Source organism: Myxocyprinus asiaticus, chromosome 3 (assembly GCF_019703515.2).
Source record: "Myxocyprinus asiaticus isolate MX2 ecotype Aquarium Trade chromosome 3, UBuf_Myxa_2, whole genome shotgun sequence".
Taxonomy (NCBI): domain Eukaryota; kingdom Metazoa; phylum Chordata; class Actinopteri; order Cypriniformes; family Catostomidae; genus Myxocyprinus; species Myxocyprinus asiaticus.
Genome location: NC_059346.1, coordinates 18,967,309 through 19,039,397, shown reverse-complemented (window position 1 = coordinate 19,039,397; position 72,089 = coordinate 18,967,309). Strand labels below are relative to the sequence as shown.

The 72,089-nt window shown below is 39.8% G+C and overlaps 1 long non-coding RNA gene across 1 annotated transcript; it reads left to right on the top strand.

Moving 5' to 3' along the window:
* Nucleotides 1-17,335: 17,335 nt before the first annotated feature.
* On the top strand, nt 17,336-46,375 carry LOC127417223 (uncharacterized). Its single transcript, XR_007893242.1, has 3 exons — nt 17,336-17,608; nt 45,914-45,966; nt 46,065-46,375. It is a non-coding gene; the product is annotated as an uncharacterized LOC127417223 (long non-coding RNA).
* The last annotated feature ends 25,714 nt before the right edge of the window (nt 46,376-72,089 follow it).

Here is a 72,089-nt window from a genome sequence, read left to right as displayed (position 1 = left end):
GGGCTCTACCTGAGTGATGGGACACACATACACACACGCATGCACACACACACCATTCAGACACCTCACAACATAATGGTTCCAGCACTGCTATGCATCATGTGTCATTCTGGAGCCCTCTATTTAATGACCCTGTCCATCCACTCACACACATCACTCAATGTAAATTACACCTGACCCAAGGGGACAGGCAGTAGGAGAGCGAGAAGACAAGAGAGAAAGACAGTGTGAAAGGAGGCGATGTCTTTATTAAACTGAACATAAGAGGAGTGTTATCAGGCATGCATGCAAGAGAATGCATGTTATCAGACATATGCATAGGGAATCTATTTGTGCCCTTTCAGCATTGCTTATGCAGGTGCTGATAGGTGTCTGTGTGTATCTGTGAATTAGTATGTGTTACATTGGCGCAAGTGTCTCCTGTAGTACTACATGGCACTAGCAACACCAAGGTCGTATGTTCAAAGCGTCAGGCCAATGAATAATTGCAAATGAGAGTGTGCATGGAAATGCATTGGTGAAAGGGACAGAGCTCTTTGCATTAACTCTTTTTCAGTATATCACACAATATATACAGTATGATGTCATTAAGATATGTGAGGTCACCTTAACTGTCTGAGCCCATTATTAATGCTTCAGTTCTGAGACTCTTTCTCTGAATTTATCAGTTGTCAGCTTCATCACTCAGAAAGATTGAATCTCTAATTTGTTGCAGGGATGTACGTCACACTAACCATCTAATCCATGTGGGTAGCAGGGGCGAGGCCAGAAATCTCCAAATGAGTGGACCTTGGTGAAACAGGGTGGGCCCCTATAATTTCATCATGAATATAATGAAGCGTGCCTCTTTCTTCAGCCTTTATGAGTCAATATTCTCTCATTTACCTATTATTTACAGTTGCATAATTACATATACAATAACAATAATTATTTGTTTTTTTTTAACAATTATTAAGTTTATTATTAGAAATGTACCTTAATAGGTCATATTGATGCAACTGTAATGGGGTTGTCTCTGCGTTGTGTTGAATAAAGCACTCGATGGTCACCATCTCACGCCTTTGGTGGATTTTATTCTGTTTAAACAGATTGAAAAGCGGTGGTCAGTCCCAATATTCTTGCTCACGCATGTTCCACCACAACCACTCTCTCGGCTGGAGCAAATCTTAATCTTTATGTATGAACATTATAGGACAGGTATACAATAATTACACATTATTTAAAATAAAAAGTCTGTACCTGTTTAAACACATTGAAAAGCGGTGGTCAGTCCCAATAATCATGCTCACGCATGGTGTATAATGAGGATGAACATTAAATCAAATGTTAATATACATAAAACATGGCAGCTTGAGAAGATAGCATACAGTACAATTTCATACATGACAAAACAAAATACATTTCGATGTTAACCCCCCAAAAATAAGATACATTTAATTAAAATATTTTTCCGGGGAGCACTCAACCACCACAACCACTCTCTCGGCTGGCGCGAATCTCAACTGGAACCAGTTCACTACATTGCACCAGCCAATGGGTGGAGAGTGCAGCTTAAATATAATTAAAGGGCCATAACAAAATTAAGTAAAGCAAGTGGAAGCACCTTTCTGACCCTGTTACACAGTGAAAAATGAAATGGCCATAGAAATAAATACAATAGATTAAAATAAAAGATATGGCAATAAACATAATTGTTAGACACTTTTCAGTCCTCCTGCTTTTCACAGGTGTTGGCTGAGTTTCCCAAAGCACTAAGAAGAATGATAGTAGCACTTAAGTAGTACTTAATCTCTACGGTGTGTTTCCCAAAAGCATCGTTATCTACGTAAAAACATTTGTAAATTAACGAGAGCTTTGAACCACTCTTAAGTCCATTAAGTGCAACTTAAATGTATCTTTCTCACATCTTTCACAGTTTATCAGAGACAAAGGGTCATTGAATAAATTATATTAATATATTTTGATCATTGGAAAGCCATTGTACACTGTTTTCGAAGATAAGAAAGTGTGGAAAAAAATCGCATTTAAATCAACTGTCAGTCTCCGCAGTCTGTGCATGCAACGTGATATGTCTAAATATAAATATAAATGTACATTTGAGACAAAGAGAGAAAAAGAAGGTGAAACCGTGGTGAAAGATTCAATGATGAGAGAAGAACAAGTTGCTTAAATTTCTTTCCCAATCGAGATCAGATGTAAAACAACGTTTTAATGCATTTGATAATCATAACTATGATAGCAATAGAAAGATTATCTTATTAAACAGATTTCTTTAGACATGTGAGTAAAGTGACCCTGCAGTTTAAAACTTATTTAAATAGGCCTAAATAAATAAAATATGTTTATCAAAGGAGGTTAGAGTGAGTGTGCAGTGAGTGATTCTGTTTAGAAAGGTCTATGAGTAGTTCAGTACTGATGTCCGTCATTTTAATCGTGTTCTTTGTGCATCTGTTCAGTTTCCAGCCAAAGAAACAACACAGGCTACGTGAGATCCCCTTATTATGATGTGATGCTCATCGGGTACATTCACGTTACATGCACTCCTTGCATCACTTTCATTAATCTCTATAAGCTGAGCAAACATCTGAAACCCTGTCTTACCAAAGCTGTAAATATTTATTTAATTGAATCCTGTAATAGTTAATACATTTCAGCTCCTCAACAAGGTTACAAACAACGTCCATGTTTGTTAGTATTTCCACATTATTTTTATTTTGAGCAGACAAACACCTGGACATATTTGTCAAAGTGATCAGCACCTTTAGACCGGACAGCTCCCGTAACGATGCACTTAAGTTAAACTTATTAACGAGTGATCTATGTGCTGGTTTGGGAAACCATTGGGCATTACTCCATCGTAAAATAACGAATGACGTCAGTTAAAATGATTGGAAAGGCTTAAGTTGCAACATTATCAGGAAACCCAGCGCCGCAACCCATTTCACCATAATCATATTAAACTTTCTATTTGAAATAAAAACACATTTTTCTAACTATATTTATAACAGAAATATGATGATTATTTTGCATGTGAGCTATTTTGCATGTGACAAAATGTAGTTTATTTTTATTACTTATATTCCTGCAGTTTTGACGGGGTGCACCAGCCGTCAGTCTGGGTGGACTAGTGCCAAATCTGGGTGGACTAGTGCCACTCTAGCCCTTATGTGGCCTCGTGCCCGGCTGGTAGTTGACAAGAAATACTTTTTGAAAAGTTCATATGTCCTGCGGTGTGACGTACTCTATAACTATTTGAAACATATTTAAAACTGCATTTTGTTAATTTTTTTAAAATGAATGGTTATATTAAATTATTTTGTTATCTATCTATCTATCTGTCTGTCTGTCTATCTATCTATCTATCTGTCTGTCTGTCTGTCTGTCTGTCTGTATCTATCTGTCTGTGTGTTTCCTCTATATTATGATCATCACCCTCTCTGTCTCTTACCACCTGTTTTTTCATCCCTTTTTCTCATCTTCTGTGCCCCGCTCTTTCACAGTCACCCTATCTGTCATCTTATCCCCGGTTATAATGCAGCCCGTATGAGCTGATTGGCTTGAGATGGTGTCCACACACTTTCATTTAGCCTCTCTCCCCATCAAACATATACTCTGTCTCTGTCCCTCTCCTCTATCCTTATTCCATCTCTCTCCCTCTCCATCCCTCCTTCCTCGCCTCAGCTCCTTATTGCACTATCAATCTCTCCTAGCAGAAGATCAATACATGCTTGCTTGCTTTCCTTCTCTGTCTTTCTTTTTTTGCTCACTCTTTGTCTGCCTCTTAACCCTGCGGGGACTCTATTGGGAAAAAGACAAAATATTGATCTTGGTCTGCCATTATCATTAAGAACAACTGTTTTTTGCACCATAGAACTCTCCTAATTAAATTTTAAATTGTGTATGACATTTAATCAGTTTGTACTGATTGAGATATGTAAGCTGTCTTAAAGGTACATTTTTTCTATTTTATTTTCTCCTATCCCAGCTTAATTTGCTGAGACAACTATAAGTAAGCCACTCATAGCTTGATTTCCTAGAAAGTTTAACACTATGGCTCAGTGGCATTATCAAAATATTGCTCTGTTTGTTTGAGCACCTCAACCAGCCCGACATGTGTAGCAATATTGGCTCAACCAATGGTGTGAGTTTGGGGCCGGACTATCTGTTTGACCGACCTATTGTAGATGAAGGTAGTGTACCGGAAACCTGTTGGAATACAGTCATTGTTTTTGCAATTCCTTTTGTTGCCACTAGTGGTGCAGAAATTACACACTTCACCCTTTAAAATGCATTCTATGACAAAAGATCACACTGGAAATCGACATGTTGCTTCTGAAAATTCATGTACCATGAAATCAACCCCATTTAGCCAAATTACTGACAAGCGCCATCCCCCATCAAACATTTTTGCATCAGTTCAAGTGTGAACACATTTTTCTCCAGTGCTACTCATGAGTAACCTACGAGAAATGGGTTCTGGTCCCATAGGAACCTGGAAGTAAATGCGTTCACATAAACAATGGTGACTGTAATTCAGTGGTTGCTTTTTACACTCTAAAATGAAATTTTTACATCACTGATGGTTGGGTTTAGGGTTAGGGTTTGGGTTACTGAGTAGGGTTAATAAAATATGCATTCCTGTTGACTGTATTTTATCATTAACAACTAAAAATACAACTCGCTTTTGGTGCCAACATGTGGACATTGCACCTGGAAACTGAAGCTCACACATCAGTGATTTGAATTTTGGTAAGCAAAGACCAATTTCAGCAGCAAAACGTTTGACCTGCTGTTGCCAAATTCACAGTGTGATCAGTCTGTCTGTGATTACTATGATTATAGCTACTATATATGTGTACATGATTTAAAATGGAAACATTGAGCATTTTTAAGCTTGTCGTAGTGCCATAACCAATCACAAAATACAGACTTTTTTCTAACAAGACCCAAAAGCATTGCAATAAATTTAGCTTTGGTGACATCCCTGCAAAGATAGAACACACATCACAGTCCATCAGCGACAGACAGGCCAGCCAGCTCTCCAATTACAAAAGGCCTACTTACACACACTGGAAGGTAACACACAGAGGCTAATTTGTCAAGCTGAAATGATGCCCATTCATTTCCTTTTACTTCCACAGCGCAAGGTAAATATTTCCACTACCCTCATATAAATAGCACACCCATATTTGAACAGCTGAGAGAGAGAGACACCCAGATGGAGAGAGAGAGAGTGTGAGAGAGAAAGGAAGAAATAGAGATCTTTATCCTTTATACATGTTTATACATATTCATAAACTGTCACTCTTAACAAGAAGCTGAGGCTGGAATATTGACTCACTGCCCCCTTAGTATGTGTCTCTAGGGCTTTGCAGGAGAATGAGATAATGAAAAAGTATCAGTAGATTTTGAGCCGCTTGTCTAGAGCACTGAATAGTTGTCTGACAGCTTTTGTTGTTAGGTGCTGAGGATCTGAAAGTTATTCATCAAACCCTGATCAGTAATGAATGCACACTAATCCCTATAGCAGTGTTAGGAGGCCTGAGGGATAATGGGGATTCCTGTCCAGAAATGACAATGGCCTGTCAATCAAACTCACCCATTAGTTGCCACTTGCTCACCCTGTGTAAAACTTCATAAAGGCAAACGCTCCTGACATTTCACCATGAGAGAGTGTGGGAAAGAATTTTAAGTGGGTGAGTTATTTCATTTGCTTTCTACATGCTGATGTGGGATGGTTCCAGGGGTTCCATCGAAAGGAGGTACAATATGGCAAAATCCCCTGCTAAAAAGCCCAGAATGAAGTTTATAGGCTAGTTTATACTGGTTAGTAGGCCTATTGGTTTGGTGCTGGTATAGATGGTTATGCTACTTGAGCATCCTAAGCAAGGGACTAGCATCCAAAACAGTGGCAGTGGCATAGCACCAATGTTTGGGCCCCCTTAACAATTTGTGTTTGTGGTGGAGATAATATCCAGTATAAACATTTTAGATGGATATTTAACAGTGCTAATTCATAAGTAATTCAAAACGTTTTATTTTCAAATTAAAAACAAAACTAACAAATGTAATTGTATGTATTAATATATATGAGTTTTCTTGTTGGCAAAGTCACCATAACATTTCTGAAATGAGAAGAGTGCCAGTTTGTTCAGTCTATCCTGAGACATTTCTGCTCTTCAGAAAGTCATTTGCACAGGGTCCAAAATTAACTTAAAATTAGGGCTGGGTATTGTTACAGATTAACAATACCCAATTTTTCATCATACTGGTCACATTTTAGCTTTTGAAAAATGGTCAAACACATTATATTCCATGAATTAATGTCTTGTAACTGCATTTATTATTTTCATTCATATATTTGTTACATGTTTATTGTTTACATGCAGAGATTGTTCTATTTACAATGATTTACATTGATACTCAGAACACATGCTAAATCGGTACTGTCTCTTTAAATAGATAACGGCATCTGAGTGCAACTACATTTGATTTTGTTCCTCAAATATTCTTTTAGTGTCTTAATATGAGGAAAATTTCACATGTATAATAATACCATTTTATTTTCTTGCCAAAGGCAATTTTGTCTCACATGTGGCGTGTGAAAAATGTGTTAATTTTGGACCATGTTTACATGGATATCAAACTAATATTCACAATGTAGCTACGTTAACATGTATGGCTCACTTTTCTTCTGTAAAAAACTCATAAATAGTCTGCTACCTCCTGCTCTTTCTCCACTCCTTTTTCTTTTGAAATGTCCGATTTTGGATATACAGGTGCATCTCAATAAATTAGAATGTCATGGAAAAGTTCATTTATTTCAGTAATTCAACTCAAATTGTGAAACTCGTGTATTAAATAAATTCAATGCACACAGACTGAAGTAGTTTAAGTCTTTGGTTCTTTTAATTGTGATGATTTTGGCTCACATTTAACAAAAACCCACCAATTCACTATCTCAAAAAATTAGAATATGGTGACATGCCAGTCAGCTAATCAACTCAAAACACCTGCAAAGGTTTCCTGAGCCTTCAAAATGGTCTCTCAGTTTCGTTCACTAGGCTACACAATCATGGGGAAGACTGCTGATCTGACAGTTGTCCAGAAGACAGTCATTGACACCCTTCACAAGGAGGGTAAGCCACAAACATTCATTGCCAAAGAAGCTGGCTGTTCACAGAGTGCTGTATCCAAGCATGTTAACAGAAAGTTGAGTGGAAGGAAAAAGTGTGGAAGAAAAAGATGCACAACCAACCAAGAGAACCGCAGCCTTATGATTGTCAAGCAAAATCGATTCAAGAATTTGGGTGAACTTCACAAGGAATGGACTGAGGCTGGGGTCAAGGCATCAAGAGCCACCACACACAGACATGTCAAGGAATTTGGCTACAGTTGTCGTATTCCTCTTGTTAAGCCACTCCTGAACCACAGACAACGTCAGAGGCGTCTTACCTGGGCTAAGGAGAAGAAGAACTGGACTGTTGCCCAGTGTTCCAAAGTCCTCTTTTCAGATGAGAGCAAGTTTTGTATTTCATTTGGAAACCAAGGTCCTAGAGTCTGGAGGAAGGGTGGAGAAGCTCATAGCCCAAGTTGCTTGAAGTCCAGTGTTAAGTTTCCACAGTCTGTGATGATTTGAGGTGCAATGTCATCTGCTGGTGTTGGTCCATTGTGTTTTTTGAAAACCAAAGTCACTGCACCCGTTTACCAAGAAATTTTTGGAGCACTTCATGCTTCCTTCTGCTGACCAGCTTTTTAAAGATGCTGATTTCATTTTCCAGCAGGATTTGGCACCTGCCCACACTGCCAAAAGCACCAAAAGTTGGTTAAATGACCATGGTGTTGGTGTGCTTGACTGGCCAGCAAACTCACCAGACCTGAACCCCATAGAGAATCTATGGGGTATTGTCAAGAGGAAAATGAGAAACAAGAGACCAAAAAATGCAGATGAGCTGAAGGCCACTGTCAAAGAAACCTGGGCTTCCATACCACCTCAGCAGTGCCACAAACTGATCACCTCCATGCCACGCCGAATTGAGGCAGTAATTAAAGCAAAAGGAGCCCCTACCAAGTATTGAGTACATATACAGTAAATGAACATACTTTCCAGAAGGCCAACAATTCACTAAAAATGTTTTTTTTTTTATTGGTCTTATGATGTATTCTAATTTGTTGAGATAGTGAATTGGTGGGTTTTTGTTAAATGTGAGCCAAAATCATCACAATTAAAAGAACCAAAGACTTAAACTACTTCAGTCTGTGTGCGTTGAATTTATTTAATACACGAGTTTCACAATTTGAGTTGAATTACTGAAATAAATGAACTTTTCCATGACATTCTAATTTATTGAGATGCACCTGTATATCCAAAATCGGACATTTCAAAAGAAAAAGGAGTGGAGAAAGAGCAGGAGGTAGCAGACTATTTATGAGTTTTTTACAGAAGAAAAGTGAGCCATACATGTTAACGTAGCTACATTGTGAATATTAGTTTGATATCCATGTAAACATGGTCCAAAATTAACACATTTTTCACACGCCACATGTGAGACAAAATTGCCTTTGGCAAGAAAATAAAAGGGAATTATTATACATGTGAAATTTTCCTCATATTAAGACACTAAAAGAATATTTGAGGAACAAAATCAAATGTAGTTGCACTCAGATGCCGTTATCTATTTAAAGAGACAGTACCGATTTAACTTTTCCATGACATTCTAATTTATTGAGATGCACCTGTATTTCTATAGATACATTAACAGACTGAAGCAATGTACATCATGATGTGTACTCAGTTTAGAGCGTGCGCTGGCTGATGGACCAGGCCACTTTCGTTTTTGATGAGGGGTGTGGGGGTCACTAACATGGGAGGATACAAAGCAGATTATAGAGGAAATTTTTACAGGTGGAAAACAGACACTTGCCACCTTTTATTCCAACCAATAGCATGTTATTACTATAACATATTATATATATATATATATATAAAAATAACAAATGATAATATAATGGAATATCAAAGTAGCCTTTCTGTGGGCCCCCCTCCAGTGAGGGCCCCGTTACTCAGTTCCATCATTACCCGCGCTCCGACGCCCCTGTACAGTGGTGATCATCTATGCTGGTCTTTTCAGCAGGGTTTTGCACATGAGGAACAAATCATCATACTCCCACCCTCCTTCTGTCTTCTAGTCCACTTTTCTTTAAGCTGTGCATCCCACAGAGACAAGAATTCCAGTTGTCCTCTCACTGGGTTTTTGTCTGACGTGGAATTTGGTGGTATGGCTTGAGCACATAGTTGTGGAGAGGCTGCAATTGATTCTGTCAGTCAGGTGCCTACCTCACCGACTCACTCAACCACAAGACTATTGATTAAGAGTGATGGATACACAGCTAAATAGTGAAACACTCGGAGAGAAAGAAGTGGTTGTCAAACTGTTATTGATACATCACGCCATGCCTATATGTACACACACATTAGTCATAATATTTTGCAGAGAAGGAAGGATAATGACATGAGGGATGAGGGAATGCAAACTACTCCATATCCTGCTGACAAAGCCACAAAAGCACACCTGAAGAGGCTAAACTTTAGTGTATCTTACAAAGCAGGTGTCTCAATTATTTAAAATAATTCTTGCCAGTATAACAGCGGAAAAAAACAAATAACGGCTTTGAAGAACAATGAAGAGATTAGCTGTCCTGAAATTCAGGTTATCTTCTGTTAGTGGCAAAACTGCCCAGAGAATAACTTTATTGCTCAGAGGTTGCTCTTTCATGTCTCATAGTTATTTTATAGTTATGTTTCATTTAAGTATCAACTTCGTCTCAGATGTTTCTCCTTAAATACCTTAGGAGAGATACAAATAGAAACAACATAAGTATAGAGCTATAAAATTTCAGCTCTCTGGAAAGCATAGCTCAGATAAATTGATCATGGAAGAATTTGAAGAGAAATGTTTGAGTTCATGTTGAAATCTGACTTTTGACTGCTGACTTTGTTTTCTTGGAAAATCCGAGCACAGTTTGTCACATTGTTGAGATCTCTTCTGAAACTCTAGGGGAAACAAGGCATTTTTTTTCCAATAGAAAAATCCAAGAAGCAGCACACTTAAAGGAATATTTCAGGTTCAATACAAGTTAAGATCAGTCGACAGCATTTGTGGCATAATGTTGATTATCACAAAAATTTATTTTAATTCGTCCCTTTTCTTTAAATAAAAAAGAAGTAAAAATCTGGGTTACAGTGAGGCACTTACAATGGAAGTGAAGTGGGCCAATCCATAAACGTTAAAATACTAATTGTTTTAAAAGTATTGCCAAAAAAGTAAACAATGTACGTGTTAACATGACTTTAGTGTGTAAAGTTATATCCAATTTTACAACTTCGTTGCCATGACAACATAAAACCTAAAATTTAAATGACTTTACAGCTCAAATAATTAAGTTTTAAGTATAGAATTAATGTAATTGCTTTTATAAAATTATAAGTTTCACATTTCTGCTTTTAAACAATAAAAAAAATTGCCCCATTAATTTTCATTGTAGTGCATCACTGTAAACTAAATTTTTGTGAGTCAAATATTTATTTATTTATTTTGTGGTAATTAACATTTTGCCACAAATAATGTCAATTGAGCCTAACTTGTATTGTATAAACCGGAATATTTCATGAAGCCTCCATTTACTCTACATTTTAATGTCATTGCTGTCAAATATGAACAATTGGCATATTAAAGAGATTTTATGTGCAATTCTTTTTTCCAATTGGTGAACATAAAAAATCAAGTAACTTGTAAAGTAGATGTTATCTAAACACCACCATGCCAAACTATCACAGCAAAAGTTAGGCCTAGGTTATAACTTTAGCATCAGCAAAGGGCCAGAATGAGAGACAAAAGGAAAAAGAGAAGTGTGAAAGAATAGAGCAGAGGGGGATGAGAGGGATAATAGAGACATAGCAGCCTGTCAGATGCTGTTAGACAGCCATGTGGATGGAAATGATGGATGATCTCCCCCTGGACCACTGACCTCCCACTCCACTTCTGATGGCTACAATATGTCAGCATTTGTCAGGTTATAGCAAAACCCATACATGCACATTAACCCTCCTTTTCCAGCTCAGCTAGACCCTAGATATAAAATGTATTCCCATGCTTATATCAGATGAAAATAAGCGGCCTGTATTTATATGGCTATTATGTTGTGCTAATTTGTTTTGAACTCAAATGATGTCTTATGGAGTTTATTTACATACTCTACTCTGAAGTCTTGAAAAGTTGGTATTAGTGAAGATGCTGAGACAACGTTCTGTCAAAACAGAGCTGTTTATTCGCACATGTGGGTTGTAAGTAGATATTTATGCTCGGCTTAGACACTGCTACTCTAACTGATGTTGACTGGCAGGTCACACCCACCTGTAACTCACCTACTGTGACACATGCCATAGCTGTCATCCTCATCTCACCTGTGTGATGTCACTTGTCATCTTGGCCTGTCTGTCTGCCTGCAAACACAGCGATAATACTACACACATTTTCCACTGAGTCTGTGTTATGAAAAGGGAGGAAGTCTGTTTTATATCTTTGGATGAGATGACAGAGAGAATCATGTAGAGGGTCTGGGAGAAAGTAAGTGTGTGTATGACATTGTGCATGACAGCACACGTGAGCATAGAAAAATTGGTTTCTGCTGTCAGGTGATCTGTATGTCTGTGTAAACTGCTGTGAATGAAACTCTCCTGATGAAAAATACCATGCACCAGATGTAGAGGTACATATAATCAAACACACAAAATCACTCTTGGCAGCTAATATACACAAAGTGAAAAAACAAAACAAAAAAACATTAACACATGACAGAGCAATGACCACATGTGTGTATTTTGAGATAATATCCCATACATATGCTGTGTCCCAATTTGAATAGATCTACTGAGCACTAAAAGTATGCACATCACTTTTAAAAGGAAAATGCAGTCTTGATCCCTGCTAAAAAAAAGACCAGCTTAAACAGCTGGTCTAGGCTGGTTTTTGCTGGTTAGTGCTGGTTTGGTGCTGATCTAGCTGATGGACGAGCATAGCAATGCTTTTCACCAGCAAAACCTAGCCGGTGAAGCTGGGTGACCAGCATGGTCTTTCTGATGAAGCTGGTTAAGCTAGTTTTAAAGCCTGGTGGACCAGCACCCAGCACTAGCACCCATAACACAACATAAGCTGGTGACCAGCAATGCTGATCTTTTCAGCAGGGATAGCAGAGACCACCTTGTTGTGTACTGAAAATGTTAGAATCTAGCTAAAGGCCCTGGCATACTCACGGCGAAGTGTTTCTTTGTTAGAAAAAGCAGAGCAACGGTATACTGTTTGAGAACATTTAGACACCTGCCACGCTGCTGGGAAATGTGTTATCAATGATATTATGCCTCATTCTATGAGTAGAATTCACATGAGATTAGTAAAAGAAGCTGTTTTAACCACTCAGTGATGATTTAAAGTTATATATATGCAGTAGATAATGTGTAATTTGTCAGGTTTACATTCTGCATTCATGGTGCTAATGCACTAACGTGGCCATAATATGCACCAGTTACACTCTGTTATTGTAATTTATGATGACACTGATATAACTGCAAACATGGGTGTATAAAAGAGTGTTAATGTTCAAAATACAGACAAAAAGATGATGAAAAGAGAGGCATATTCGGCTGCATATGTGGAGCAGCATATCAGACAACAGAGTGAATAGGCACTTATAGTATTTTAGTATATTTGGTTCCTTTTGTAGATTAATTAAACAAAAAAAACAAAAAAAATCGCACAACATGTCTTGGAAAATGTCTCTATGCAAATGATCATACAGATATAGGTGCGTTTTTTCCAGCTCATTAATAACTCTGCAAGCTGGTTTGTTCATGTTGACTGATCTTAACTGACTGAACGGGAATTAGTTGTCGGCCTCAAAGTAGGTGAAGTTCCAGGTCACACCTACCAATAATGTGGACTAATGGCAGTAAGGTGTTTAGCAGCCAGTACAAAGTTTTCCTGAATGTTCGCACTGGTGAGCTATTACGAACCACCGAAACAAACTCAGAAACACCTTAGTTTTTGCCACACTTTGTTCAAAATTACCCAGATATAACAAAAAAATACCCGTTTGGTCTTCAATTTCTTATGAAGTATGCCGAGGCCTTAAAGGTAGAGTAGGGGTACTCAAGTTCGGACTCGGGAAAGAGATCGCCATTTGCCAGATGTGCTCTGCCGCTCTCATCCAGAAATATCAATAATATAAGTACATTTTAAAAAGTATGTTCCCCAACTCTGCAAATTATTAAATAGAACACGTTTTATCAGACTCACGCTTACTACGCAGTCATTTCTAACTGAAAATGTTGACTATATCGAGACAAAATAAAATTTACTACTTATCAGGGACATTTACACTAATATGATGGATGAAATAGACAATGATGGAAATTGTACAACTCAGTCCGTCACATATTTGTAGCGCAACCTCTGTGTGTTACCTGTAAAGCTGGCTGTGGCATCGGGGGCGTGGTCGAGCGCCCGTCCAGAGAGAGAGAGCGGTAAGGGCGCTTACACCTGAGCTAAATTATGTCTAACACCTGTCTCTAATTCCAGTGAGTTTGGGCAGAGCGGCATATAAACAGCCATGTCACCGCCAAAAGAGCGAGAGAGTCTGACACGAGAGTGCCTACAGTGATCGCGGAGGCTGATTTGTTTATGTTTATGAAGCTAATGTGTTTACCTATGTGAAGCTAATGAGTTGAGTGCCTATGTGCCTCTGAGACTGAGTTTGTGAAACTGAAAAGCATTGAAGTGGCCGATTAAAAGCCTTACCTGAGTCTGGAAAAACCCGCTTTCCTGTGTCCTCCTTCCCTTCTGCTTGTGGAGTCATTACACTGGCACTAGCATTTCAATGGCAAAAAAGTCAGAAAATATAATGAAGAACACAAGTGAGGGGAGAAGTCTCTTTTCACCTATTATCCATACTAAATATAATGTGAAAAGAACAACATGTCAGCTCAAGGAGAGTTTGATCTTGACTTTAGGGAAGTAGGCTACACCTGGACACAGCAGGAGGACTGAAAAGTGTGAAGTGTAGTTCTGTAGTATATAAATATTTTTTAATGGTATCTGATCTTTTCTGTTTTTATTTTATGTTGTTGTATTTAATTGTATTGGCATTTTTAATTGTTTTAATATGACAATTTATTAAATGTATTAAACACATTAAATGTATTTAATTAATTACATTAAATGTATTTCACCCATAATTTTAGATAAAACTAAACTAAATTGAATGGATAAATTGAAAATGAATTAGAAATAAAAACTAAATTAATATTCAAAATAATAATAACTCTGGTTGTAATGACTAACGCAGCTTTCACTTTCTTTGGTGTATGTTTGAGTGGAGGGGAAAAGCAAAAAATAATTGAAATATCAAAAGAATGCAATAAGAAGTGTGTTGAAGGACAGTTTTGAAACCACTTTGAAATTTGTTCAGCAGGATACTGTGACGAGGAGGAGGGCGTGGCCAGGCCATGAGGACGCACGCCTGGCCCTGAATTGTTCTAGTCAGCCGGGATGGGGATAAAGACGAGCTGGAGGTGCCAGTTCGATAGAGAGAGAGAGACACACACTGAGTGTGTGTGCCTGTGTGTTTAAGTTGATTTAACCCTTTCCAGCCGGAGCGTTCAAATTTGGGAACAATTATTCCCATGGTTTCTATCTCAATATCTTTGCCGTCCAATCACCGATTTTATTTCTGAAAACTGCCAGATATGCATGACAATATAAGCTAAAAGCACATATGATTGGTTAAGGGGTTACTGGGCAGGAATAATAAATGTATTGTCATCCTCATCATCCTCCATTTGCCTGGGCGGAGCCAGAGAGGATATCCCGGGAGATTACCTCAAGTGTTGGATTTACTGCTTCAAATTGAAAACTGAGGCGAACTTTCGAAGTAAGACAAGTTATTTAACATGTGTTGTCAATATTGTCTATTGAAAGTCAAAACGTTTTAGTTACGAAGCATTTATTTGTAGGAGTAACGCTAGTTATTTCTTGAAAAAATGACATGACCGTTGGTGTTCATCGGACAGGCAGCTAGCCTCTATTTTTAAGCAAATTTCTGTGAAGCTTGCTAAATAAACATTAGCTAGAAATACTATGTACATTTTTAGCTAAATATCAATAACGTTTTTGGCCAGTTTTGTCGTTTGTGAAAAATCTGCCAGAAGTAATGTGAGGCAGAGAGCAGACGCTGTTTTGTTTTTTTTACGCTGTTGTAGGGCTTTACTGGTTGTTTAGATCAGTGTTACTATCAGAAATAATTAATAATTATTTCTTTAGTTATTAATTAATATTTAAATTAATTAATTTAATCTAACTTATTAAAACCTCATATGGGGCTCCAGTAAATGTAGTGCGCTACGTTTAGGAGCGGGTTTGGTTATTAGCAATAATTAATAATTATCAAAGATAATTATTAATTATTAAAATCAATAGAACATTGATGAAAATCAATGTTAGTTTTTTTTTTATCCTTTAAATCAACAATTATCAAAGATAATCACTAATCATTAACATCGATGAAACATTAATTAAAATTAACACTAGCTTATTGATCATTCAAATTCAACAATCGTCAAAGATAATTATCAATTATCAAAAATCAATAGATATTAATCTGAGCACTGACATCCCGTCAGCATGACACAGGTGTATGCAAAACAAACCAAAACACTTCTCTTTGTAATATAACAAAGTTTATTTATGCAGTAATATCAATTAATAATACAATGCAGTCAATAAACTTCGACTTACAACTACAAACTAAACAGTGATATGATTAGATATGGAAATCAAAATAATCCTATAACACATGAGGGTGTGTGTGTGAGAGTGTGTGTGTGTGTGTGTAAGGAGGGACGTGCACAAAATGGCGGACGTGACTCTCGTGGAGAGTATGTCACGCGAGACTTCCGGCTAGAGAATATGGCCGTGAATGTGGGCGGAGAGAAACCAGTCAATGGTAGCTCTACTAGCCAAAAATGTGTGCGAGAATGTTTGTGAGGGGATTGTGAGATGGAGATTGTGTGTATGTGTGGTTAGTACGAGAGAGAAAGAGAATTAAGTGACCACCCCAAAACCGGTTTCGCGATCGTGGGAGAGAAAGCAGCTGTTAGTTTATCACTCAGAGACGCGTTGGACGGCTTGTAAACTGTCCCGCGGTCTTTGATTCTTTAATGGTTAAACTCAGTTTGCCGGTCTCACCCGCGATTGCGGAAATGCACAACAGTCCAATGTGGTTGGACTACAATACAGCAAATCTCATTCATGATAATTAATACCCTGAGTATTAATTGCAATGAGCGGACTCGGTGGTCCGTAAACTGTACAAGCAATAACCTTGATACACAAGAATAACACACTATAATATTCTATCTCTGCCCAGATGTAAACCTCTTACTTGAATCGGTTGAGGACGTAGAATGTGTGTTCATCCGTCCTTTAACTCCGACTCGGTTCCTCGAGGCTCAGGTGATGATGGGAGGCCGTTTCCTCGCTTTGTCGGCGGGCAGTACGGCTGCTGATTCTCGGTGGGCTGGCGGAGAAATCAGCGACCTCGACTTGATTGAAGATGGAAGAGAAATCTTTTCTCTCTTCACTTCTGTAGGCAAACGGATGAAGATGTGGATTGCTCGGCGGTCTCCTTCGGATCCGTTATAGTGTTCGGTGGAACACAGAGTAATCCCAACTCATCCAGTGAGATGGAGATTGTATGGCCACAGTTTCAAGTTGGACGTTACTTCCATGTGCCACGAGGCTACACCTGAGAACGGGCTGGAAGCAAATCCTGGAAGCATTTCAGAGGTATTTCTATTCCTGATGATGTCATGGTTGAGGGACATTCTGTTGTGTGCCTCATCCAATAGGAGTTGAGAGTTCGATCCTTTAGTGAGCAAGGCTTCATGGGATTTGTAGTCTGTTTTGGACTCCCTTTGTTTGATTTTGGTGTGATTTTTATCAGTAAAATTTATGACTTGGTATATGGGCCTGAGTTAGGTTTTATGACTGTGTTAGGCCTGCCTTTGTCTTCTATCTGAATACATGAGGCCCAACACTGTTCAGACCTGCCTTGAAACTGGCCTGCTAGTTAGATAAGTTATCTAGATTGTTGATTTTCCCATGTAATAAAAAAATGGTAGATATCTTTCTATAATTTAGCAGATAGCCTTACCAATCCATCACACAGACATGATTTTAGGTTGTGTGTAGCTTCCTGTTCACAAGGAAAATGTGAGAGGGCTGTCTGCAGTTGGATATTCTGGTTAGTCTGCAAGCCTTTGACTATTCAGTGTATGGATTTGTGAAGTACACACTGCTGGCTACCAATTGTGTACTTTTTTTTTCTGTTGTAGAGATGGAAAGACTATGGCTCCCTGCATTTGAGGGCATGAGCACACAGGAGGAAGATCTGTTGGACCAGGAACTACTGCAGGAAGACCGGGACCACCAGGAGATGGAGGATGAGATGGAACCTGATCCCCAGCCAAGACCATCAACTGGGTATATATGAATGTGTATGTATTGTTTGTTTCCATTTCTCATATGACTGATACTCACAGTAACACTAACACTGTTACTCTTATTATTTTGGGTATGGCTAGCCATTCTCGCACAGGTCCCAAGTCAGCTAGAAAGCGTAAACGCTTCCCTGACTCTGTTTCTTATCCCTCGTACTCTGACATCGATTCACAGGCACCAAAACCTCACCCATTTAAGCCTAGCTGTCCATTCGGTATTGACTTAGGTAGCATGTGTCAGGCTGTGAGATCAACCTCCAATAAGATGTTGCGAGAAATTGACTTTTTCATGCTGTTTTTTACTCTGGCTATAGTTGCTGAGAAATGCAGATTTACAAACCGTCAGGGGTGGGAGCTCGTCCTAAACTGTCCATCATATTCCAACTACCAAGGAGCTTGGATGGAGGTGACCCCCGATTAATTTTACAAATTTCTTGGGTTGCTCATTTACATGGGGTTTTTAATTCTCCCTGATTCCCATCGTCATTGAGGAACCAAGTCACTTCAGGGCTCGTGGGCGAGGGAATTTATTGCACATGACCGCTACAAGGCTCTTTTAGCAGCTCTACATGTAGACCCTACCACAGAGGATAATCAGGATTGCCTTAGGAAGTTGTGTTATCTTATGGACCACCTCAAACAAAAATGCCAGCAGCTCTTTCAGCCTAACCAAAATCTTGCAATAGATGAACGTATGGTCAAGTCTAAAGCTCGGTCAGGATTTAAACAATAAATGAAGGGCAAGCCTACTCAGTGGGGTTTTAAATTAAGGGTAACTGCAACATCAGACTCGGGGTATACTCTCGACTTTAATGTTTACACAGGTAATCATGATGGGCATGTCACTGACTTGGCCACCAAAGTAGTTGAATCATTACTGCAGCCATTCAAAGACCGGGGCCACAATGTTTGGTTTGACAACTTTTACACGTCCCCAGCTCTTATGGTTAAGTTGTTAGAAATGGGAACTAATGCCTTTGGGACATGCAGGGTGAATCGTAAACTGTTCCTGCAGAATTTAAAGACATCAAAAGATGGGAACGCAAGACAGCTCATGGGGATATGAGGTGGTGTAGGATTGAGGGGAATATACTTGTAATTCAGTGGAAGGACACGCGTGCAGTTACATGCCACTCCAATTTCCACAATGCGAATGGCTCAACTGAAATGACTAGGTTTGTAAAAAATGATGGTGACTGGACAAAAGAAGTAGCCCTCCAGCCCACTGTCATCAGCGATTATAACAAAAACATGGGCGGTGTTGATAGGTCAGACCAAATGATAAAATCTTACGATGTCCTACAAAAAACTCAGAAGTGGTGGAAGACTTTTTTTTTTTTTTCACTTCATAGACATTGCCGTCGTCAGTAGTTTCATATTGTTTAAGGAATGGCAACACATTCATGTGGCACCAGGGGATGAGTGAAGGCTGGTGAACTTAACCCAGATAGATTTCAGAGAAAACCTGGCTCGTCAGTTGGGAGGTATCGATATTCACAAAAGTTTCCCTTTGCATACACTAAAGCCTGTAGTCCCTCCTTCATCATTCCACACAGCCCATGTCCCTAAATTTGAAGGGTCCTCTAAGAGACGTTGGCTATGCTATCAGAAAAGTGGGACTAAAAATAAAACTAAAGTAGCTTGTTGCGCCGGAATGTAATAGCAAAAGACTTTGCTTTGTTCACGATAGGAACTGTTTTCAGTCTTGGCACTCAGCTGAGTGTGACCAGTTTCACGAAGAGGCCTAGGTTGGGCTGTGTTTACTGGTGTTGTCCTCCCCCTCCCCTCCCCTCTTTTCTCCCTCTCTTCTCTCCACAGGTATTGCAGTTGTTGAGTATTTATGAATTTATATATATTCTGTTCCTGCACTCTTTATTAAAAATGTATTTACTGTAGATAGTTCGAAAGTTTGATTTTGTATGTTTTGCTGTGTAATTCGTGAGTAATTCTAATGTTCAAATTAAATAAAGTGTGTGTTTTACTGAACACATAAAATGTATATTTCAGTGTTTGTGTCCTTCAATTTCAGATGCAATCTCAATTTATTATTACAGGTGCTCAAAAGGAGTATTTGAGGAGTGGTCATGTGAAATGTATCTTAATATTCTAAATGTTTGTTTTATTCCATTTTCCCACTAATCACTAGAATATTCATAACTTTCAAACAATAGAAGTTTCCCTCTAGCTTGTAATTAAAATGGTTGAAAATGCAGTTGTCTGAAGTATGGTGGCCGGAGAAGATTTTTGTAAAAATTGCTGTGTGAAATCTTATTGATAAAGGATGATTAGCCTTAAATAATCATACATATATTTATATCATTTGAAAACACTAGTTCTTCTCTTCAATATGGTATATACAGTTCAGGTGTGTGATGTTATATGAATATGAATGTAATATGAAAATTGATATGAATATCATATTCTGGCACAGAATGGAATTTTCGGAATTTTGGGCTACAGGCTTTAAAGGGTTAAGCTGATTTATGTCATTAAAAGTTTCGTTGACTGCTCAGCCGGTTCCCGTCTCCTTCTTGCCCATCCTTACCTGTTACATTGGTGCCAAAACCCGTGAAGAAGGAGGGATGCACTGTCGTGGAGTCCTCACCGCTGCCGTCCGCCAGGGAGGAGCCGCGGCCATCCGCCAGGGGTCGGAGGAGTCGCTGCCAGCTGCAGGAGTCGCTGCTGGGAGTCGGAGGAACCACTGCCGTCTGTCAGGGAGGGGAAGAACCGCTCCTTCCACCAGGGGTCGGAGGACTCGCTGCCATCTGCCAGGGGAAGAGCGGCTGTCGTCCGCCAGAGGGCAGAGGAGTGGCTGAGGACCAGGTGACGGCATGTCCGGGGACCGGCGAGCGAGTTTTTTTTTTTTTCTCTCTGTCTCTCCCCCTCGCTCTTTCCCTCTCTCCCTCCCCTCGTCTCACCCAGGGCTCCAGAGAGGCAGGGAAGACCTACCAGCAGAAGGACGGCCGGAAGGGCAACACCTCCCCTCCAGGAAGGGAGGGGAGTACATCATGCCGGTGGCTTCCCCAGCCTGAGTCATGCGGTGGAGAATTGTGACGAGGAGGAGGGCGTGGCCGGGCCATGAGGATGCACGCCTGGCCCTGAATTGTTCTAATCAGCTGGGAGGGGGATAAAGACGAGCCGGAGGCACCTTGCCCATCCTTACCCATTACAGATACTAATAATTATTTTTAGTAATAGTTTTTTTGCATTCATATTGACAAATTGTTTTTCTTAGTTGTGAAGGTTAAAATAAGCTTAAAATATTGATGTTGAGTTTACGGTTACAATTTTAATTCAGATTCTTGAACAGATTCATTCGGACTCAGACTCAGACTCGACTTAGACTCGGCCTGTTATGGACTCGGTCTTGAGTCCGACTCGGCCCCTTTTGGACTCGGACTCAACTCGTACTCGATTGTTTAAAGACTCTGACTTGACTCTGACTTGACTACGGTGAACTCGAACCCAACACTACTTAAAGATGTACTCAGTTTTTTAATTTCTCACTAAAAAGCTTTAGCCATAAAGATATGAGTAGTACTTTTAAAAAAATATGTTTAAAATCACTCACATAAGATGAAGAATCCATATCAATAGCCTAATGAAAGCATGTTTATTTCACATGGGCTTCCTCAAGGCGGCCTCCAGGTTGAGATCACATAGCCAGCTGAATACTACTCATCTTGGTAACCCCCCTGTTATGCTAGGTAGTGCACCTTTAAATTCATTTATACTTAACTTTTATGGTCATTATTTTAGAAGTTGCTGTGACAGCCTCACATATCTCACCATTTTTCCACAACTGAAAATGTTAAAAGTGTATGGAACTGTGGGATATATCAGCACAAAAGCATAAATGAATGCAGACAACAAAAATCCACACCAATTCTAATCTTGCATACTATTCTTGGAAATACAAACTGTTAATACAAAACTTTCATCTCCAAGATTCTCTACACTACTATTTTCTCTTCCACCTGACTAATGTTGAAGATGGAGAGGTGGAAGCAGCTGTAAGAGCAAGACAAGCATGTTTACACAATCATGACAGTTTTGTTGTGTGGCCTGAAAAATCTTTCTCTCTCTCTCTCTCTCTCTCTCTCTCTCTCTCTCTCTCTCTCTCTCTCTCTCTCTCTCTCTCTCTCTTCTCTGTTCTGTAGCTTCTGACCTTCTCACCTCTCCTGCATTAATCCGTTGTTGGTAATAAATCAAGTCTGACAGAAAGGCTTGCGCCACTACGGTTAAAATCGTTTGTATAAATTCACATACTTTCCACTCCTGCCATAACTCTGTGACAGCCCTGCACAGAGAGCTGGGAGGAGCCTCATGGGTAATTACTCTGAAGTTTGGAGCTCTCGATCCTTTCTTCCTATCCCCTCTTTTCATTTTCTTTTCACAGAGGATCCTCTCTTTTGTATTCCACTTTGGAGGGTGGAGAGCTAAAGGAGGATTTTTGTGACGCTATCACACTTTTAAAGCCTGGAACTATCGTAAACCTTTCAGAAGGCAAACCTGCTCTTTTTCAGTCCAGGGTTTTTGTCAACTGAAAAAAAGTGCATTAAATAAATCGGAGACTTGGCTGAATGCGGTGCTTAGCAAAGTAATTTCCCTAAAGAACTTTTGGTTCTTTTTATATTGGATTCACAACCCCAGCTGCAATGCCTCGTCAGGCATTCCTCTTTTGTCAGCTTGACTGGCTCGTTCTCCTCACTGCATGCCCCCCCCCCCCCCCCCCCGAACCCTGAAGAGGAAGAATGGAATTGTCGTTGTCTGACAGACCTGATCTATGATCAGTTTTACGCATTCCTTTGGTAAAAGTCTTTGCAGGGTTTGGGAACGTTTCTGGTCCAAGATCAGTGGTTGAAGGCTTGGTGGAATGCAGAGATTGAAAGCAGATGGCTACTTGATGACGATGGCTCGATCCAGGAGAGGAAACTTTTTATTCCTCTCCATCCATCATTCAGAGAGAGAGGGAGGGTGGGTGGGAGAAGGAGTAATGGCTGACGTTGGGTGTCTTAGTTTCTTCAAACTGACAGAGGCATGAGAAGACCTAATGCACACACAAAAAAACAAACACACACACTGATGCATATACGTATATATTTGTGCTCTTGCCCCCTTATTAGTGGTTTTGTCCTTTTTCCTGTGACAGGCTTCTGTTCTTCAGACTTCGCAAAAAAACGACTGAAATTCTAAAGCGTTTACATGACATTTTCAAAAGATGAATTATTGTTTTAGTCTGACTGAATTCAAACTTTTCAAGTGCATGTAAATGTAACCTATTTATGGACAGGTTATGTAGAAAAATAGTCAGTTAGGTCATAGTATGACTATCTAGTCAGTGAAAACTCAAGCCGGTTCTGAGGAAGGTTTGCAGACGCCACAGCCAAGCACTGGCTCTGGCACAACAGCCAGCATAATTTCTCTGGAAAAGGGGTATCAGCATGCTCAAATAGCTGCTGCTCACCGTCCAGAGGGAACCACATGTTGTTTCCTCCACCCTCTTCTGTTTTTTTATCCTCTAGTCTTTCTGTTTGTGTCTGCTCAGCCCCGCCCCGTGGAGTTGTGGTGTCTGCTATAGAAAGACAGAAAGAAAATGTGTGTCAGTGAAAAGGAGAGGTCATGTGAGTAATGTACATGACAGCTGAGAACCATTAATCACTGTCACACTTGAAAGGGAGGGAGGAGACACCACACACACCAACACACACACATTCACAGACACAGGCCTCTTCAGATTGGGATGCCTTCCTGTTCTCTGAGTGGGCCCGTTTGCCCTTTCCACACTCATAACACCCCTTATATGATGGCTGTGTGTGTCTGTCTGTGTGTTTTTCTAGGTGTGTGTGACACTAATGTGCTGCTCTAGCTGTTTGACTTCACACACACTGAGCTTTCACGCAGCAGGAACTGAATTCATGACATGTCAACATGCCTTCACCGAGAGAGGAAAAGGAACAAAAAATAGGGGGTAACGCTACACCCCTTGTCTCTCCCTCCCACCCTCCCCCTCACTCCCACTCTCTTTTACTTACAAATCCACAGTTTCTGTCTTCCTCTCATTTTGTTTTTCTGTTTTGATCTGAATTCTCTCTCTCTGTTATTATGTCTGCCTTCTCAGAGGACAGACAACCAGCTGCCTGTGTTTGTGTGTGTGTGGGAGAAGCCATTCAGTGTGTAATGACAGCCCTGGCAGGTCCCAGTGTAGTCAAACCCTCCCACATCCAACCCCCTGTCAGCTGATGAATTTGTCAGACTCCAGACTTCAGCACTGATCGTGGTTCATAGGAGCAATGCTGCTTCTGATCTGAGATCAGACCTGGGTTTATTCATTTAATGGCAGGGATCAGCATACAATTATGTGCAATACACAGCTTAGTCAATTATATTTATTTAACATATCCTACCTCTTCTGCATTACATTCCCTTGTACTGTATATAAAATATTTGTATTTGTACATATGTATATATATGTGTGTGTGTGTGTGTGTGTGTATATATATATATATATATATCAGATGGGGATGGCTGTTCTTGCATCAGCACATGGAAATGTAAATGAACATGCCGGAGGGATTAAAAGATTAAAATGTAAAGAGAAAACAATGCAGATAGGAGGATTGTGAAAAGAGAGAAAAAAGAGAGATAATAAAGGTTCAGTTGTTTCTTGGAGAACTTTAAGGCCCTGATATACCAAATTGAAGAATGAATGGGTGTGAAGTAATTTAGAACAAAAACTGGCCAAAAACAAGGTGTTTTTGAGTTCATTTCGGTAATTTTTAATAGCTCGCCTATGCAAAATTTTAGGAAAACATCTTACCGGCTGCTAAACACCTTTTACTGTCATTGGTTGGTGTGATCTGGAGCTCCACCTACATTAAGGCTGACAGCTAATTCCTGTTCAGTCAGTCAACATCAGTCAATATTAAGTCAACATCAGTCAACATTAACACACCGCCATGCATTTATTAGCGAGCTGGTAAAAATGTACCTACATTTGTACAATCGTTCATGTAGATACATTTTCCAAGAACGTCATGCATTTATTTATTTTTTGTTTAAATAGGTGCATATTATGGCCGTAAATGCGCATTAGCATCATGAATTCAGAATGTAAACAAGACAAATTGCAAATTTTCTACTGCATATATATTACTTTAAATAATCATAGAGTGGTTAAAAAAGGCATCTTTTACTGATCTAGTGTGAATTCTACTCATAAAATGAGGCATAAAGTCATTAATAACACATTTAAATGTCACATTAGTTAAGGTTTTACAGAGCATCCTCATATTTAAATGTACTTCTAAATGCCTCCCATAGCGGTGTGGCGATGTCTGAATGTTCACAAACAGTACACCGTTGCACGGCTGTTTCGAACTTCTTTTTACCCCTGAACAAAGAATTAAGAAGAACTTCTCCGGAAGTATATTGGGGCATTTAGGCTCAGCAAAGAATCCTGTTCTTATCATGAACCATTTTATCTGTGTATTCTACATTGGGTTCTTGAGGCTATATGGCTTTTGAGAGTAAAACAGTTATTGATGGTCAGCGTATTGGTTTCTGGGTTTATTGAAGCATCATTACATACAGTGGCCCCAAAAAGTACTTGGACACTTAGGCCACGCTTAATGTATGAAATTTATGAAATTGCATTATGGCCTGGCGATATATCGAATATTCACGATTTTATCGTGATAATTTGTAGTGCTTTTTGTAGTGGTTAACTGATATGGTTTTTTTTAATGCCTGATGCCGATATTCAGAGAGCAGGGTGGCCGATAGGCCGATACAACACACAGTTTAATACAGTAAATAACAAACATAAAATTGCTAAAAAATAAATAAATAATAATAAACTCTTATTAAGCACTATATTTACTCAATTTCACACAAAACTAAAAAATTATATTGTATTTTAAATGGTAGATAATAGTTTCTTCAGATTTCTGTTTAGTCATAACATTTTAGTAATTTATTTGTTCATGAAGAAATTGTTAATATATTAGGAAGGAGGAAATAACAATACACACAGCAGTCCAGCAACCATGGATGGCATGTCTACATTAGCAATCGCATTTACACAAAAAATATAGAAAAATGTTTTTTTACATACAGTGCATAGTGAATAAGACATTTACTTATAGCACATGTGAAGCGCTTTTACCTTGGGCTGCATCCGAAAACGTAGGCAGCTGACTTGCTACATTGCTGCCTAATAAGTTAATGGCTTAACTGACATCTGTTTTGAATGAATGGAACTCTTAAGGAAACTGGTCTCCAAACAGTTTGAAAAGCACCTTATTTTCATCGTACCTCTGTATACAGCCTCCAGAGGCAGCATTTTCCTGGTTTCGGACGCAGTCTTGAAGTTGCACTCACATTCTCTGCGGATTCAGCATGAGCAACAATCTCCAAGACAGTTTAAACGGCCTGGATCGCCTACTTGGATTGTCATAGACGGACCATCATGATTTGTGAATAATAGGAACTTTTTATCCTATCCTGAAGTTTTTGATTCTGGCTGACAGGATACGTGCTTCAGAGGAAGATATTAGATGAGTGCTCGATGGGAAGAAAACGCTGGATTTTTGTGAGGTTCGTGAATGACATGTCTGCATGTCTTACAAATGAGATATCTGCATATAATAGAAGTTTTTATTGATTTTTGCCTTTTGTCATTAAAAAAGTTACAGGGAACTGTTGAGGGGAGACTGTTAGAATAAGTGCTTCAGAGGAAGATTTATGAGAATGTCCACAGGACGCTGGATCTGCTGAAGTTGTGTGAGGTTGGTTTATTACATCTGTTTAAACAAGATATGCGCATATTTGCAGATGGTATATGATATTAGTTTTATTGATATTTGCCTTTTTATCATTAGACAAGACAGGTAAAAGTTACAGGGAATTGTTGAGGAGAGAGAGAGGGATAATGAAACAGGTGAGCATTTAACATTATGAGCTCAAATGTGTCTGTCTGATATGTGGACCATTTAAGTGACACTGTGTTGCACACCGGTCTATTATTGTAGTAACACAATGGCACGTAACGACAAAACGAACCGTGACTGGTCGTTTAGTCACTGGTCGTTTAGTCACACTGGTCGTTTAGTTAAACTTTTTTAACTTTTCCCAAAGTCTAACTGGGATGTTGACTACTTGAAAAAAAAAAATAGTCCCCATATAGGTTGCATCTTCATTGCAATGGGCATTAAATCCCTTAAACTGTCATCCTCCACAATATTAATCTGTCAGTAGACTGTGGCTATCTGCTTTGCTACAGCAATCATAAAGCCACATTCATGATTTGCGTCAGGGTGGCAATGCCAGCGTCGTCCACCACTTTGAACTCACCATGAAAAGCACTTGCAAACATAAACATCTCATTCTGAGTTTGGTAGTTAAGATTTGGTGTGCTTCTGTGGTAATTAAAATGTGCCTTACATAGGCTTAAAAATACTTGATTTCTATCACAAGTCCCTTCTGGGCTTGTTTTGAACATCAAATAGCGATAAGAGCTCCTTTCTCCATAATTTTATCACCGACAGAGAAGCGCTGTCAGAGATTATTTTATTTACTTAAATAACAACCTCTGCGGCTCTATCAATAAAATAAAAGCTCAAAGTAAAGTAAATGTGACAAAAATATTTTACTATTGTACAAAACAAATATAATCCTCATTCAAATAATAATAATAATTCAGTATTATATTGTATTATAATACAATTCAACTGGGCTTCAAAAGTGAGTGAATTGTTTTACTAAAAATACTATGTATGAAAATATTACTTTTTGTTACTGTATTGTTGTATTGGTGCATCTAAACAAAAGTGACTAAATACTGTTGTTCGTTGTGTTAATTTAGTGAAAGCTGTAGAAAACATGCCTTCATTATTTTTACATTTTTATTTCATGAATTAAACATTTTCAATATAGTTGGCTACAATGGTTGTTTGGTTGAAATGATGGTTCCTTTGACAAAAAAAAAAAAAAAAAAAAAAAAACTTTAATGCTATTTTAAAACAAATACAGAATTATTTAGATAAATATTGAATATCATCAATAAGCTGAAAAATATTGAGATATAATTATTGCAGCCATAATGGCCAGCCCCAAATTGCATACAAAATATCAAACCACTTGTCATCGGCAAAGAATAATGTTTTTTTTCTTGGAACTAACATCATTTTCTTAGCCATTTTTGCAATTACTTTCAGCCAACTGAAAAGGGAATTTTAGTGTATGTATGAAGTCAGTTCCCCTCAAGTTCACACAGGTGTCCTAGCAAAGTAAACACAGGTGTAGTTTACTATAACTATGGACATGTTTCACTAAAGTTTGACAAACAGAAATTCTTCATATACTTTACAGGACATACTTATTGTTTATTATTCATATTATTATTTAAAACTTCTCTTCGTGAAATGTTTTGCTTGCATTTTTTATTTTATTTATTTATTTATTTTTTTTGCTTGTGCTATGTTTCTTTAAAATAAATGCTTGGTTTGATATGTTCTTATCTAACGCAATGACATTCATACGCTTTTTGTGGCTTAAGAGTCTAAATAGTTTTGGGGGCCACTGATGGTTTCCTAAAGAGCAAGGGAATAAAAAGTTATTTGTGGAAAAGGTTGTCCAATGGCATTAAGCTGTAAAATGCTTTGGATCTAACTGGACCTTTTTTAAGAGTCTACAGAGTCAAGAACCAAAAGAGACAAATTTATAAAGCCAATTTGTTTTGGTTTGAGCAATGGTCTGTTACAGTGATTCTAAATGAGAAATAATAACCTAGAAAGAGAGCTAAATACAGAATAAATGTTTATGTTTTGGCCACACTCTCTGCGGTGGGCTTGATTGGACATGAAACAGGCCTACAGAGTAAGCACACTCGTCCAGTCTGAATCAGCTATGACTTTTAGTCTTATAGCCACAGTGTGATTTTCCATGTTAGTTTTGAAACAGTACCTCTGATCCGGCACAGGGCGTGTGGACGTTAGGGTATGCTTACTGTGTGTGAGAGTGAAAGCTGCAGTGACCTCAAGGTTTGCATGTGTGTGGCAGCAGGGCAGACAGATTGATGGGTGGTCCTTGGGAGAGATAACAACACACAGACACACACAATATTTAGTTATGGCGGTCTCCACCACATTACTGTTATTATTCTCTCATTTCAGTGATTTCTAACTAATGTACTGTTTGACAAATTGCAATGAGGGTGAAACATGGGGTTAAGAGGTTTTATAGCTTTCAGATCCTTTTTTGTGGTTTTGAGCAAGTATGCAGCCTAAGCATATACACTCAAAAAAAAGGATTTTTGCAGGTTGTTCACTTAATTAAAATTAACTAAAGCAACACAATTCTAGAACATTTTGTCTTAACTTAAATTCATTTAGTTAAATTCAATTAAATTTGTAAAATTTAATGGAGTAAGGTCTACACTAATATTTTTTGTAGCATTGATGAAACTGTCCAGGGGATTTCAATTTCCCAGCATGCTTTGCAAGGGACTGGATGGTGTGAACAAATGTTGAAACTAAGTGTTATTTTATGCAATTCTGAGCAAGATAAGAACAGGTTTTGTTCATGTTTACTGTTCTGTTTTTATCATTTTTTAAAAGTAGTGTTTGTTTGGCTGGAGTTTGGAGGGTTACCATTGTGGTGAAGACTGGTGCTTGTGCTTTGGTTGAGGATGGCCTTGTGCTTATAAGCAATGTTTGATTTGATTACTGCTGAGTTCTTTAAGCAGTTGTTATTAACCTGATGGTACAACAGTTTCATTGTTCTTACACTTGCTCACCTAGCATATACTAATGATTATAAAAAAATATTAATCTGTACCAACATAGGACAATTAATTAAATGAACCTTAGTAAATTAATAAAAATACATTAAAATACATATAAAGTAAATTGATTTGACCTAATCCAACTAAATTATGTTGGTTTAATGAAACTGAGTTAATTAGAAGTAACTTAATTAAATTGCTTGTAAAAACTTTCTTAAATTAAGTAAAGTTAATGAATTTGTTTTTTTTTTTTGTTTTTTTTTTAGTGTACTATGAATAACTATAGAGCACAGAATCACTGAACTACTGGGGAAAATGTCAATAAATGTCTTTCTAATTAATTAGAATGATACATTATCTGTTATATTAGTTTTATAGTCCACAAATATTTCACACAAGAGAAAATATGACTCCATAACTAATTAATAATGATGACCTGACTTTGTTTTTTTTATTTGTTTGTTTGGCTTTTTTATTTGTTTATTTTATTTTTTGCTTTGTTTTTTTGTTTCTCCAAGACAACAATTTTTATGAGACACAACTAAGACCGTCAATTTACTTCACCCAAATGAAAATAAAGGCACGATTGCCCTGGTTTTTAGAGTTTTTTTTTTTTATTATCTAATTTCCATCCAACGTCCCTCTAGAAATCACCTTGAAAGGCAACATACTGCAGTTTCAGTCAATTTTTCACACTGATTCCTTAAATCAACTGTGCTTTTTGGCAAGGAGAGAGGAACTGACATTGGATAAAAACAAACCGTAACAGTGTTTGCCCAGAGGGCTCTCACCCACACTCTTAACTGTATACAGGTCTGACCAGTTTTTAAATCCGCATGATGCAATGAGACCCACTTACACGGCAACAATCTCCTGCACATAAAGTACTTTGTGCACATGCTGTTGGTCAGTCTTAGACACACACATATTTTGAAACGTCAGTCACTTCCTGTTTCTTTTGGTGTAGTCCTGGCCAGTTACACACACACACCTGTTTTGCCAGTTCCTCTTTCTTCTCCATTCTGTAGATCTGGCCAATTACAGGCCTTATCTGTGAGTGAGAATAATGAGGTTACACACTGAGCAAATTCTATCATGTCTCTGTAATGAGATTTGGGTTGAGCTGCGTTGCCGCTGTGGATGGGGTGGAGGACAGACACACTCACGCTCATGGCACGTTATCTGCTCCCCATCTCTCCGCCTGACATTCCAGGAAATTGCATTCCAGTGAAGGAGGGAGCAGAAGAGTCAGTGACAGTGTCACACACTCTCTCTCTCTCTCTCTCTCTCTCTCTCTCTCTCTTAGTCACACTACTTTTGCCTGTCTCTCTCTCTCTCACTCTCTCTCTCTGTCCTCTGACAGCCTTTTTGATTTATGACTCCAATTCCCTGGTGCAGATGCAGCCTGCACTCATAACCATGTATATGTATTATATTTTGCTGCCCTCTCCTTGCCTTAGCTTCTATGCTTTCACATTCTCCTGCACCGCCTGATTGATTATCCCATCCACACTGTCTACAGTGCTTCTCATCTTTCAGAAGTATAATCCCTGGCAACAGCATGAGAGAAAAAGACAGAGACTTTGAGCCTTGAATGTAAAGCACCCATATTAGTTTAAGTCTTGCTTCAATCTGGAAAAATTCCAAGTGGGCTGAATGAATGATTTGTGCATGACTATATGAAAAGGTATCCTAGAGTGTCTGTCTCAGAGGTTCATTGGGTTGACATGGCTTGATGGTTCTTTGGATTGTGGTTCCATGGGGTAGAGGGAGACTTGATGACTTGCAATATTTGTCTCAACTAAACACAAACGAGACAACTGTTACATACAGCAAGACTGGAGAATTTTCATGTGGAAAGCATTGCTCAGAATGTGTCTTAAAAGAGTTTGATGAGACATGTTTAAGTTAATTTTGAAATCTTTGACTCTATATTGCAGACTTTGTACCTTGGCAAATTTTTGCACAGTGAGACATTGTTGGGATCTCTTTTGAAACGCTAGAGAAGACACGTTTAAGATTACTGTGGCCGTTTTCTCCACAGGAAAAGTCTGAGAAGTAGGAGATGTGAGCAAAAGACTCAATTTTCTATCATTTAAATCTAATTTTTGTCTAAGAGAAACAAAAGAAATATCAGAGATCTTATTTGTAACTTTTATTTTCAATTAGTTGGTTCAATGGGATAATCCCAACTAAAAAGACCATCTTATGCAGCATGCAATTCCCAGGGTGGTCTAGGTTAGTTTATCCTGGTTAGTGCTGGTTTGGTGCTGATCTAGCTTGTGAACCAGCATAGCCATTCTTTTCATCAGTAAAACCTGGTGAAGCTGGTTGACCAGCATGGCTTTCAGATGAAGCTGGTTAAGCTAGTTAAGAAGCCTGGTGGGGACACCACCAGGGTTTTTTTTTTCAGCAGGGTTACTAAAGCTCATTTTGAAAGTCTACTAGCTGGTATTGGATAATCTAAAATGGTTGCCAACACTGTTATTAAAATTTGTTAAATTGCATGGGAAAATATAGATTATTTCAGAGTCTGACTTCCATTTGTAAATGACTGTAATAATTCTCTGTCACTTCAATAACAAACTTTAAGACTGTCTTCATTCACCCAGGCAGTTAGCGACTCTTCAGTTATATTAACCCCAGAGCTCTGGGACAAGCCACAGATGAACTAAGGACACACCCATGCTAACAGCTACATTAATTCCTGTGGCATGCTACAGCTTCGACCACTTACTCAAAACGCGGTTAGCTGCTATGGCGCTAACACTGGCTTTCCCATGGTTTGTGCCAAAGCTAGCATCTCATTATGGCCTCTAGCTTTTACAGCACTGTAAGCTTTTAAATGGAGATTTTGGGCATGTAGGAAAAAGTTAAAGTTGACATCCCTTGAAATAGACAAGGAGGTGACATTGGAAGACTCCAGGGGACAATCTGTGCGAGCAATTACAGTAGAGATCACAAAGAATATAATTAAGCTGCCAAAAAGTGTTGTAAATGGAATGTTTTTCAGAGTGGTTAAACCAGCATTGTCATGAGAAATGCCTCAAGAGATGTTGCTGCTAACACAAGCAACAATAAAAAAAGAAACTAGAACAACAATAAACCTTTCCCGTTAAATGCGTTTGTGTGATGTGTGCGTACTCTATGTGTCTTTTGTTTTGTTTCAAAACGTAGTGAGCTGCCTTGCTGTATACTGCCCTGCTGAAAAGACCAGCTTAACCAGAATGCAATTTGGTGCTGGTCTAGCTGGTGGACCAGCATGGCCATGCTTTTCACCAGCTAAACCTTGCTGGTGAAGCTTGTAGACCAGCATGGTCTTTCTAAAGAAGCTAATTAAGCTAGATAAAAAGCCTGGTGGGACACCAGCACACAAAACACATCATAAACTGGTGACCAGCAGTGCTGGTCTTTTCAGCAGAGTGTCTACATTGACAGCTGCCTTCTAAGGTAGTACCTTAATTGAAATGGAACCGTATATTGATTTATATATGTTCTACATAGGCAGCAACTTTGGATGTAACACAGGAAACTGTCTCACAATTGATTCCAAAAGAGATTGATGTTACCATGTTGCTAAGCTAACAACACAAACTTTAATTAGCATAAAAATAACTCTAACAGGATTAACAAAACAACTACTGTATTTCATTGGTACTTTTAGGTATTGAATGAAATACATTTGTTGTCAACTTTTCTCTTCACGTTTAGGTATATTATTAGGCATTATAAGGATATCTTAGAAGGCAGCATAGTTTACTGCCTACCACGTGAAACAGCCTTCACATCGGAATGCACAGAGCGCGTGTTCAATGCTCTGCTTATACTTCAAGTGCGAGGAAGTGTAATCGAGCTTCAAATCATGACTGTGCCAAAGAGACTGCAGATGTCAAGATTTATAGTGAAAAAGGAGCTAAAATTTGCTGTTACTCACCCAAAACCGATCACTTTTAAAGACAGGAATTAAACTTCTCAAATCATATGGATTACCATTTTGATGCCTTTATGTCCTTTTTGGAGCTTGAAAGTTTTGGTCCCTTTGTATGGACAAACACTTACACTACCGTTCAAAAGTTTGGGGTCACTTGCCTGAAATGTTTCTCATGATCTTAAAAACCTTTTGATCTGAAGGCGTGTGCTTAAATGTTTGAAATTAGTTTTGTAGATAAAAATATTATTGTGCCAACATATTAATTTATTTAATTACAAAACTAAAATAATATTAAACATTTTTTTTTTTTTTAAATGGATGACTTGGACCGAATAATTAAGAAAAGCAGCCAGTAAGTGCCCAGCATATAGATGGGAACTCCTTCAATACTGTTTAAAAAGCATCTCAGGGTGATACCTCAAGAAGTTGGTTGAGAAAATGCCAAGAGTACATTTCTGCAAAATCTAGGCAAAGTGTGGCCACTTTGAAGATGCTAAAATATAACGCAGTTTTGATTTATTTTGGATTTTTTTAGTCACAACATAATTCCCATATTTCCATTTCATTTATTCCATAGTTGTGATGACTTTACTATTATTCTAAAATGTGAAAAATAAAAAATAAAATAAAGAATGAGTAAGTGACCCTAAACTTTTGAACGGTAGTGTATATATCCTTTTAAAATCTTTGTTTGTGTTCCGCTATAGAGAGTCATATGAGTTTGAGATGGCATAATTGTGAGTAAATGATGGTGAGAGAATCAGCCCCTTTCCCACGTACAGTCCCGGTACTTTTCCCTTAGTAACTTTCTAGATGAGAACTCTTTAGAAGAATAGGACACCTGAGGAGACTTTACAACTATTTACAATAGTAACCCCTGTAGTCATCTAGTATCGACCATTTTTCTTCTGACGTTTTTTGTATGTGCAATTCAATTGCAACAACTAAATCAACAACACCGATGGAGGACGCTAGGATCCTACACCTTTATTAGGGCTGTTTTACACTAACTTTGGCTGCATCTGAAAATGTCTTTCTGCCTAATCAATTAATGGTTTAAACAACAGTGTTTTTGGATGAATGGAACTCTTAAGCAGACCTCTGAACAGTTTAAAAAGCACCTTATTTCATCTTACCTAATTATACAGCCTCCAAAGGCAGCATTTTCCAGTTTTCGGACACAGCCTGTGTCTTCAGGTAACAGTTTTTACTTGGTGCTTGAGTCGTGCATGCCGTGCGTCCTGAAGGAGAGGAAAGATGAGGCGGACAAGCTACCACACAGCACACACTGAACTCAGCTGACAACATGTTGAAAACGCACTATAAATCTATTTATCAACACGATCTTTTACAGTAAAGGCTTTTATGACTCAACATAAATTACTGTACTGAAATACTCACTCACTGACTTAAAAAAGACGTCTTGATGCAAGTTAACAACGCAGTAACAGGCACGCAATACTTCCCTCATATAAACTAGATTTCATGACAGTTTAGTGTGTAATAAATAGTGTTCAATTACCCACTCTCAATAAACATTTTATTGTTTATATCCATCATCCCAGGAAATAATCAATGTAGTCATCCAGAAATCACTTTATTTTCTGTAGTCACACAGCACAAACAATACAGATACAACGAAACTCAAAGTGTGTCTCCCGATGAAGTAACACAAATACACACACATGTGAAACGGGTGATTCTCTTTGAATACTTTGTTGGTTTTGAATACTTTTTCATTGCTTGTGTATCATAGGTTTTTGACCAATCACAGGCTGCAGCACCTCCCACAGTCCCTCTATGCCCCCAAAAGTACCTACCCCGGAGTAGGAGCTAAAATGTCCCTTAAAACAGCTATGAGGAACTATAGTTCCTCAGTAGCGAATTACAAAATGTACTATTCCTGGGGAAAAGTACCTAAATTGGCTTTAGTTCATGCAGTGGGAAAGGGCCTATTATTTTGTGGTGAACTATTCCTTTTAGTTTGAGTGTGAATGAGGCCTTACATGCAGACCCACTCTTTCTGGCATGTTTGCTGTCTGTTCTGCACAGATTCAGCTGAGCCAGTACAGCAAAACCTTGTTAGTTGAGTTTATTCAAAGGGTTTATAACCATTTGAGAGAGCTGAACAGATTGGTTTTCCACTCTAATAACATAGGGGGGTTTCAACATTTTAAAGAACTGCTGAGGTGGTAGTTGTTTACGGTGTGCAGGATAAGATGAGAGGAAGTATTTTAATGTTGTTCTACTCCTCTTCTCTCTCCTTATACATCCCCTCCACTCTTTGCTACCCTCGTAACAAATCTCTCTCTCTCTCTTTGCAGTCTCTCGTGGTCTGTGCAGGCAGCGGTATTGATAGGGTAATTCAGACATGATGAATGACCCGATAATCATGAGACGGATGAAATAAATCACACTCTGATCAATACACACACACACACACACGCACAGATCATTACCCTGCTATAACACATCCTCCATTAGAGCGGCTCACAAAACACACATGCACTCAGACGATGGAGAAGAGGGGGAAATGAAAATATTGTGTTTCTATAATGTAGAGGCAGAGATTGATGAGGCCATTGGCATTCTTACACTTGTAGCAAAGTCAGAGATGGAGACTGAGGTCTTTGTCCAGTATCTCATGAAATCATCCAATCTTACCAAGGTTACTTCGGGTAAAGGCCATGTTGCATCAAGCATAAAATAGCTCTGGAATATTCTGTCCTATGTGTGCAGTGCCTGAGGATGTATTTTGCAATTCCATCTTAATGTTGTCTCTTTTGCCCTCTTCTGATCTGTCTGACTTGGAGCATTAGTGACATGTCCAGCACAGAGAGCCAGCAACCAGCCACCCACCCTGTTTCATTACAAGGAATAAAAAATTAAGGATGTACAAAAATATATATTTTTTATATTGACTAGTCAGTTGGTTCCCTGAATTACTAGTCAACTAATCGTTCTTAAGGAATCCCTGTATATATAAGGTCACCTGACCCCGATCAGTTGAATTTCTTACTGGGTGTTTAAATAAAACACGTTTTTGCCTTCAAAACAGCTAGATGGAGCATAATGGAATTGAAAAGGATACAAGGATCTTGAGACTGGCTTTTGATACACAATGCACTTTCAAGCTCCAAAAAGGACAAAAAGGCAGTGTAAAGGTAATCCAATCGACTCAAGGGGTTTAACCCATGTCTTCTGAAGTGATACAATAGGTTTTGGGTTAGAAAAAGACCAAAATGTAACTCCTTTTTCATTATAAATCTTGACTTATGCAGTCCTTGGCACGATCATGATTTGAAGCTTGATTACACTTCCTACAGATACAAAAAGACAAGAATACAGGAAAAAGAAACAAGTACAAAAAAAGGAAAGGTAAGGCCGAATGAATAGAGAGGAGTGGAGAGTAGAAAGCAGAAAAAGGGAAAGGGAGAGAGGCTTTGTCATGCTGAATGTAATAAGCAGTAGGTAGTGTGTCTTATGGAAGGTGATTTATGGGCCCTGTCTTAAGCCAGCCAGCACTTTGTCTCCTCTAGCATGGAGGATGAATGGGCTGCTGTCAACCCAGCCAGAACACCCCTCCTCCTTTCCCCCCCCCTCTCTCTCTCTCTCTCTCTCTCTCTCTCTCTGCCTCTCAGTTCTTTCTCAGTCCCTGGGTTTCTCCTCTAGTTTCTCCTGGAGGTTTGTGATTCTACCCCGTTTCCTTCGCTCTGTCACTCACAGTACCTGAAAAATCTGAATTTTTTTATTTAGTTTTCACTCTATGACTATAGGCCTGTGTATACTTGGTTTTTCTGCATTTCCGGATCAGGTTGTGCCCGTTGACCATGTTGCCTTTCAAAGTATACTCTTTTGGCCATGAGCGAAACGAACGTGTTCAATGCATGCACACTATGACTGCTTTATGATACTCTTTTAGTACAGTGAACAACAGGCGCATGTACCGACGATGCGCATAAACAAGGACTATCCGTGTGCCGAGAAAATCTGGGACACAAGCAGACTGTGTTAATGACGAAATTTGCATCACGCATACTCTGCATGGAGCGACGAGCAACACGGACAACTGAAGTACAGTGTACTCAGTCCTTTAGTTTTACTTGAGTTTTCTAGTTTCAGATTAGTTTTTCAGAATCAAAATCAGCTTTATTGCCAAGTACTGTATGATAACACACAGGAATTTGTCTTGGTGACAGAAGCTTCCAGTGCACAGGTGAAAACAACAACAAGACACAGATTATAAAATTAAAATTAAAATAAGTGAATGGAATATATTATATAGAAATACGCAATAAGATAAAACAAATAACATATGTACAAATATGCTATATATACAAATATACAATTTTGTGCAAGGGAATGTAATGGTAGAAGAGGTAGGGTAAGTTGAATAAATATTAATAAAAATATGAGTGAATTGTTATTGCACATGATTATATTGCACAGTGGTGGGTCCTTGGGGGCAGTTTTAACTGTTCATGAGATATATGGCCTGAGAGAAGAAAAAAAAAATATTGTGCCTGGTTGTTCTGGTGCTCAGTGCTCTGTAGTGACCACCAAAAGGTAGTGGGCTGGGTGAGTGGAGTCCAGAGTGATTTTTGCATCCCTTTTTCTCACTGTAAAGTTGTACAGTTCTTGAAGGATGGGCAGGGGGACACTAATAATCCTCTCAGCAGTCTGAACTGTCCTTTGCAGTTTTCTGATGTCAATTTGGTAGCCGAGCAAAAACCAGACAGTTAAGTGCAGAGGACAGACTCAATGAATGCTGAGTATAACTGTATCAGCAGTGTCTGTGGCAGGTTGAACTTCTTTAGTTGGCTAAGGAAGTACAACCTCTGCTTGGCCTTTTTCACAATGGAGTCAACAGCCACTTTTCCACTATCAGGCCAGTGTGAGCCAGGGCTATCAACTGGCCAGCTGGGTCCAATAGCCTCAGACCTCGAGCCGCAAAACCAGAATCGATCTGCGTTCCCACCATCAGGCCAATAGCCCTACAGCGTTGCCCTAAAACCCACCCTTAACACGCCACCTGGGTGCCAATGTCACACACCCTGCCCATTTCATAAGCAAGAGGGAAGCTCAAGCTGAGGTATCATGCTATCTATTTATCTACAATATTGAGTTTATATCTTATGTAGACATTAGCTAGCTAGCTACTGTAGATAAGTTAGTGTTGACAATTCACCAACTATAACTGGTTTCCCGAGTGGTCTCTCCACTAACAGCGGGACAATGTCCCAGCATACCGTCCATGATCTCAAACCATGAAAAGGTCTTTTTTTGGGCACCGCTTTGTCAAATGTGCATTTTAACGGATTTGTACTATACCAGCAATTTTTTGTTTTTTCCCGAACCTGTATCGTTGGTCGCTGGATACCCAACCTGGCAAGTTTGGCGAAACTCCTTCTTTGACATTGGCCCCGCCTCACTCCCCAGTTGGCCTTGTTTGGCCCAAGGGTAATCGGTGGCCCAGAGAAAGCCCTGAGGAGGCAGGATAAAGCCCCTGAGGTGACAGTGGGAATGCAACTGGCCCTGCATGAAAAGAGTCAAATCTGGAAAAATGTGGGAATAGTAAACTCCCACTTAACTTCAAATTTGTCAGATGTGTTGGGGAAAAAACAGACCCAAGTAACATGAAACCGTTAATATCCACAAAAAGCCACATACCTCAATTCAGTTGACATGTAAAGGGAACTGTGAAGTTTTACAGAAATTTACATAAGAAATTCAGCTGGTTGTGACGACTGATGGCAGTGTCCTGCTGTGAGGGCCTTTTATATATTAATGACTGGCAATTGTGAGTGAAAGGTGTTAGGTGCTTCAAGCTTGCTGTGTTTCAGAGTACAGGGGAAGACAAATAACTGAAAGTTTGGCTTATTGTCGGCTACAGCGAACTACATTACTGTACAGACAAACATGCTAAAATAAACACCCTGAAATTATAAATTGTTAAACAAACAGTGGTGATATTTAACTCAATAATAACTACTTTTATTTTATTCTACATTTTCGACAGACATTACAGAAAAAAATATTATTTTAAAATTAAGAGATTTATCTGTATTTATTTATTTATTTTGTTATATAAATTTTCAACACGTACACTGTTTCCATGTGTTGACATAACAGTTTATTTAAATAGCTAATGGAACATTTATAACAACTACCTAAAGCATTGGTCAATAGCCATGATCACTTGGTCAAGAAATGTCAACAAATCTGTATTGCAGCAAGTCACATAACAGTTTATAATTATATATATATAATTATTTTAAAAAAAATTTTTTTTACAAAGTATGGGTACTAAAGAAATTGAATGCAAACTATTTAATCTGTCCAATTAAAAAGATATACTGTACAGTACAGTAGTAAAATAAATAAAGAAGTTAATAAAAACAAAACAAAAAATAAAGTACTAAAAGCATAAGAATAAAGTTAAACTTTGCAAAATGCAAAATTATAAAATGTTTTTTGTTAAAAAATAATCAGACGTGTCCATTAAAACCCAACAATATAAAAACTTGAGTAATCATATAGGCCTAAATCTCAACCATTGTGCACACTACTAATACCTTCTACTAATACCTTTTGTCTGGCTTAACTGCACATATGAAGTACACATCTGCCTGCAATTGTTCCACAGGTAGAAACATTGCTGCAGAGTAAGTCTGTGTGCCCTGCAAACTCCATACCTCCAGAGCGCTCCCAAAAAATGTCTGTCTGGATGAGGGTGCAAACATGTTACCTTTACAATAACATGCTGTTAGTTCAGTGTGTTCTGCTACATTGATCTTTTTCCAGAGAAATAACGTGGAGGTGTTCAACAGCTTTTTTTTGCAACCAACCCTGCTAAAAAGACCAGCTTAACCAGCATGCAATTCCCATGCTGGTTTAGGCTGGTTATGTTGGTTTGGTGCTGGTCTAGCTGGTGGACCAGCATGTACATGCTTTCACCATCAAAAACTAGCTGGTAAAACTGCCTGACCAGCACTGTCATTCTGATTAATGAAGCTGGTAAAGCTAGTTTAAAAGCCAGGGTAGGGTTGCACCAGCTGTGTGTAAGTTCTCACGTAAGTTGGGACGTAAAGTTCACACTAATGGCTTAGTAACTACTAATTAGTTTGTAACTAAGTCAGTGCTTAATTTGGTTGCACCACCTGTTCTTAAGGCAAGACTTAACTAGGTCGTAAGCTCTCCGTAAAGCGTAGTCGCATAATATGACGTTTACCTGTACTGAGCCAATAAACAGCTTCAATTTGATCTTGTTACGGTTGATGTTCAAACCTTGTTTGCTCACGTAACTGTCAGCTGTAATAAATGATATCCCCATTAAAATACATAATAAAAGTAGATTTGATAAATAGTATATTTGCCATGTGTAAATAACAATATATAGGAACTGTATCTAAAAAAATTTGGGTTGATAAATAAATACTAATACAACAGGTGGAAAAATAGACATTTGTTCATTTTAATATCCTATATATATTTTGAATGTATTAAAACTTGACACCGGGCGACGCATCCTGAAAATTGCACCGTTAGAACGGTTTCATGCTGAAGAGCCGCTTAAAAGTACGTTTTTTTCTCTCTCGTAAATGTAAACGAGTGTAAATGTCAACATCTTACTGTATGTCGAAATGATTGATGCCTGTCACGCAAAACATGAACTCACTGATGTCATAAAATATCAGTCTACTTTTTTATTCCATCTGTTACTCCTGGTAGGAGGCTTCCATAAATATTTAGTTTATACGTAGGGTTACATCCTACCTAAGTTTAATAGTGCAACTCTCAAATATTTAGTAGTGCGTAAATTGTGACTTAGTGCCCATTTACGCCACAACTAGTCTCAGTTGTAACTTACTTATAGCTGGTGCAACCGGCCCCTGGTGCAGACACCAACACACTAACATCCCATGCTGGCTGACCGGCACCCAAAACACAACATAAACTGGTGATCAGCAATGCTGGTAATTTCAGCTGGGAAGGCTTTAAGGTGTGTGTCTATACAGAAAAGACTTTTAAAAGTAACCCTACTCTGAAGAATATTTACTGGAGAAACAAAAAGCACAGAACTCAAGATGGCGGCGAGTATGGCTGCTGCGTTGCGAGCTCCGACACAACATTGTAGTTTTTTGTTTGTTTTGTTTACAATTCTTATGTTTTTTGTCTTGGATGTTGTCTGCCTCATTGTCTATGACAGACAAACACTTTTGGATATTGGTTCTGCAATTGCACACCTTAAACTGGACTTCAAATTCCTCAATGCTGACCTGCTGTTTACAAACACGGCAGCGGAGCCCTTTGTCTGGGCAGCCCGGCCGCAGAAGGAAAAGGGAAAATAGAGCCGGCATTCTCATCAGAGTAAGACATCGTGCAAATCGACCCCCGCTACCCAGTATTCTACTGGCAAATGTTCAGTCTCTGGACAACAAGCTCTGCGAGCTGAGAGCGCGGATCTCTTTCCAACGAGATACAAGGGACTGCTGCATTGTTTGCCTTACGGAAACTTGGATGTCTGCTGAGATTCCAGATTCAGCTATCGAACCCGCGGGGTTCTCCGTGCACCGAGCGGACAGAGCAAAAGACCTCTCAGGTAAAAGCAGAGGTGGTGGTGTATGTTTTATGATCAACAAATCCTGGTGTGATCAGAGGAACATATATTCTATCAAGTCTTTCTGCTCTCCTGATCTGGAATTTCTCATGCTTCTGTGTCGACCATTCTGGCTACCGAGGGAATTCACAGCGGTCATTATCACTGCTGTGTACATCCCGACACAAGCCGACACAGACCGGGCATTCAAGGAACTGTATGGGAGTATAAGCAAGCAGGAAAACGCGCACGCTGAGGCTGCGTTCATTGTGACCGGGGACTTTAACAAAGCCAACTTCAAGTCAATAGCACCGAAATACTACCAACACATCAGTTTCAACACACGAGGGGACCGGGTTTTGGACCATTGCTTCTCTCCCTTCCGGGATGGCTACAAATCCCTCCCCCGCCCACCATTTGGCAAATCGGACCACTCTTCTGTTCTGCTTCTGCCCGCTTACAGGCAGAAATTGAAACAGGAAGCACCCACCCTCAGAACGATCCAGTGCTGGTCAGACCAATCAGACTCTACGCTACAAGACTGTTTTGATCATGCAGACTGGGAGATGTTCCGGTCTGCCTCTGATGACGACATCAATCTTTACGCTGATAGCGTAACGTGTTTCATCAGAAAGTGCATAGAGGATGTTGTTCCAACCAAAACAATACGGATCTACCCCAACAAGAAACCTTGGATTAATAGCGATGTTCGCGCTGCACTTGATGTGCGGACCTCCGCTTTTAATTCCGGGAACACGGAGGAGCATAAACAAGCCAGTTATGCACTCTGCAAAACTATCAGAGCAGCAAAACTCCAGTACAGGAACAAGATTGAAGGACAGTTTAACACCACCAACTCTAAAAGCATGTGGCAGCAAATTAATGTCATCACGGACTTTGAAGGGAATAAAAACTCTGCCGTGAACACCGCTGCCTCTCTGCTGGATGAGCTAAATACTTTTTATGCTCGTTTCGAGGGAAATAACACCGCCCTCACGGAGAGAGCTCTCACAGCCGAAGCTACAGAGGTTAGTTCACTCTCCGTCTCTGTAGCGGATGTAACCCGATCCTTCCGACGGGTGAATATCCGTAAAGCCGCAGGTCCAGACGGCATTCCGGACCACGTCATCAGAGCATGTGCGAACCAACTGGCTGGTGTTTTTACGGATATTTTCAACCTTTCCCTCTCCTTGTCTGTGGTCCCCAAATGCTTCAAAACGTCCACCATTGTGCCTGTACCAAAGCAATCCAAAATCACTTGCTTAAATGACTGGCATCCTGTTGCTCTGAACCCCATCATCAGAAAATGCTTTGAGAGACTAATCAGAGATTACATCTGCTCTGTGATGCCTCCCTCACTGGAACCATTGCAGTTTGCTTACCGCAACAACTGCTCCACTGATGATGCCATTGCATCTACACTACACACTGCTCTCTCCCACCTGGAAAAAAGGAACTCTTATGTGAGAATGCTGTTTGTAGACTACAGCTCAGCATTCAACACCATAGTGCCCTCCAAGCTTGATGTGAAACTCCGGGCTCTGGGCTTAAACAGCTCGCTGTGCAGCTGGATCCTGGACTTCCTGTCAAGCAGACGCCAGGTGGTTAGAATAGGCAGCAACATCTCCTCATCACTGACCCTCAACACTGGAGCCCCACAGGGCTGTGTTCTCAGCCCGCTCTTGTATTCCTTGTACACACATGACTGTGTGGCAACACATAGCTCCAATGCCATGATTAGGTTTGCTGATGACACGACGGTGGTAGGTCTGATCACTGACTATGATGAAACAGCCTACAGAGAGGAGGTGCACACTCTGACACACTGGTGTCAGGAGCACAACCTCTCCCTCAGCGTCAGTAAGACAATGGAGCTTGTGGTGGACTTCAGGAGAAGAGATAGAGAACACAGTCCCATCACCATCAATGGAGCCCCAGTGGAGAGAGTCAGCAGCTTCAAGTTCCTGGGTGTCCACATCACTGAGGAACTCACATGGTCCATCCACACTGAAGTCGTTGTGAAGAAGGCTCATCAGCACCTCTTCTTCCTGAGACAGCTGAGGAAGTTTGGAATGAACCACCACATCCTCACACGGTTCTACACCTGCACTGTAGAGAGCATCCTGACTGGCTGCATCTCCGCCTGGTACGGCAATAGCACCACCTACAACCGCAAAGCACTGCAAAGGGTGGTGCGAACTGCCAGACACATCATCGGAGGTGAGCTTCCCTCCCTCCAGGAAATATATTCCAGGCGGTGTGTGAAAAAAGCTCGGAGGATCATCAGAGACTCCAGCCACCCGAGCCATGGGCTGTTCTCACTGCTACCATCAGGCAGGTGGTATCGCAGCATCAGGACCCACACCAGCCGTCTCCATGACATCTTCTTCCCCCAAGCAATCAGACTTTTGAACTCTTGATCTCCCACGATCAAAATACATCAGCACTGAACTTTATTTTTATTACTACTCTTACTCTTATATCTCACACCAGACTGTCATAAATTATATTATTATTATATTATATTCTCTCTTAACAACTATATATACTACTATATATACTTTTTTATATATTTTTTTATTTTTATTGAATAATGTGTATCTATATTGTGCGTATTGAATACTGTACAGTGTATGTTATTATTTGTATATTGTTGTGTGTAATTATGTGTATATCAGACTTTTAAATTGTGCTGTGTTAATTTGATGTTATTGTAAATTGGTATATGTCTCACCTATGTCTCATCACTGTCACAACTGCTATGTTGATCGGAACTGCACCCAAGAATTTCACACACCATTGCACTTGTGTATATGGCTGTGTGACAATAAAGTGATTTGATTTGATTGATTTGATTTGATTTGGTTAGAATGGGCAGTAACATCTCCTCATCACTGACCCTCAACACTGGAGCCCCACAGGGCTGTGTTCCCAGCCCACTCCTGTATTCCCTGTACACACATGACTGTGTGGCAACACATAGCTCCAATGCCATCATTAAGTTTGCTGATGATACAACAGTGGTAGGTCTGATCACTGACAATGATGAAACAACCTACAGAGAGGAGGTGTACACTCTGACACACTGGTGTCAGGAGCACAACCTCTCCCTCAATGTCAGCAAGACAAAGGAACTTATGGTGGACTTCAGGAGAAGAGAAAGAGAACACAGCCCCAACACCATCAATGAAGCACTGGTGGAGAGAGTCAGCAGCTTCAAGTTCCTGGGTGTCCACATCACTGAGGAACTCACATGGTCTGTCCACACTGAGGCTGTTGTGAAGAAGGCTCATCAGCGCCTTTTCTTCCTGAGACGGCTGAGGAAGTTTGGAATGAACTGTCACATCCTCACACGGTTCTACACCAGCACTGTAGAGAGAATCCTGACTGGCTGCATCTCCGCATGGTACGGCAATAGCCATATATAGCAATAGCAATATTTGTATATTGTGTTTTGTGTAATTATGTGTATATTAGATTTTAAATTGTGTTGTGTAAATCTGATGTTTATTGTAAATTGGTATATGTCTCATCACTGTCATGACTGCTATGTTGCTCAGAACTGCACCCAAGAATTTCACACACTATTGCACTTGTGTATAAGGTTGTGTGACAATAAAAGTGATTTGATTTGAAGTGTATCAACTAGCCCCGGTCTCCCCCAATGTTGACTATTCATGACTGACCCCCCTCAACCCACCCACCATCCCCAAATACACACCTCCACCTCCACCTCACACTCCACCCCCTCCTGCAAAGACTTTTGTTGTTCTGGTCTCTGGTCATACTTGAGTTATTTCAAACACACCTACAGATGCTACAGACAGACTGTCAGACTGCAACACTGTAAGAAGAATCTTTTTTAAAATAATCCACTAACCAGGTAAAACAGATGATTTATACTGTAATAAATACCAATACTGTATTTAACTTCATCTGATTTAACTGCATTATAATCTCTCACATGATGATTCCTCTTTTCCACAGAATCATTTTTTCCCACATGACCAGACTCAACTCGTCTTCTGAGATTATAAAAGGTAACATTCAAACTGTTGATTCAATTTTTAATATCCATTTTTATGTTTCTTTTACCTATTCAGTCTTCAGTTACTAACAATATTTTATGTCTTTTAAGCATCCTGCAAGACTTATAATGAGACTATGAGGAAGAAGTATTCCTATGTTCATCCTGGAAGAGGCAGAGCTGAGAGACTCAATCAAGATTATGGCAGAGAGAGAGGAGTAAATTTAAAATCGATTATACAGTTAATGTTTCGCGGTTGCTGGAGACCAGGTCAACAGAGACAGACACAGGCGTATTGTGTATTCGGTCACACTTTATATTAGGTGTCCTTAACTACTATGTACTAACATTAAATACATACAAGACTATGTATTTACTGTGTAACTACATGTTGTTCTGCAAAATTCCCACATTTACTGCTAGTGAGGTTGAGATACGGGTAGGTTTAGGAATAAGGGTAGGGTTAGGGTTAGAATTAGGTTTTGAGGTAAGGGTTGGGTTAGGGGTAAAGTTAACAGTGTAACTACATATGTAATTAAATGCAAGTACTTTAAATGTAATTACAATGCAACAACATGTACGTACATAATAAGTACATTGTATCAAATGGTTAAGTACATAGTAGTTAAGGCCACCTAATATAAAGTGGGTCCGTGTATTCCGTGGAGATGATGTCTGATGAAGAAGATGGTGTTGTCTGTGCAGTGTGGGTTGTAAAACCAGCAGCTTTGAGAAGCTCTGTTCCAGGAGCTACAGAAGAGACTTGATGCAGACCCATACAGAGTCAGATGCCAGGTTTCAGATGTTTGTATATTTTATTATTGTTATATTTTGTATATTTCACGTTTTCCTTTTAAATAAAGATCTTTTAACCCAGTTATTGTCTCAGCATTTATGTTGTGTCAACATTGATGAAAAGCCTGTAATAAAAGGCATAAGCTAAATGATGTTTGGGATTGGGTGGGGTAAATATTAAGTTTAACCAATAAAATTAAAGCCAATGCATGCAGTGGCCCAATAACTGTCAAGATTTAGGGATGTGCTAAATAAACTGTAACCAATAAAATGAAAGCCAGTGTATGCAGTGCCCCAATTGTTGTAAAGTTTTAAGGGTAGGTTAAGTTTAATGGCAGCCAAACCAGTTTGAGATAAATTATCAACAGGGGTGACCATTTTATCTTGAAGGTGAGAAATGCAAATGTGACTCCTGTCAGACAACTTAAGGGGATTACTTACCATGGCAACAAATGGCCATAACACGGAAGGAATCCTCAGTCACTATACATTCGAAATGGTATATAATTGGATGTAGGTGTGGCCGATATACCGGTAGACATGATAAACCGGTAGATATTTGCCAACGATATACATTTTGGATTATCGTCTCTATCGCGGTAACGCAAAATTGCCACAAGAGAAATGTGTACAGCACATATCACGTACGCATTACACACTCTGTCGGATAAATGGAGCAAGGTGGAGGGACTGCTCGTGTCTCAGATTCATTTGAATGAGAAGATGAGAGGAGACTATGAAGGAAAAAGTACGTCCTCCGTGGTGTGGAATTGGTTTGGCTTTAGAAAACGCGATACCGTTGTGTATGTCGATATATCTATGTGCGCGTATATATTAGTGGTCAGGGCTTCACGTGAGACATAATGAAACGCAGTTTTTCACTGACAGCTGCACGTGTCATAAGATGAAAAACTTGTCTAGAACGCGAGGAAAAAATTACACTGAATCCGCTTCTACGGCATGAAATTTTGCTTGAGCCACAGTTAAAGCAAATTCAATAACATTCATCCCACGCACCAAATATGCCTCCCATCCAAACACGCGCAGCTGTGGTTTGTGCAAGTTTTGCGCACGCAGTCTGAAACACAAGTGCGCACGAGTACTGAAGTCATCCCAGTCCCTTCATTTGTGCTCCTGTGACAGAAAAAGCGCAGATCATACCCATTACTCATTCTGGTTTCTCTCGATGTCAAGTGGGTTTTTAAAATACACATAAAATCCCTTTCTAAAATTCTGTTCGAATGATGTTTGATATCAGGAAACAAACCAGACATATTTTCCTTGAGATATAAAGAACATATTTTATATTTATATTTTGTTCTTTATAGAGATTACTAAAAACTCAAAGAGCCTAATTAAGTGTTTTATTTATGGATAATTTTTATTTATAAGTTATTTAACTTTTTGCATTGCTTTGAAAAGATGTTAAGTTTCTTGAGGAAAGTTATAACAATAATCATAATAATAACAACAATAACAACAACAATAATAAGAAAAAGAAGAAGAAAATTGGTGCACATCATCAGACTGAAATGTGGCATTTATTTTTTTTACTTTGACTATGTTTGTCAAGTTCAAAATAAAGAGAAAATTATATAAGATAAAGAAGTTTTCAGTTATAATGTATTTAATTCACTGACTGTATTACTCAGAATTACACATTGCAACATGGCTTAATATATAATACAATTGTATTGATTTTTCAGAAAAATTTATCTATATTGTGATATATATCGTTATAGTGATATAAAATACTCATATCGTGATATAGGATTATTTGGTCCTATCACCCAGCCCTAATCGGATGTATACAAGCCTGTGGAATTTGAGACTCCGGGCCAGTAGATTTCTGAATATGTCCGAAATTCAGCGGTTTATACAGGAGTCTACTGGTCCAGATACAGCTCTCCAGATTCATGCAGTGTCAGGTCCTGTGAGATGGTAGACCCCAGGAACCTGAATGACTCCACAGTTGCCACAGTGCTGTTCAGAATGGGGGTGGGGGGATTCCTCCTGTAGTCCACTACCATCTCCACTTTTTTGAGCGTGTTCAGCTCCAGGTTGTTTTCAACCTCTTGTCTGTATGCAGACTCATCATCTTGGACATGGCCAATGACTGTAGTGTTGTCCGCAAACTTAAGGAGCTTGACAGAGGGGTCCTTGGCAGTGCATGTATGTAAAGGGAGAAGAGTTGTGGGGAGAGCACACATCACTGGGAGGCACCAGTTCTGATTGTACAGGTGCTGGAAGTGAATTTACCCTGCTGCCTATCTGTGCTGCTGATCCATTGACAGATAGAAGTAGTCACAGAGCTGGGTTAATTTAGTCCAAATTAGAGTTGGGTTGATGGTGTTGAAAGCCAAACTGCAGTCCACAAATAGGATCCTTGCATACGTCCCTGGTCTGTCCAGGTGTTGCAGGATATAATGCAATCCCAAGTTGACTGCACCATCCACAGACCTGTTTGCCGATAGGTGGGCTAACACCAGTCTCTCAGAGGTCATTAAATCCTGTAATTTTGGGTTTCTTTGGGACAGGGATGATGGTGGAGCATTTGAAGTAGCAGAGAACTTCACACTGCACCTGTGATCTGTTGATAACATGTGTGAAAATGGGGGCCAGCTGTTCATCACAGGCTTTTAGACAGATGGGTGGAACACCATCTGGGCCAGATGCTTCAGTATATTTAGTATTTATTTTAGTTATAATATTTGTCATAGTTGATGCATTGCCTGATACAATTTAAATGTTTAACAATGTTATACATAAGAAACAAATTTCTCATGGATGCCTAGTATAATCACTATCTAGTGGTATTCTCATGCTTACTGAAGGTAGATTGTAAAGCCTTCAAATTTTAGAATATACTGTATCAAAAACTAAAACAAATTTTGGGTCATTTTTATATTTAGTTCATTTTGGAGTCATGGAAATGAATTTTACTTCCATTTTACTTCCATTTTATTTCCCAATTAGGTTAGATTTTATTTTTATTTCAGTTAAAAAAAAGTGTTTAGGCTACTTTTAGTTTTCGTTTTTTGTTAATAACAACACTGCTCTGACGTGCACAGACTCGTGAACTCCTGTATCAGTCATCTGAAAAATCAACAAATCTGAAACCGATTGAGCCCTATCAAATAATACCCGATGTCACTGTTAAAATACTGATAGGCATATTAAATGCATGAGTCATTAGTGTAATCCCCTCCATCATCAGAACCCCCATAGCATGGCAGGAATGCTAATCCATGGCAGCTGATCAACTGTTCTCATTAAAGCAGTTTCCTCCGTGAGCCTGCAGTTATCTCCTGACTTGTCACTGACCTCCACTCTAATCCAAAAGACTCTTGACTGACCTGACAAAAAATAGCCTTTAGTTAAATTGTTCTTTTAATTTTATGTCTGGCAGAAAATGAGAGATGGAGTGATAACACCCACAACCCTCCACAACTGAAGGTACAGTGTGTTAAAAAAAAAAAAGGTAAGAAGTGTTAAAACTTTTTCTCTTATCCCAATTTTATATACAGAGACAACTATAAGTAAGTCATTCGTAGGTCGACATCCCCGAAAAAGTGTAAACACTATGGTGCAATACATGATCAAAATTCTTTTTCTGTTTGTCTAAGCATCTCGTCAATCAACTGTCCTTGTTGAAAGTATTATTATGTTTAATTTTGAAAAAAGAGGCGGTGATGGATATACTTACAGTCGCTTCAATGGGTTGCAGTTGTTTAAATTGTTTTTGGTTGTTCTGCTGACAAAACACTGAAAAAAAATAAAATAATAATATTTCCAAAAAAAGTTCAGTAGACAAAAAAACTACAAGTTTTGAAAATTAGAAATGTAAAAATGAAAAACTAGATCTTTATACAGACCTTTATACAGCTTTAAGCCCTGTTCACACCAAATCCGTGATGATTTGGCATAATGAACTTCCAAAGTCTTTTCACACAGTCCCTAAAAAAATTAACGAAAAACGATTTCACCGCTGTACAGAAGGCAGCGCTGTTGCTGTTCTACAGACATATTTATTTTAGTTTCTAGCATTCAGCTGTCAATGCTAGAGATTAATATATTGAATGCTGTTAAAGCATTTATTTACCTAATTTGGCATAACTGATTAATTATGTTCTTTCCCTGATGTTGATGAATTTTGAGGAGCATATACATTTTTTATGCAAATGAGATGAGTAAAGAGCTCTGTTGCTTACAATAAATATACGTCCTATTTATATTTGCACGTTTAGTGCAAACAAACTGCCGAGCCTCGCGGCTATTTTTAATGCCATGAGAATATAACAGGCCCAGTAATATACATATTAAATAATAGGGATGCACCAATACCAATACTAGTATCAGAATCGGGTCCGATACCGCACTCATGTACTTGTACTCGTACTCGTAAAAATGCTCCGATACCAAAAACCAATACCATCTGACGTTTGAATGTCATTACGTAAACATTCAGCGCACAGATTAAAATCACGTCATGTCCTAGTGAGATTATTTAACAGCAAAAGCTGCGATTTAATGAGATAAATAGATTATTTGCATGTGCAGCGTTTTAAATGTGAGTGCTTGTGAATGTGTGGAGCCGGTGTTGTGTAGGCATAGAGACACAAACTGCTCATACCTTTAAGAGATCCTTGGCTCATACACGGAAAACACTATTATGAGCATCGCATGCTCTGTTTGTAGCAGATGACAGCAGGTAGAGCGCTAATTCACTTTTTAGCACAAGTCACATACAGACTACATATTTATTTATTTATATAGTAACCTTTTGCAGTTAATAATTCTGTGAATCACGTAGCAACCTGCTTTTCCGGATTGTGAATCTGCCGTCATCATGTCAGACAACGTCATTGGTCTAACAACACAGAAACACTTCAAAATAAAAGCTCTGCCAAAATAAAAGCTCAATTTAAATGAGAAAAGTATGACAGAAATAGATCACTACTATATAGTTATGTAAAATTCACTGTTATACTACTACTACTACTACAACAACTACTACTACTACTAATAATAATAATAAATCAATAGTAACTATTATATTTAAGCAATATCTCACATCTGTGGTGCTCTATTATGCAGCACTTTATTTTACAAAAATAACTCCAATGTTGTATTTAGGATTGTACTGTGAGGTTCTGTATAAAATCACTTCATTTGATAAAAACAATAAAATTCCATGTTGAAAATTAATTGTTATACATTCATTTGATTAAAGATTTTATTTATTTTTTTATTTAAACACAATTTTGATGATAAAATTGAAATAAACTGCTGATATTGAGTTCAGAAGAAAAACAGGTATTGGACTCAGTATTGGGGAGTACCAAAAAAAAAAGTATCGGTACTCATACTCGTTCTCAAAAAAATGGTATTGGAACATCCTTATTAAATAATGTACATTAAAGACTAAACACCATAAGCAGAACAGAACAGGTTTATGTCTGCAGTACAAAGTGTTCATGAATTGCAGCTATTTATTTTTAAGTATTTAATTTTCAGGGGTTTGTATCAGCTGCACTCCAATGCCAGTGTTTGCCAGTTGATTAGCGCCACCAACATGCTGGATTGAGCAGCTGCAGTGACTCTGCAAAAATGACAAAAAGCACTTATCTCTTGGTCAGCCAGTTTCATCGCAGTCCGAAGAAGAAAACAAAATCGGACCACTCTCCATAAAAAAATCTTTCGGATTGTCAGCGGACTATTTTTGTCAGGCCTGAGGTGAAAAGTGCCATTGTTCCCATTCAAATTTTTATTTGGAACGAACAATCACACCAAAAAAATTGGTTTGGTGTGAACAAGCCTTTACACATGCCATTGATGTGATTGTTAAGGCCAAAGTATACTTTGGTTTTCCATATGCCTCATGCACAGTGCGCATATTGTCCACGTGCAGCCCAGTTTTTCTAGACACGATGACTGTTCACATCATCTGTGCATGCGCCTGCCATTGACTGTACTAAAGAGTAGCACAAATGGTCATACGTATGCGTCAAACATGTTTGTATGTGCTCACGGTCAAAAGACTATACTTTGAAAGGCTAGTGCACTCGGGCCATGCACGAAAAAAAACAGCACACTGAAAAAAAATTATACCCAAGCCTTTAGTCTTTCCCTCACAGCCTCATTTTTATTCCCATCAGAAATCAACTATGGCCCTACTGAGAATAAGGTCTATGGCATTGAGTTTGGGCCAGGACTATCTATCTGTTTGTCTGACCTGTTAAAAAAAACAAAAAAACAATCTAATTCTTTTAATTGTGTTTGCACTTCCAGAAATTACACCTGAAATTTCACCTTTATTAATCTTCAAAATCTCATACAAAAAGATACATTTATAGTTACATCTCTGTGTGTGTGTGTGTGTGTGTGTGTGTGTGTGTGTGTGTGTGTGGGTGGGTGGGTTTGGGTGGTTTACGAGGACATTTTTTTAGGTTACAAACTGGTAATTACAAGGGTATTATGCTATAAATGTGGTTTGTGAGGACATTTCTAATGTCCCCATAATTCAAATACTAAACAATGTTTTTTTTTTTTTTTTTAAATGTAAAAATGCAGAAAGTTTTTTTGTGAGGGTTAGGTTTAGGGGTAGGGTTAGGGGATAGAATCTATAGTTTGTACAGTATAAGAATCATTATGTCTATGGAGAGTCCTCATAAGGATAGCAGCACCAACATGTGTGTGTGTGTGTGTGTTGAATTGCCTTGTGTGAGTGGGATTGCTAAAGAGAGTTTTTGTATCAATATATCTGCATATGCATTTTGCTCTCATTTGTATTTCACAGTGTGTATTCTCAGCTCTTCTGCTGACTGTGTGTATGAATGTGTGTGTATGTGTGTGAGTGTGTGTGTGCTCACAGAAGCAGATGGCATATTAATAGTGTAAAATATGATCTGCAGGAACCCAATGCTTGCGTGCTTGTGTTTATGGAAATAACGGTGCACCATGGGAATAAATAATTGCCTTTCTGTACTACCGTAGCCCAAGTTACAAGCAAACAGCAAGAGAACCTCAAACAATAATTATAACAACAATCAACTATATATATATACAGTGTGTGTGTGTGTGTGTGTGTGTGTGTGTGTGTGTGTGTGTGTGTGTGTGTGTGTATGTATATATATATATATATATATATATATATATATATATATATATATATATATATATATATATATATTATTTTGTGTTACAATGAAAGACCAACTCATTCTCCTTGTCAGATAGAGGGCAGCATTGCTGAAACTAATCGAGTGTTCCCACGGTCTCTCTCTGTCGATCCCACTTTCATCTCTCCCATCTGCTGAAGATCTAATGGCTGATTAGAGTTGACAGCAGAGAAACAAAAGGAAGGGGACACTAACAGAAGGAGGCACAACAATAAGCACACAAGGAGGGTGAGTATTTATCTGTTTCTTCACTCGTACCCCCTGTTTGTCTGCCTCTCTCATGTCAGGCGTGATCGCTGATGAATAATCCAAGACCTCTTGAGTCAATCCAATAAACATAATCAATGAAAACAGCTACATTAAGACATACAGGTTTAATTGCTTAACGTTTTCAGATAATGCAGTTTCTGAAAGACTAATATAAGAATGAACGATTTTCATGCACTGAGAATGGATCAGAGTTAGGAAAAGTGTAATCTCAGACACCACAGTCCATTCACCTATCATCTGATATTGCATGGAAAAGTGGTCAGAGATGGATCATATTGCCAGTTTTAATCTGCTTGGCTGATTGGCTGGCTCTACGCAACTTCCAGGGTCAGGGTGTGCAGGTTTTTCTAGTCCGTCCGGAAACTGAAATTCGGATAAAAAATTCTACATACATTTCCGCTAATTTTGTGTTCTTTGTATGTTGATGTCTCTTATTTTAGTATAAACTTTTTCAGAAAAACCCACCCCTAAACGGCACTTAAAACAAAATGAACTGTAGTAGGTTGCTTTACATGTCAATTTGATGGTCTTTTCCCATTTTATTGGGCAACTCATGGTCAGAATATGGTCAGAAACATACTTTGTGCTAGTATGCGTACGCAGATGCGAGTGCTTGGCCAATGTGCTTTCCGGTTGAACATGCTTAAATGCAAAAATTATAATCCTCTCATTATTCACTTACTCTGATGCCATCCCAGATGTGTATGTCTGTCTTTCTTCAGCAGAACACAAATGAAGATTTTTAGAAGAAGATAGAGCTCTATCAGGTCCTTATAATGTAAGTACACAGGTGCCAGCCCTTTAACGGCCCAAAAGTCACATTTAGGCAGCATAAAAGTAATCCATGCGACTCCAGTTGATCAATGAATATCTTCTGATGCAAATCGATAGATTTATGTTAGAAACAAGTCAATAATTACAACTTTTTTAACTTTAAATCAGCGCTTCCATCCAAGGCTCTGATGCCGTTTGAAATGGCCAAACTCTTGCGTGACATTCGTTCTTCTGTTGTAAATAAGCGCCGCTTCCGAATTCTCACATGAACTCGCCAACGTGCTTACGTCCTGCTTCGCTTCAGCTGCCTGGCATGAAGTGCTTTTTAAAAGTTAATAACGTTTTAATAATAAATTTATTTTTTACACAGACGTATCAATTTACTTCAGAAGACATTCATTTATTGTTATATGGATTACTTTCATGCTGCCTAAATATGACGTTTGGACTGTCAAAGTGTTGGCAGCCATGTACTTCCATTATAAGGACCTGATAGAGCTCTATTTTCTTCTAAAAATCTTCATTTGTGTTCTACTGAAGAAAGACAGTCATACACATCTGGGATGGCATCAGGGTAAGTGAATAATGAGTGAATTTTCATTTTTGGGTGAACTATTCCTTTAACGTTCGTTTTTTGCATTACTGTGACGGTAACAAACTCAGTACTGAAGGTGACGATAGAGTTACCTTCAAATGTCTGTTCCAATAAACTGGATGTGTTATTATTTGGATATATTACTAAAAATATATTGACTAGGGTTGCAAAATTCAATACATTTTATTAATCGACAATTGTTAATGATAAAGAATGAAAATGTATAGTGCCGAACAGCTTAAATATATATATATATATATATATATATATATATATATATATATATATATATATATATATATATATATATAAAAATGTATATGTATATTTTTCTTCAATCAAATTTGTATTTATACAAAGCTCTATTGCAAACTTGAAAACATCAACATTGGAGAAAAATTATTTACCGTAGAAGGAAACATGAAAACATGAAACAGCCACTGAAGTATGTGCATGTGGCCTACTGTTAAATTATTTAAATAAGTACACTTAAGAAATGCGAGTACTGGTATTTTCCTCTTAATATATTTTCAGTGCAGTGTATTTTTAATACATTTATGCTGTGTTTAGTATGAATTTGTGAATTGTTTAATTTACTGTTTACAGGGCTGTAGCTAGTGGGGTGAAACGATTCTAGGGGAACACGAGTCCTGGGGGGCTCCACAACAAATTCTAAACTGTATTTTTTAATAGGAAAGTGGCTCAGAGCAATAAACAGTCAGGAGGTCTAGAAGACCTTGCTACAGCCCTGACTGTTAATGTCTTACTGTTAATAATAACTTCTATAGAAGATACAGATTCAAGTTCATTAAAACTTCACATTGTAGGAATTTTGAGACCTTACTTTTATATTTGAAATTATGTCAAATAATAACATGCTGTGTTAATAACATACCTTTGCACTGGTGATGGTGAGATTTCAGGTGAATGTACCTGCATGCTCTCCTGTTGAGAACTGAAGTGACTGACATTGTGGATAATTAAGGAAGACTGGCAGATCAACAATGCTTGTTGCCATGTTGTCCTTTAACATACTATCACTGTTTATGCAGTAAACGTAATGTTCATCTATAGAGAAATGCTCCATGATTAGCAAGGAAGTGAAGGATGTATGTCTGTGGTTTTTAATCTGTGTTGTTTTTTGTTGTTGTTGGTGTTGTTGTTTTTTATTTATTTATTTTTAATCCCCTTTTCTCCCCAATTTGGAATGCCCAATTCCCACTACTTAGTAGGTCCTCGTGGTGGCGCTGTTACTCACCTCAATCCGGGTGGTGGAGGACAAGTCTCAGTTGCCTCCACTTCTGAGACAGTCAATCCACGCATCTTCTCACATGGCTCATTGTGCATGACACCGCGGAGACTCCCAGCATTTGGAGGCTCATGCTACTCTCCGCGATCCACGAACAATTTACCACGCTCCCCATTGAGAGCGAGAACCACTAATCGTGACCACGAGGAGGTTACCCCATGTGAATCTGCCCTCCCTAGCAACCGGGCCAATTTGGTTGCTTAGGAGACCTGGGTTGAGTCACTCAGCACACCCTGGATTCGAACTCGTGACTCAGTTCACCCAGGCCCCTTTTAATCTGTGTTGTTGACAGGACGTGACATGCAGCGCAGTGTGCCCTCTAGCGACGGATTACTGTATAGAATATTCTTTTCTGTATCTGCTGGCATGATGGCTGGATTACTAAACGCATTTGTGCTGAAATTGATTAATCGATGCTTAATTATTTAAATTATTAACATCATCGGTTATTCATTAACATCCTTAATATTGACTTTAGCTTGCTCAGCAATATTTTCTTCAAACTGTTGCTCAGCCATGACAATAGTTGAATTGATAGAGAAAACACAGAAGTAGAAGTGGACAGGTTACAATAATGTCTGCTACAGAGCCCCTTGTGGCAACGAATGCATACTTGCGTTGTGTCATGGACTGTGGTCTGACAGATTTTTGAATGCAACAACTCTAAAATCAAGCTTGTGTAGAAGTGTCTGCGTTCACGTACTTGCCTAGAGTATGTTTCAACCTTAAGTTGCATAGTGGACCACACTTTATGCTGATAACTAAAAGTCTGGCAACACAAGACTTAGAAAAGTGGAGAGGAAGAGTCATTATTATATATATACCTTGTCCTTCCCCAGCATACATCTTGAGATGCATGTATCTGTGTGTCTCAAATTAAATGGACATTTTATGTTGCACCTTAGAAACAGACTTCTCTATTTACAGTGCACAATAACAAATTGGCTCAGCACAAACTGTTCTTTGATGAATGCTGACTGAGACACACACACCGCCCTCTGCAATCTTGAGTGGATACCCCATGTACTGTTTTAGTGAGCAATCATCAAAGGCCATTAAATCAAGTGAGTGTCCATAGAGACAGGAAATTGAGGAGGGGATTATGATCTTTGCATGATGAGGAGGGGCAAGATTTATGTGTCATTTACAGAGAAGAAGATTGTAAAACTTAATTACAGAAAGTTCCCTTTCTCTCTCTCTCTCTCTCTCTCTCTCTCTCTCTCTCTCTCTCTCTCTACACACACACACACACACACACACACACACACCTTGCAGCTCATCAAGCACAATTCATCTATCCACACCCTCTCTCATATTCTCTCCATCTTTCCAACCCACATCCATCCATCTATTTTTCCCCCCAGAATGCCCAGCCCTGGGAAACAACGAACAAATAAATCAACAAGATTAGAAATGAAAGCAAGAATAAAAAAGTTATAACAGGCAGAACACCTTGTTTGGGCCCATTTAGATGTTTTAAAACTTCCACAAAATTTAAAGCAAAACCAGCAGCCACATGAGAGCTCTCAATGAGAACTCTCAGAGAGAACTCTGGGCTTGGCATATATGTAAAAAGCTTGTTGAAGATGTATATAAAAAGCTCTTTAGATTAACAGTGTGCCCAGAACCTTTGCTCCAGGCCTAATTACTCTAGTAGCTCTGAGGAGAGGGCGGCCCCTTTCTATTCATGCTGCTGGGCCTAAAAGACCTCACACCAGATGTTTCTGAAAAGGGGATCTCTTTTCTTCTTTTCATTTCTTCTTCCCTCTCTTTTTACAAGTCAGCAACTAACTTTTTGACCTTCCCTACTTTCTCTTGCAGGTCTTATGTGCGAGGGTCAAGGAGAGGTGGCGAGGTTATAGTGAGGTCAGGGCACATTCAATACAGCACCAACTCCACCTCCCCTCCCAGCCTCCTCTGTGCCACATCCATCTCTCCTCTCGTCTCTCTCCTCCCCCTGTTCCTTCAGACAGCCCTGAAGAGCCACAGATGCTGTTCCCCTCTGTATTCTGTAATTCGTCTTCAGGAGGGGGGACACAATGAGGATGCTTGTCAAACCCAGAGGAAGAAATATGGCACTCTCTACCTTCCCGCACAATACGGCCAAACAAAAAACACTGCTTGTGTACACATATCATGACAGAGTAATGTGGCTATAAATACCGATACAGACACTCCCTCTTGTAATGTCTGTCTTTGCTAGATGCAGAGACACACACACTCATAGTACACAGCTATTGGCTATTGATGTGCCCTTCATGTGCCGTTTTATATTTATTTTGCAATATTAATCAATTCTGTAACCAATCAAGTCTGTAACCAATTATATAGGACTGAGGGGGACGCAACTTTAAAATGTGCTTCATGGGGTAACATCTTCAAGTCAGAAATATTATTAAATATGATTGAATCAACCTATATAAATTCAATCATATTTAAGTTATATTAGGCTCCAAACCTGTATGATTTCCTTTCTTCCATGGAGCACAGGAGTTGTAAAAGGAATATTCCGGGTTCAATACAAGTTACGTTCAATCGATAGCATCTATGGCATAATGTTGATGACCACAAAAATTATTTTTGACTCGTCTGTTCTTTTCTTTGAAAAAAAGCAAAAATCTAGGTTATAGTGAGACACAATATAGTGAATGGGGCCAATCCATAAACATTAAAATAAAAAAGTATAGCCACACGACTGCTTTTAACAATTTGTTAGCAAGAAAAAATTGCTTACTAATCTTTTCTGTGTAAAGTTATTTCTAATTTATAACTTATAACTGCCATGATGATGTAACGCCGTAAACCCTAAAACCCCAAAACGACCACAAAAACAATGATTTAAACAACTTTGGCCCCATTCACTTACATTGTAAGTTCCTCACATTAACCTCGATTTGTGCTTTTTTAAAAGAAAAGGAGGGACAAGTCGAAATTATTTTTTGTGGTAACCAACATTATGCCACAAATGCTGTTGACAGAGCTTTACTTGTATTGAACCCGAAATATTCCTTTAAGAAGATTGTTAGGGACTGTCGGGCTCAGTCACCATTCACTTTCATTGTATGAAGAAAAATATGCAATGAAAGTGAATGGTGACTAAGGCTGCCACTCTGCTTAATACCTCATATTAATATCAGTAAAAGTTGAGCCTTCAACATTGACACTTGTTTACTCCATAGCACTTTATATGTGAAGTTTATTGGAGAAGTCTCTGATATCAATATTTCCTTTTATCCAATGTATGAAAGAATTGCTGGGCTCAATACTGAAAGGTGTAGAATGATTCTATGTAAACTTAACACATCTAATTTACATAACCTAGATATAACTACAGCACATACACAATGAAAGATGTTTGAATAAACCTTAAGGGCTTTTATATACTTTAATACAATAGTTATATTTATGTATATAATGCTCACTGAATTATAAAAGCAAATGGTATAAAGTCTGTTTTGCACACTTCCACGATTTGTTAACAACACAAGGTGACTAATAGCATTTTAAGTGTCTCTTCATCAGTTATAGCTTTACTACATCATTGGCCTGTGTAAATAATTCCACACATGCATAAACAATGACTTCAGCTCTGATTGGTCAGTTTGTTTGCTCTGATGGAGTGAGCGGTTTGGCAACATGATGCACAGGCTGAAAATAGCCTGGCCCCTGGCGTGGGTTTGAATCACTCATGCAGTTTATAGGGCCCTGAAAAGGGTTAATGAGCCACAGATAAATCTGATATTTCAGTCGTTTACCACAACATGCGGCCTGAACGTCTAGTGGTGACTTATTTCATGATAACACTTTATTTAAAGTCACTCCATTTAAGTACAAGCGTTAACACTGGGTTCGCATAAATATGTAAATATTAATTGGTTCTTTTTGGCACTTTTCATTTTATATCTTAAAATAAACCAGGGTCTGTGGGCCTCTATGGCTGATACAGTGGTCCTGCTGTCCTAATGAAGCCAGTTTTCCACCCATGTCCTGGCTCATGGGTGGACGAGGTTAAACTGTGCACGTGGGTGTATGTGAGTGCATATTAGCAATGGCAGTTTATTATAGGGAGATATCAATAACTGTCCTCATGATGCCAAAATGCTTAATTAACCCTCTCTCTCATTAAAAACTCCCCCCTCATAGAATCTCTATAAGACTCTTTCGCAGGCTAACTTGCTTTCACTCTCTTTCTCTGTTATAGTCTTGGCCAATTACTGAGCCCAAATGGAACGGTATTAATCAAATCTTTAGTGCAGCAGCATGCTTTGAAATATCAGATTACGCAGGGCCGCAAAACTAATATGTCACTGTCACCGAGCTCGCGCAGGCATTTAGAGGCTAGCATTAACAAGATGGCTAATGTCACAAGCATCTGCGCGCTATGTGGAACGCTGCTCTAGGGGCCATTAGTAAGACAAGGAAGAGAATAGCAGAGGGTTTCTGTTTTCACTCCACACTCATTTTTTATGCCCCCTTATTCTTTCCTTTGTCTCCTCCTTCACTTATTGTTCTGTCAAAGCCCAGTGCCATGGATGAGGAAGAATGGGCAAGACAAACAGCCCGGTGAGAATGGCTAGAAGGAGATTAAGAAAATGAGGAAATGGGGGGTCAGCGAAGGAGAGGGATAAGGAAAGGAGGGTTGTTGAAAGGAGGACAATGACGCAGAAAGCACGAGGAAGGAAATAGGAAAGGATGAGTGAAATCTTGAGCAGATAGACAGATGAATCCCATGATTAGTTGGGAAATGTGCTGACCTATAAGCGCTTATGCTCTTCAAGACACTGGAAAGTCCTTGGACAAATAAACTTCTGCATGGCATACGAACAACAGTGCAACTTGAAACAGTCCCTTCTACATGGTGTCGAAATACTTTTTTCAGGGTGAATAAAGGATGGATGAAAGAAGTGGCGAAGAAAAAAGATGGCTCTGAGAAAAAAAGGAGGTTGCACAGGGAATTTGGGCATGCTCTGTGGCAGGAGGCAAAATAGATGACAGTGTAATGATATTAAAAGCGCAAAGTTGTTAAGATGCCAAGTCAAGGCCCCATAAATCCAGCCAGGGCTCCCACTGCCTGTCCCCACACCGCATAATTAAATCTGATTTATGAGGCGTATTACAGCAGTGAGAGATAGTTCATATTCCAGCTCTGCTTTATTAGACAGCCTTACAGGCGCCAAAAAATATTGTCGAAATTGCCTCGGCCCTAGCCGCCAAAAAGCCTTGCTCTGCACTCTGTCTTTTGTTGTGTCAGTCCTCCCTTCCCATGATGGATTAGGCACTCTTTCTCTCTCTCTTCTTCTCCCTCTCTCTTTCATTCCCTCTCCATCTCCTCACTCAGTCAGAATGTGGTGGAACAGCCCCCTGTGACACAGCCAGACAGCTTCATCTTCATCAGTAGCCCCTTATCTTCTCACCCCCACCCCTCACCGGGGCATAAAGGAAAAGAGTGAGGGCACAGGTGTAAAGAAGAGGAAGAAAGGAGCGATGAGAAGAATATATATAGACAAAGTTTTGAGGCTGTATCCCGATCTACCTGGGAGAGAAATTCATGAATACTCCACAGATATCAAACAGCATGAAAATAGGCACCTTTCCCAGTTAATTACACCACTTGGATTGGAACAAAAGAGGTTGAAACCTCAACATTACTGTGTCTTTTTGCTGACAAAAACACTTTTATGTTTTTGTGTTTTCAGCAGTTATCCTGAGGCTGTTTCTTGAACAGGTACAGAAATGAATGTCGAATGTTTGATATTTGAGCCCACTATATGGATAATCCGCTACAATTTATTTTAAAGGGGTATAGATTTATTATCTTCCCTGAGGTCCACTGATAATGTTAGTAAAGTTGTTTTGCACCAAAACAGTCATAATTTAGTAATATATGATAATTTCCACCCTGTCTCTGGCCATCTGTCTGAAATGCTCGATATGAGCAGAAAAAAAATGCAATCCATGCTGAAATATGTTGAAGACACATCCACATGATGCACATACATAGTCCAAAGCACGGTGAACTAGACGAACACACATCAAGTTTCCAGAATCATCCTGCACTGAAATGTACATCGCCGGAAACGCATCAAAGCGGCCAAAGACATCCATCTAGTGTATGTTTACATACACCAACAATTAAAAATAGCACAGATGGTTGTGCTCAAAACAACAAGAGGCACAGCAGCTGAATGAAACCGAATGGCTTCTCCTTTTCAGAGTTGTAACTTGACACCGCATCTTTTAAAAGCAGCCCATGATACATTGGTCAAAGACATCTGTCTAGTGCATGTTTATATGCAAAAATAATTCAAAATAGTGGGTCCCCTTTGGTGTTCAGGAATAATTAGGACACACTAGGCCTGTCTGTCCTGCTCTCTCTCTCTGAGTACGAACTGAGCACCAGTGGGTGGGGCCAAGGGTGCGATGACGTAAGTAGGCGTTGATGTTTTTTCACTGTAGAGGTGGTCATGAATTAATGGGCCCCCTAGTGACATAGGGAAGTCACAGAAATAGAGAACGAGGCATTTTTGCAGCTTAGTTTCAATCAATTTTTTAGTGCTTTGGGGATTAAGTTCTGAAATTTACAGTAGAAAGTCTTATACGTCAAACAATCAAGGAAAATTGTATTCCTCATGACATGACCCCTTTAGTTTAAATTCTTTGTAAAATTCACTATTATTACTTACTTATAGCTTCTCATTGCCACCCACACAGCCCTCCATAAACCTGAGAGACAACAACAAGAGAGAAAGCATCTCATCAACAGACCTTAAAGACTGGAGAGAGAGAGAGAGAGAGAGAGAGAGAGAGAGAGAGAGAAAGAGACAGAGAGAGAGAAAGAGAGCAAGAGCAGATAAAAGAAGAAAGAAAGAATGAGCGCATGGGGAAAAAAACACCAGCTGATGTTAACGAGCTTAGACACTTTTATTATCATTATTAATTAGAGCTTTTCAAGCAACAGAATTAAATCAATACACTGGAGTGAAACAAATTTCAAAAGGCCGCTCAGATCAGTCAGGAAGGGTTTTTATCTGCGTAACTGCCACTGAGCTAAGCTCGTTAGTGAAACAGTCGTTAAGGCACTTGCGGCAAGAGGATAGATCTGAGCTATTTCTAATAAGGAGGACATAAACCCAGTAACCATTTCTCCTCTCTGATTAACTGTTAAGTTCATTTGTGATTTTACCTCCTCCCTTTACTATCCTCTTTCTCTGTCTGTCACAAACACACAGACACAAACCCAATTTCTCATGTAGATCTATTTATTTTTCTCGTCTTTTTCTCACGAGAAAAATAAATAGATCTACATGAGAAATTGGGTTTGTACCCCCCCCCCCATGTGTAACCATTAAACAGGATTAAATGCTAGCAGAGATTCTTGCCTAGTGTTAAATGATTGCATCCTTATAAGGGTAAATGAGACCATTTATTATAAGCCTGTCCTCTGGGTGCGCTGCAGGTCGTTAGCCATCTACCGTCATGAAATAATTAGTTTTACTATTAATGTAGCAAAGCTCAATGATCATGAGTGCCCACATGTCCCCTTACACTGGGATTAATTGTATTAATGTGCTCAGATGCCCACTAAAGGCCTTTAAAAAGGGGTGAAATCTTAGCAGGGCTCTGAAACATGGAACAGTCTTGAGAAGATAATAGCACAGAAAGATTCACTACTGCTTCCTTTTCATATCACCTTTAATACCAATATATTATAATAATGCTGGAGAATAATGACTGAAAACTGCTAATTAATACAATTCTTATATAGCACATATAACACTTTAGTTTTTAAATATTTTTAGACTTTTCTGACTCTAAATTCTGATTAGATGAGCCGCTTTCAATGGCGTTACAAAATAGCTGCTATACTTAAACTAACACCTTAAAAACATGTTGTTTTCATTAAGTTGTTGAGCATTGTAACCAATCACAGACAAGTCCGTTGCTCGCTTTGTATGACTGATTCAAAATTTCAATAACAGTTTTGTTTATCATGCTGCTAAGAGGGCCAATAAGTTGACTGTTTAGACACTTTACAGCTGTATAAAACGATAATAAATTAATTTGGGGACACAGTTTTTAGCTTGTTTTGGATATGCAGCCTTCATAAACAATATGGCATGCAATTTCCTCACAGAGACTAAGTATTTTAATGCAAATTCTATTAATGAGAATTAATCACAGTCATTGAAGTTGCCTCTTTGCTTCGTGCCAAAGAACACCACTCATGGTAAATTCCCTATAACACACAGCCTTTCATGGCTTCTTGATGTTTTCAAATATTCCTATATTTATGATTACAAGCAAGTTAAAAAATCATAGTGTAGTGACACTGGGGGTCACTCTTGGGAGCCCCAAACACCTCTGATCTTTGAAAAAAGGCCAATGGGAATTGGCGAGTGGAATTTGCATGCCACTCCCCCAGACATACGGGTATAAAAAGAGCTGGCTCACAACCATTCATTCAGGTTTTGTGCTGAGGAGCTGAGACAAGGTCCCGGTCATTTCAACGGGTAGTTCAGTGTTGTGGCAGGAGGGAAACAACGTCTCGTTCCCTCCATCAGGGAACGGAGGTTACGAAAGTAACCAGGAGGTTCCCTATCTGTCACTCACTCAAAGTCGTGTCGACGTAGCCTCAGTCAGGGCGTACCAGAGCGGGCAGTGGGAGGATTCCCGGGAAGCGAACAGGCTTACCTGCGCTTGACCGAATCGACTCCAAACCAGCTGGACCACCTGGGGGTGGAGTCTCCATTCTCCCCTGACTGTGACCTGTCGCGACAGCGTGCCTGCCGTCGCTGCTGACGACAGAGGAGGAGGTGGCGGGCGTGTTGCGACATGCAACGCGAGCGCAAGCCGCCTTGGCAGCTACTGTATGCTACCATCGCCATGTTGTCCATCCAGACCAACACGTGCTTGCCCTGGATCAACGGCCGAAGCTTCCACAGGGCGAGCAACATTGCAAGCAACTCAAGGAAGTTGACCTGCCAACGCAGTCGCGGCCCTGTCCGCGGCTGTGTGCCTGTTGCACACGGCACCCACAACGTGCCTGGGGTACTTGCACTAAGGGGACTCCTGCCCGCAGGAACGCAAGGCCCGTCCAAGGGCTGAACAGGTAGCGGCAGATTGGCGTGATGACCACGCGATTTGTGCCGTGGCGCCATGTCCACCTTGCGACTCGAGTCTGACGCCAGTGCTGAAGCGGTCTCATATGCATCAACCCGAGCGGCATGACCGCCATCGAGGATGCCATATGCCCCAGGAGCCTCTGAAAATGCTTCAGTGGGACCGCCGTGCTCTGCCTGAACAACTTCAGGCAGTTCAGCATTGACTGCGTGCGCTCGCTCGTGAGGTGCGCCATCATAGAGACTGAGTCTAACTCCAACCCAAGAAAAGAGATGCTCTGTGAGAGCTGCTCTTTCCCCAGTTAACCCGAAGCCCCAACCGCCTGAGGTGCCTGAGCACCAGGTCCCGGTGCACATACAACAAGTCTCGAGAGTGAGCTAGGGCCAGTCAGTCATCGAGACAGTTGAGGATGCGGACGCCCACTTCCCGTAGCGGGGCAAGGGCTGCCTCTACGACTTCCGTGAAGACGTGAGGTGACAGGGAATGACTGAAGGGGAGGACCTTGTACTGGTGCGCCCAGCCCTGGAAGGCGAACCGAAGAAAGGTCCTGTGCCGAGGAGAAACCGAGACGTTGAAGTACGCGTCCTTCAGGTCTACCGCCGCGAACTAATCCTGATGCCAGACGCTCGCTAAAATACGTTTCCACATCAGCACCTTGAACGGGAGTCTGTGCAAGGCCCGGTTCAGAACTCGCAGGTCCGGGATTGGCCGCAACTCACCGCCTTTCCTTGGTACGATGAAGTAGGGGCTGTAGAACCCCTTCTTCATCTCAGCTGGAGGGACAGGCTCTACAGCTTCCTTCCGCAGAAGGGACGCAATCTCCGCGGGGAGGGCAGTGGCGTTCTCACCCTGCCCTTGAGGTAAAACGGACGCCGCTGGACCCAGGTGGGTGCCTCGCGGCGGGGCGGAGCCGGAGGCGCCACATTGAGAGGGCTCGGATCTCGAACTCGTGGCCGTGCTGAGTCTGGGGACATCGAAGCACTTACCTGGCTCCGGGTACCCACCATTGGACTGGTCAGCGACGGGGAGGAGGGAACCGTCCTCGTAACCCATCACAACCGCCCGGGCGGGTGAGTTGTGCCGCAGCTGGGCGCGCAGGGGTGGGGGGCCTGCCTCCGCAGCATCGTGCCTGCCATAAATGTGCGGTGTCCGCGATCACAATAACGATGGCCGGAAACACCGAGCGTGTGACCCAGGATGGATCGCCCTTCTCAGGCGGCCTGTCCAGCAGCACTGTAAGTCTTAGTCGCCAGAGACGACATAAACCTACAGGCGCTGGACAGGAGTCTCTGGCGGTTCCGCCAGGTGGCAGCGTTTTGCAGGCACAGGTGCACCGCAACCACCTTATCCACTAGGGGAATCGCCGAGTACCCCCTGGCAGCCCCACTGTTGAGGGTAGTGAGAGCAGAGGAGCTCAGAGACCGGGTCCGGGCAGTGAAAGGTGCCCACCACGACCTCATGAGCTCCTCATGCACCTCCGGGAAGAAAGGGACCGGGGCAGGGCGTGGCCGTGAGCGGCCCTCCGAGCCCAGGGACCAATCGTCAGACCGCGAGGTTTCAGGGGGGAGTGGAGGGTTCCACTCCAGCCCAACGCTTGCAGCTGCCCAGGCAAGCATGGCCGCCAGCTCCGGGTCGGCCTGTGACTGGGTGACCGCACCTGAAGGTGGGAGCCCAGTCGAGTCCTCAGCATCAGACTGGACCAGCCCACTCTCCGATGCTGCAATCAAGAGCTCATCCACTTCGCAAGCGCCGAATGAGATCGCGAACTCGCCCTGAGATGAGCCGGCGGTCTCATCCCAGAACTCGACCGGGGCAAATGAGTGTACTGGGGAATGGGAGGTCCGTGGGGAGTTACCCGGCGGAGCGGCTCCCGTTGGGGTCCCCAAATCGCCCCAGTGCTAACAAACATGGCCTCAAACCTGTAGGTAGAACTCTAATGACGGAAAGCCGCGACCACAACATTGCCATGGTCATGTTCTCGCAGTGAGAACATGACCCATCCACGAACGCTGTCTCTGCGTGGGCAGCGCCCAAGCACGTAAGACAGCGATCATGGCCATCGGAAGCGGAGAGGTAATGACCGCAACCAGGAAATAAACACAGACGGAAAGGCATCTTTAAAAAGACAATCTCCGTCAGTACCACTCTTTTAGTAGGGAAAATATACTCTTTTATTGCAAGAATATATACTCTTTTAGACTGTCGAAGCGCCCAGGGGCATTCTCTGCACTCCACTGGTGCACGAGGGGGAGAAACCACTGTAATGCTCCATAAATCCAACAGCTTTCGAAGTGAATGGATCAGCAGAGTAATTCAGCTCACTGAATACAACCGCTCGGCTCCGAAGACAAAACCTGAATGAGTGGTTGCAAGCCAGCTCCTTTTATACCCGTATCTCCAGGGGAGTGGCATGCAAATTCCACTCGCCAATTCCCATTGGCCTTTTCTCAAAGATCAGAGGTGTTTGGGGCTCCCAAGGGTGACCCCTAGTGTCACTACATCAATACAATGTTGAGTGAGTGACAGATAGGGAATTTCACACACCAGGACACTGATGACAATGCTTAAAATGTCATGTTAATTACTCACATAACTATGTGTAGTTAAAAAAAAATCAATGAAAAAAATGTGGTCAGAATATGTACATAAATATATATAAAAAAATAAATAAACATACCTCTTAAAGTGCAGATCTTTGCAGATATTTTGCAGATTAATTGCTCATATTTTCACTCTGTGTTTGTTGCATCTTTATATCTGCAGTGTTTTAATTCCTTCCCCAAATTATTCTTGAGAAAAAGTGAAAAGCCCAATGCTTTGACAATCGCTTTTTCTGCTAACCTTTAAATAAAGTTTAAGACTCAAATAGCTACAAAGTAATATAATAAGTAATTTCATGACTTATTTTCTGCATTTTTATCAGGCGTGAGTATTATTCAGCAAACCGCAATTCAGCTCCCAGTAATTTTTTGCGGTATGAATACATTATGCAAATGACTATGTACTGCTCATAGCTTTACTGTTTGCCAATTTTATTTACGCTGCTGTTATTGTATTTGTTATAACTTGCAGTTATTTTTCATTTTGTGATTATTCAAAGCTCATCTTATACTTAATATGTTGCTTTTGGTTGTCACCATTATTGTGATTTGCATGTCAAATAATGAGGTCCAGATGAGGTACAGACATCTTGTGCTCATACAGATGTGAGCTCCAATGTATAAGTAATTCCAAATGAAAAGCCATTGTAATAGTTTACCTTGTAGAGATTATTGAATTTTCTCTTAGTTAAGGGGTCCACGCGGGCATGTTGGAGCCCAGGGCGGCTGCCTATGTTGCCTGTAGGATGGGCCGGTACTTGCTAATTTTAGCAGAGACAGAAAGGCTAAATACTATGAGTTACACTGGCCTTTTGCTATGAGCATGTGATTAGCCTGCTGCACCAGATCTGGCTTTTGCCCCTCTCTACATGCTGACCTCTATATTGTACTGTACATGACAGAACACAGTAATAGAGACTGTTATGTGGCCTGTAGACTTCTCTCTCTCTCAGGCACACACACTCTTTCCCTGTGTCTCTCTGCAGGCTATAGCCCTAGTAGGCCATGTCTGGGGTCTGGAATCACAGTCACTACATGTTAAACACAGTGACAAAATCTCTTGCTCATTTTCTGTGGGTCAAAAACAGAGCCATCCTCCCCTCAGCATAGGATGTCTGTTTTTGTCCTTCATTCATTCAGTGTTTTTGGTCACAATCAAGTTACAAGTGTTTGTTTATCTAAATGCAAAAAAGACTGCTAAATTTTCTTTTTCTGAATAAAATCTTTTTCTGAATTGGTGTTTGCCTGTGCATAAGTCACCTTCACAGTGCTAGGGTGTTCTTGGTAGTTGTCAAGGTGTTGTTACTCAGTTGCTGAAGGTGTTCTAAATGTTGTATGTTTGTTTTTATCCAGTTGCTGTGGTGTTCTGGGTGGTTTCTAGGGCATTGCTACTGTAGGTGGTTGCTAGGATGTTCTGGGCGGTTGTTAAGTGGTTGCGTACCCCTAAAGGGGCTTCCACATGACTTGTGTCGAGGTGTCAATGCAACGTTCAACACCAGAGTCAAGCACTTCTTTGACCCCCACATGGCAAGCATTGCAGACAGCATCACAGAAGGCCAAATTTACCAGTTTACCAGAAGAAAGTGGGAGGTGTGCACAGTAAACATTGAAAACATATATTTGGAGAAGAGAAAAAAGTCCTAGGAATTGCTTTGATACATTAATTGCAGAAAGTAATTAGAGAACTCTTTTACATTAAGGTCTGAGGATGTTCTTGATGAATTTAAATTCACCGCACTACAGACGGAAGTGCAACACAGCACCGGCGGCAATGCTGAAACAAGTCATGTGGAAACCCTTTAAGTCTTTTTGATATTCTGGTCTCTGTCTATGGGATTTTTTTGTCTGTTTTATCATTTGCCAGGAAGAAATTGTAAGTGTGATCACTTAAAAAAGTAAAAGGACACCTATCCTCAACAAGCCACAGAATTTGAGGTATCATTTATGTCCGTAGCACAAACGAGATGAGTTCCACGCCTTCTTATAGTGCATTCCAGACAACTCGGAACTCAGAATTTTCCCACCTCCTACTTTGAAATAATGACTGGAATGCCGTCCGAAGTCGGACATCCAACATTTGAAGTCTGGGTAGATCAATCAACCCCAACTTCAGCGAATAGCATAATTCGATGGCGGCGACCGACGGGCATAAAACGGAGCTGGGTTTTGTGAAACATATAAACAAACTCTTAAGTATGCAATATACAGTAAATATAGAAGAGGATGTTAAGAAGAATTGTTTGTTTACCAATTAATGTTTTCTCCTATTTTTCTTAGCAAATTGCCAGCTAGCAATTATCTGGAAGGCTTTGCAATTGGCTTGTGTCCATGTGACCGTGACATGTGATTGGAATGCACTGTGGTCAGAATTGGACAATTTAAACCCGTTTATTCCCAACTCTGATTGTTTTTTTTTTTTGTTTGTTTTTTGTTTTTTGTTTTTTTATCCCTTACCCTAATAATGATCAATAGATCCGTTTTTGTATTTTTTAATTTTTTTATTTTTTATTATTCAGATACTGAACCATCCCTTCAGGTATCCAAACTTTTTCAGAGAATTATGAAAAATTGGAATCAGACTTATGGTCTAAAAATTGCCTGCAAATATTTGATGCATTTGTGTTGTTTAGTCACATCTAACTTTGTTCTGGTCCTCAACCAGTCAGTGCTCAGTATGTACATGTACAGTAAACTTAGACTGAATCATTACTGAAGGTCAAGCTTAAACCAGGCAGTGATCCAGAATCAAGCTCCAGTAGATGAGACCACTGTGGATGAATTCTTACCCATCTTAGTGTTTTGTGATTGTTGTCCAATGAATAGGCCATGTCTGAGTGCAATGATTCTGTGATACTCCAAAATAGATTGAACATCTGGATCCAAACAAGAGATATAACATCAGTGTAATCGCATAGCTTGAGACTGTGTAACCATTCTATCTGCATTACCCACAGCACATGTGTGAGGGAGCAAAATTGTGCTGTTTTTAATGTAAATAAAATACACTCCCATTTTGGTTGATGTGTATCTGTATGCACATGTGCGAGCGGTTGCAATACTTGGCTGCTATGTGCAGCAGAGTGCAACAAAGCTACTACATCACTGTAATTATTTTTGTCATCCTCTCCCTCACTCACTCACTGGTTTTAATGTAATACAGATCTCAGGCCAGGCCAGCCTGGCCATTAATGTGTCACACTGACACAGCCTTCAGGACCCCAGTGCTTTTTACTATCTGTCCGCAGCCATGACATCAATTAATCACTCATTAATTCTACCCCCTTACACCGACCCTACTGATAGGGGGCAGAGGGGCTGTGTATGATTCAAACTGAATCCTTGGAAAAAGTAGAATGGCTGACAGAGCTGAAGAAAATAGATAATCAAGCAACATCACACTCGCAATCGTGCTGTTGTACTGAATGGCTATGATTTGGCCATAGGCACAAGACTGCAGGCAGTCGTGTGTAATGATGAGGCGGAAGCCGAGGA